General features: G+C 39.3%; 1 protein-coding gene and 1 long non-coding RNA gene across 3 annotated transcripts; one reads left to right on the forward strand and one right to left on the reverse strand.

Annotated features, from left to right (window-relative positions):
* Positions 1–15,615: 15,615 nt before the first annotated feature.
* On the reverse strand, positions 15,616–17,356 carry LOC111857763 (uncharacterized). Its single transcript, XR_002841434.2, has 3 exons — positions 17,232–17,356; positions 16,435–16,540; positions 15,616–16,237 (listed from the first exon to the last, which is right to left on the reverse strand). It is a non-coding gene; the product is annotated as an uncharacterized lncRNA (long non-coding RNA).
* Positions 17,357–17,455: 99 nt separating this feature from the next.
* Positions 17,456–34,739, forward strand: phf24 (PHD finger protein 24). Of its 2 annotated transcripts, none has more exons than XM_023838902.2 (8): positions 17,456–17,917; positions 24,234–24,634; positions 26,992–27,177; positions 30,220–30,298; positions 30,762–30,964; positions 31,148–31,314; positions 33,685–33,783; positions 34,089–34,739. In XM_023838902.2, exons 2-8 carry the CDS (start codon positions 24,236–24,238, stop codon positions 34,186–34,188), a joined length of 1,233 nt encoding a protein of 410 aa, XP_023694670.2. In that variant the 5' UTR covers positions 17,456–17,917; positions 24,234–24,235; the 3' UTR covers positions 34,189–34,739. The 2 variants fall into 2 exon arrangements, with proteins under 2 accessions (XP_023694670.2, XP_023694672.2); XM_023838904.2 differs by having other exon boundaries at positions 34,092–34,739.
* The last annotated feature ends 36,863 nt before the right edge of the window (positions 34,740–71,602 follow it).

The raw sequence follows: 71,602 nt of genomic DNA on the forward strand, positions 1-71,602 counted from the left end.
TCTGTTATTATGCCTCATATTACCATTTGTCACTTGCCATAGTATTTAAGAAATAGTCTGGCAGTTTTAAAATTCCTTTTTGCTTTATGTATTCTTTTAGTAATGTCAAAAATCCTGGGTGGCTTCATGAGGTCACTTTTGAGGTATATATTGTTTGAGTTAATTCATTTTGACCAAATTCAATTCAATTTTTCCTGCACATGAAAAATGCAGAGAATTAAATTTTAGGTTTTGTTTCTGAAAGCGGGAAACAAAATACAGTGCAGCTAAGAAAAACATAAATTCAGACAATTTTTCATCATTCAAAGAAAGAATACTAAAATAATATTTTCTTTTCATTTGTGGTGTTTATTAAATATGGATTTTTGGGACAGTTGAGTATTTCGATTGTTTCCTCAGGGAATTCATTTTTAGATAAATCTAAAAGTGCTAAAATGATCCCTCATCTGGTGCTTGTTCCTCTCTTTGCAGGCTTTCACATAATAGTCTAAAAATGTTAAATAAGAGAAATGTTGCCTAAATGTCTAATAATTTGTGCACTCCAGCATCTAGCTGAGAGCACAGATAGCACTTTTCAAACATTGAACAAACCAGAATTATGTCTGGTAATAATTGGATTACATGAGATGTGGTGTCTTCTTAAAAATAATTTTGTTCCAGGGTTCATTCATCCACATAATCCTGGTCAGGGTTACAGGTGGAGTCTGGAGCCTATCTCAGGCAGCACAGGGTACAAAGCTGGGGTTCAGCACAGGGCACAAAGCTGGGGTTCAGCACAGGGCACAAAGCTGGGGTTCAGCACAGGGTACAAAGCTGGGGTTCAGCACAGGGTACAAAGCTGGGGTTCAGCACAGGGCACAAAGCTGGGGTTCAGCACAGGGTACAAATCTGGGGTTTAGCACAGGGTACAAAGCTGGGGTTCACCCAGAAGCCAACACCACTCCATCAGAGTGCACAGACACAGTCAAAGAAGCCACATACCCTAACTGCATGTCTTTGGCCTGGAGGAGGAAATGAGACTATCCAGAGGAAAGCTGTGCAACACTGGGAGAAAATGTATACTCCTCAGAGACACACACACGCGCACACACTCTCTCTCACACACACACAAACACACAAACAAGTGGAGATGGAATTCAAATCCCCAACTCCAGAGGTGTGAGAAAACTATCTATTGAGCCATCGTGCTTACCCATGTTTCATAGTGTAGTATGAAATTTTTGAAAATGTAATCAAGGAGTAAGATGTCCAGAAAAAGCATCCATTATAATGCAAATATTAGCTCATTTTGTAAAGGCTAAATTAATATCTATCCAATCTTCCAACCACAAAATGGGCCAAGAAGCTGTAGGGAAGAAGGCAGGGGACCTGAATGGGATGCCAGTCTGTCCTAGAGCACACGCACATGCACATTATGAGCCATTTAGAGATTTCAAAATCCCTAAGCATGTATTTTTCGACTGTGGGAGAAAATGGAACAGCATGGAGAGAACAAGCAAATGGCAGACCCTGCAGTGGGAGGTGAAGCCCCGTATCCCTGGAAGCGTGAAACAAGACCTACTATGCCATCCAATCAATAATAACTCTACATTCAGTTTTAAATTGCAGTTACAAACTGTGCATTGGTAATAGAAGCTTCTGCAAACAATGTTAGTACAGATGTCACTTCTCCTGACTGAGGCTTATTGCATTTGATATTTATTTATCAGATGCTTATATCCAAAGTGACATATATTTTTGATTAAGCGGGGTCAGACAGTCCCTAGAGCAACTGAGGTCAGGGGCCCAATAGTGAAATTGCTCCACTGAACACGGGTATAGAAGCAGTGACCTTCCGGTCACAGGGACACTGCTCCCCGTGCTGAACACGGGTATAGAAGCAGTGACCTTCCGGTCACAGGGACACTGCTCCCCGTGCTGAACACGGGTATAGAAGCAGTGACCTTCCGGTCACAGGGACACTGCTCCCCGTGCTGAACACGGGTATAGAAGCAGTGACCTTCCGATCACAGGGACACTGCTCCCCGTGCTGAACACGGGTATAGAAGCAGTGACCTTCCGGTCACAGGGACACTGCTCCCCGTGCTGAACACGGGTATAGAAGCAGTGACCTTCCGGTCACAGGGACACTGCTCCCCGTGCTGAACACGGGTGTAGAAGCAGTGACCTTCCGGTCACAGGGACACTGCTTCCCGTGCTGAACACGGGTATAGAAGCAGTGACCTTCTGGTCACAGGGACACTGCTCCATATTCTCATTGCCTGAGTTCCTTCTGTCTAGCTAACTTATGACTTAGCATTCACCTGTTACACACATGGCTGAGAAGTCTTGCTTGAACATTGACCTTTTCAATGATAATCTTGATTATTTCTGTGAGCCCCATCCATGCTGATTACAGTTAGTTTATACCATAACAACCCTGTTTATATTTGCAAATTTATCGACTTTTGGCAGCTTAATCCCTTTCTTGTTAGGATGGAGATAATATTTCCGCCTCTCAGCACTCCCACTCTGTCACTGAAAAACAACAGATCTATTTTTCATCTGGTGTTAATGACAGTGGCGAGAGAAAGTATATGAACCCTTTAGAAGTATTTATTTTGCATTATTTTGATCAAAATGTGATCCAATCTTCATCAAATTCCTAATAATGAATAGAAAATCTGATTAAATAAATTATACACGGAACTGTTCTCTTCCATGCCTCAGTTGAACACCAATGCAATATTTAACGTCTTTGTAGGAAAAAACATGTGATCCTCTATGGTAGTGACCTTTATTAGGTGGGTAATTTTAATCAGTTGTTCGGTTTATCCTTATAATCACATAATCAGTACAGTCACTCCAGATGGTTCGCTTCTGAGGTTCCCCGATGGTGGAATGAGCTGCCGAACCACATCATCAGATTCCATCTCCACCTTCAAGACCCATCTGTTCCATGAATTCCTCTGCTAACCTGATGCCTCTTTACATTCCCTGAATGTTTTTATGTTGCACCTCTGGTCCCTGAATAGTCTTATTAGGTTGTAACTTTGTTAGAAGTTGTCGTGTGTCTCCTGCTCCAATACTGCTTATACTTACACCTGAGCTTTTATTGGAAACTCAGCCTAGCTGCTCTTCTGCCTAGTCGACTCCGATACAATGCATATGTTTTCATGTGCTACTGTATGTACCTCAGTTGTATGTCTTTTTGGACAAAAGTGTCTGCTAAGTGTGTGTGTGTGTGTGTGTGTGTGTGTGTGTAGATCGAGCCAGGATCTATTAAGCTAAGAACTTAATCCAGGAAGCACAGGACACAACACAGGGAACCTCCTGGACAATGTTGCAGCTCCATCACAGGCTGAACATTTAGAGACACTAGTTCACAGTTCACAAAAATTTTTGGACTGCAGAAGAAAACCAGGTGACCAGTAGGAAACTGATGGAAGTACGTGGAAAACAACTGGCTTCCAGGGACAAGGGCATTGTTTATGCACTGATCCTGACTCCTGAAAGCTGTCCTTTTCTGTTTTTTCCTTTTATTTTCTTGTTCTTCACGGTTACCATTTGCTTTGTTCCTGCCCTGCCAAAGGAGACATGTCCCCTAGAACCTGCTTTCACCTGGTTCTGTTCATTTGGTCAAAGGATGCTCTGTGGACGGTTGCAGAATTTAAAATCACTGAGGGAACTTCTGGTTTGTACTGCTAATCCAGGGAAGCCAATCAAGAACTGAATTTGGATCATGTTTTAAAAGTAGGACATTGCAGAAGAACTAACCTCATCCCACGAGACGTTACCAAAGAGCCCCACCCTAAACACATCAGGACTCCTCATGCTTCACCTCTCCCCCCACCATCCTCTTCCCACACTGTAAATGAAGGCACCCCTCTGGGAATGAAAGGGCTTCCTCCATCTCTGGCCCCTTCCTGCACATGACAGATACGCTGTGCATTAATCCATGTTCAGCCCATTTAAATGGAGTCCAGGCTCTTGTAAGGTTCTCACCTGCAGGTCGGCAACAATGTACTTTGATCTTGAACAAAGGTAACTTTTTGAACACAGCCATTTAGATGTTCTCAAATCTTAATGAGCATCTTGCTTGGAAGAAAATACCATATTTATCCTACACAAAGTATTCGTTTTCAGTAGGGCCAGCTGTCTTTTACTGAACAATTTGATTGTATACATTGGACTGGTGATCAATGTCCAGGGCTGGTAATCAATGTTCATCTAATCATATGCTTCTGGACTGTAGTAATATGCCTCTGATAAACTTTTCTATCCAAACTATAGGTTATATGCTCCCCTTGCTTCATAAATCGAGCCCGGGAGCTTCTTAAGGGCACAGAGTATCCCATTTAATGGAAAGCACTCTCTGCGATAGTCATGAAAAGAACATCAGGTGCATTTAACAGCACTAAATGTCATTATTGTTTTGAACGGTGGCTATCAAATATTAAATTGTAGACATGGTCTACTGCACTCTGGCTTTTTTAAGAGGTTAATTTTTCCTGTAAATTGTTTAGAGATATCACAATGGCAAGACCACACCCTGATAGAAATGCCCCCTTCACCCAGGATAATGCATTTCTCCATTAATTATCTCCTCAAAGCATTCTATGCCACTAATAAATTAATGGTATGCTTTTTACTGATTTTATATATGGGTTCGGTGGGTAGACCCAGCAATGCAGATTCAAACATTGTGCACACTGTTGTTACATTGTATCCATTCATTTGCATGAGTTATATCCCATCTGTAATATCCCAACCTGTAATGTGAAATTTTAAGAAAATAAATACATTGCAGGCTCACATCTGAATGTGATAATTGTTCTTAACTGTGCTGCTCTTTCATAGAGGGACTTTATTTATTATATAGCTATATATTAATTTTGGATATAAATACTCTTATTATTGCTTTATTCAATTACCAATTTGCTGTATTTTTTATCAGAATTCTATGCTATACTTTATGTCCCCATAAGGATAGGTAAACCCGCTCACACACACACACACGCACACACACACACACACACACACACACACACACACACACACTATATAAATCCACACACCATATGGGCATATGTACTGTATTGACACACAGCATTTAATCATTGAATTCAGGAGTTTCTTTCAGACACATTGCCACAGGTGTCAAGTACCAACCTATGCAGTCAGGTTTACAAACATTTGTGAAAGAATGGGTCGATCTACAGAGCTCAGTGAATTCAAGCGTGGTGCTCTCATAGAATGTCACCTTTGGAATAAGTCAGTTTGCGAAATTTCTTCTCTGCTAGATATTCCATGCTTGACTGTAAGTATTATTGTATTATTGCAAAGTGGAGGAGTTTAAGAAAAACAAAAACTCAGACCTAGTAAAGTAACACAGTGGGGTTGCTGTGTACTGAGGCATACTGTATAGTGCATAACAGTCGCCAACGCTCTGTTGACTCAATAACTGCAGAGGTCCAAACTTCCTCTGCCATTAACGCCAGCACAAAAACTGTGCTCCAGGAGCTTCATGGAATGGGCTTCCATGGCCGTGTAGCTGCATGCAAGCCTCACATCACCAAGTGTTGGATGGAGTGGTGTAAAGCACGCTGATACTGCACTATGGAGCAGTGGAAACATGTTCTGTGGAGTGACGAATCACGCTTCTCTGTCTGGCAGTCTGATGGATGAGTCTGAGTTTGGTTGATGCCAGGAAAACATTACCTGCCTAACTGCATTGTGTGAACTGTAAAGTTTGGTAGAGGAGGGATAATGGGATGCGGTTGTTTTTCAGTGGTTGGGCTCGGCCCCTTAGTTCCAGTGAAGGGAACTCTTAATGCTTCAGCATACCAAGAAATTTTGTACAGTTCTATGCCTCCATCTTTGTGGGAACAATTTGCGGAAGGCCCTTTTCTGTTCCAGCATGACTGTGCCCCAGTGCAGAAAGCAAGCTCCATAAAGACATGGTTGGCTGAGTTTGTTGTGATAGAACTTGTTTGGCCTGCTTTGAGACCTGACCTCAACCCAGTTGAGCACCTTTGGGATGAAGTAGAACAGAGATTGCAAGGCAAGTCTTCATGTCCAACATCAGTACCTGACCTCGCAAATGGATGAATAGGCAAAAATTCCCACAGACATGCTCCAAAATCTTGTGGACAGCCTTCCCAGAAGAGTGGCAGCTGTTATAGATGCGAAAGGGGGACCTACTCCCTATTGGTGCCTTATGCAATGGTGTCAAATGATCAAGCAACCAAACATTAGCCAAATTATATGGTGTGGGATTGTATAATACAAAGTGATGAGGGAGGAATATGTAAACATAGGCTAGGAGGTTAGGTGGTTCTCTGTGAGAAGACATAGCACAAGGCAGTAATAATAATTATATATATAATAAATGTCTAGAGCATAATACCATTCTCACCAAATGATTTGCTTCGGCGCTATTACTCACTCATTCTGGGTGAATCATCCTTGCTGTGATGCTCCCATTGGCTTAAACCAAAGGTCTAGAAGCTTTTTCCCCCAGAGTGGCTTGCAAGAGATAAAATTTGCCTCTGCAAAATCATTTAGGACTGAGTTTCTGCACACACTAACTCGGTTTTATTGTAAACCCATGTTTTCAGGTCCAGACATTGCAGAAATAGACTGAGTTTCCCTTCTGTCCAGGCACTCAGCTAATTATTTCCCTAACTGAATTTATTTAGCTGTCTGTCCTATTACAGATGATGTCAAGGATTTTAAGAGAACCTGCACCGTCAACATGCCCTGAGCACCAGCAAACCATCTTCTATCCATGCACTAATTAAATTTAGTGGTAAGAAGAACCAAGGATTCTACTCTGCAGCAACCTCCAGTTATACAAAATCAGCTCTGTTGAACTATAAACAGTTTGCCTGCGCATTTTGTTTTTTCTTTTTTTCATAACGATACACGGTAAACCTGATTTAATGACATGACTACAGGGGACTCCCTGAGAGAGGAACACACTTAGATACAGAGGCACCATTAATACTCACCTCTTCCCTGTTTAATCAGTTAGAAACATCTTGCTATATTTTAAAATGATTCAGTTACTATTCCTAAAAACTGTGAAATAATGTTACTCAGGAAAATAAAAGGATCTTTAATTTTAAAGATGAATAGGTCACATAGAATGACTAATATTAAATCGGCACAGGAAAGAAAGGAACTTTTGGTGTTCATATTTCAGAGTCTGTAACCAAGGAAAATGTTCTGAAAGTTAATCATTTTGGACCAGGTTCTCAGTAATCCCAGTTCATTCAGCCTTTTAAATCACTTTACATTGTATTATATACTTTTACATATTTTTTGGTTTTATACTTTACTGTATTCAGTATTTTCTCTGTAAACAGGGTTTAATTGTGCATCAACTAAAAGACCTAACAGGAACTGAAATCTGATTCTTCTGGGCCTTATTTCAACACAAACCCCATCCAGTAAGTATAATGCCCTGGTGGAAACAGATAAGACCATAAAAAAGAATTATTGCAGCTGTCTCTTGCGGATTTTAGGTCTGTGGCTTTAATGCAATTACCATCCATTAGTGTCATTTGTCAGGCAGAAGAACGATAATGGGCTCCGTCATTGAAATCACTTATGCCCTATTGATATATTTTCTGGACACACAAAATGGAAATATTAAAGTAAAATATTAATAACATAAGATAAATTCCAGTTACTGAGATATCTTATGAATGTATATAGTTACATATGCGTTTAAATCTTGGCAAGACAACCCATCTGAGAATGTATTGGTTGTTACCAAATATTCATTTTTAGACCCTTGTTTTAGAAACTATTTGATCTCATGCTTAATGGATGATAGGTCACATTAGTAAATATTATGAACCTCGGCAAAAGTCTTTTGTAGTAATCGATGAGAAAGAATTTCTGTATTTATCGTAAAAGACTATAGTCAAGGATAAAGAGAAGGATAAATTCCTGAAAAAGGGGAGCATATTCATTTTTTAAATTAGCCTTCAGATGCTGTGCAATTTCATGTCTAGACCAGTGTTTTACTAACTCTCCCTTGTTTTACTAACTCTCACTTGTCTCTCTTGTTACGTTGTATTATGAATGGTCTACTTCAGCAGGTAACCAAATAAAACAGATATTTAGTTTGATTAAGAACTAAAACATTCTGGGTACTGCTGCTTAGCATACACTGATAAAGTACTGGAAACCTCATACTTTGAGATGAGGATTATAAGAATAAAATGTCATGTAACAGTTGTGGTCTCTTAAAAGCTTTGTGATCTATTTACTTTACATGCCTAAATCAATATGTCAAATTTCCATGATGATGGCCAATTATATAATTCATCCTTAGTAGAGGATTTAACTCGTATAGGCTGCTATCTTTACCTCTCTGAATAGGCTTATGAAGGTTGACTTCAGTGTGAAACCACCGAGGCCAGTGATAAACTGAAATGTGTCGTTTTAAGGAAGTTACAAATTATTGTGGTTATCATGGTAATAATTAGGGTTATGATTATGGGTTTGAGTGTTTTCCAGGGTCGTCCCACAGCCCTATAGTGGCACCTAAATGTGTGCTTATGATTTGTCAGTGTGACTTATATGTGAGACCTGCCTGGCATCCCATCTTTTCACGTGCCCTCTCTTCCCTGGGATAGAGTCAAGGTTGACTGTGACCATGTACCATGTAATGAAGTCAAAAGTTTTGTGATTAAAGTAGACGTAAACTATTGAGATTAAAGTCAAAATCGGCTTTCATTATTAACTGTGACCGGTTGATTACAATAAACCGACTCGACTCACACCGTAAGTTGGAGATCACTAGTATAACTTTAGTGGGAATCGCGAGTCTCTGGCACTGTTATTTTCGGGCTGCGGGCTGAAAGGTTTGGGTACCCCTGTCCTAGCAGGCATGAGCCTGCATTTGTGTGGAATGAACCCAGGAAATCAGGTATCTGTATGGTGTTGTCATGTTAGACGATTTACTTCCAGCAGATATCTCACAGTCACATGTTTCTACTATTTAACTTTCAACTTTTTTCTCAAAAGTTTGTTTCAACTTTCTCAAGTCTCAAAATGTTTTATATATTTTTATTCCTTATAGGTGACCCTAACACTGATAGATACAAGCAAAGGATATAAAGAGAAATCTGATATTATTGGATGCGGTCCATATACATTGAAAGCAAAAGACTATGATAATTGTGAGCCGCTTGAGGAACATTTTGAAGATATTGTAAATTATCTGATTCTTCAAACTTTGTGTGTGAGTCTGAAGCAAATGAAAGTGACTTAAAGCCTATTTCTGGCTGAGTACAAGAACTGAAGAGGAAAAAGTATGGATGTATTTACAGGTAAATGCAAGTATAAATCGCTTTCTAATTACGCATTATTACAACAAATCTGGTTTGATCGCACATAAGTGAATGTTTTTTAGGTAAACTGTCGATCAGTTTATTTGCTGTTGTGTTGTTATAATTACCCACTAGGTCCGCCAATCCCAGAGAGCCTCCTTTACTCCCACAAGAACCTGGTTCTTTGCCAAAAAAGATGGTGAAGTTACTGGCTCACGGTGACTGTATGCCTGGCTTTGGGGGGGGAGGCTCTCAAGTTAGAGCTCTGCTTTTGGCAAGCAAACCGTATTGGACAAAAAGAGCTCTGTTGGCTGCACAGAGGTGAAAAATCAATAGATCATGCCACATGCGAAGAAGATGCCTTACCTGCAAATATCTGATCTCCCAACTGCAAACAAGAAAAGATGATAGCAGAGCAGAGTGAGTGACACACCGCAGTCACGAACACCAGCATGACAGCCACCTTCCTCTGCCGCACAGCAAAACTTTCTGTTGAAACATGTGCCACTAACATGTTATGTGGCACGTGACTGTAGACATGTTGGTTCTGTGTGAGCCACTGCAGTGACTCACTGTAAATCAGCCAATCAGAACAGAGCTCATCAACATATTAATGATCCTACTGAAAAACGGCTTTTTTCGTTCTATGGCCAAATAATAGGATTGTAAATGGACCTGTAATACTGAAAAAACTGCATTCTATGGCAGTTCTAAAGTGCCTGTTTCACCTGTCAATGGGACCTCCATGTTGTCAGTACAAGTATCCCTGGATGTGTGGCTTTTATTTGAACAGACTGCCTGAGTACCTGTTTTTTTGCATCTATCTCTTGATCTCTGTGATGCTGACAGTCTCTTTATATTGCCGTGCCTCATGTTTACTGTTGGTGTTCGGTCAATGTCACCTCTGTCATACAATGTGACTGGTTTGCCTAATGCGAAAGGATAAGAATGGCCTTTAGGATGTGTTCCTCTTGATATTTTTAAAACAAAGCAATAATTTTATGCTATCAACTTACTGCACATAAATTATGTTGCACAAAAAGGCATAAAAAATGACTTATATTCACACTAGGTTACATCAGCTGCCACAACCATAAACAGAATGGTGATAAGGTGACATAGTAATGGGGTGGCATGGTGATGCAGTGGTTAGCACTGTTACCTCATTCCTCTTGGACTCGGGTTCAAGTCTCCCCTATGGCTCCATGTGTGTGGAGTTTGCATGATCTCCTTATGTCGTCATGGGATTTCCTCCAGGTTCTCCAGTTTGCATGTGTGATTGTGCCATGTGATCAGTTGGTGTCCCATTCTGGGTCGTTCCCTGCCTTGTGCCCATATGTTCTGGACCCCCTGCAACCCTGAATGAAAAAATGGTCACAGAAAATAGATGGAACTGCATTAGCATGCTAACAAAAAGTAAGCCAATGTTCACCAGATATCATACCTGTTATGCATTGAAAGCATAGAAACACTCGTGTTATTCTTACCATTGACAAAGTGAATCATGCGGCTGATGTTAGTTTCTTATCTTGCAGTTTCTTATTCGAAGGATCTGTGCCACCATAAACAGACATACAGTAATGCATGTTTTGCTGTATTGACAGCAATTTATCTTTTAAGTGTCAATACATTTGTTAGAAAGCACAATACCAATTACAATTACTATATGCTACGTTTGAGGGTGTTTTACGAATTACAAATGAATGCCCTCTAAAATTTGAGTTTTTACACCATTCAGTACTGTAGACATAATGCATGTTCTGCCATATTGATAACAACTGATCTTGTCAATGTCAATACATCTGTTAGAAAGTTCAATACCATGTGATACACCAGCTTTTACACATAACATATCCTGAGGTTGAAGATATTTTATTTTATAGTTTTTTAAATAATGCCCTCTGTTTTTTTACACAAGTTTTTTTTACGCAAGTCAGTCCCTCACAGGAGATGCTGGATGGAATCAGGAAAACATGGGTATCTGGTGGAAATAGGAGGGGTTGGGAACACGGCATGCATGTTGGGTCAGGACTATATGGAAGATGAGCAAGAATCGCTCTATATGTTGCCACATTGAAGAACAAAACCTCACACTGAGTGAGAGGTGACCCAGGCTTTTAAAGGGACCAGCGCCAGGTGCGGTTAATTCACTGAGCAAGCTGGCATTCTCATGGGGGGCTGAAGGCAATGGGGCCAGGGAGCAGGTTTGTCCGGGTGGTTTCGGTGGAAGGCAGAGATCAGGTCAGGGTCAAGGACATCCATCGCCAGTGCCCCGGCCCATTCCTCAGGGCCGCAAAATTCCTGATCAACCAGGTACTGCAGCTTCCCCAGCCGACATCTGGGTGGCACAGGCCTCACTGTCATCCAACAACATGGAGAGTTGGACCATCTGACGAACTTGGGGGATGACCCCGTTGTACCAGCAGGCAAATGTGAAACAATAACAAATACCGGTAGATGTGGGGGAGTTGCAGGCGGAAGGTTACAGGCCCCACTTGCTGGACTATACAGAAGGGGCTGATGTACATGAGGGCCGGTTAGCGGCAACATGGGAGGCGGAGGATTCTGGTGGACATCCAGACTCGCCGACCGGGTCAAAGAACGGGTCCCGGGTGGCGACGATGGTCGGCCACCAGGACTGGTCATTCAAGTGCTGGTGAGTTTATCGCTATACCATAGGCTGTTTTGGAACCAGTCATCCACTGCTGGGACATTACTGGCCTTTGAGTCCCAGGGGAACAAGGGTGGCTGATGCCCCAGGACACACTGGAAAAGGGATAGGTTATGGGAGTTCCGCGCATACTCTACCCATGGTAGGTAGCGGATTCAGTGAGCGAGAAGGTCAGCACACAGCAGCCAGAGGGTGTTTGTCACCTACTGGTTGGTCCTCTCCGTCATGCCGTTGGTCTGTATATGGTAGCTGGAGGAAAAACTGAGAGAGATGTTTAGTTGCAAGCAGGAAGCACGAAACATCCACGCAGCGAACTGCAGCTCCCTATCAGACAATATCAAGAGGGTCATGGAATGTTCCGTGGTAGTTGGGTTCTTGGACAGACGCATCAGCCGACACATCTTTGAAAGACTGGTCAACTACGATAAGTATCACAGTCGTTCCTTGGAATGAAGGCAAGTCGGTGATGAAGTCTAATGCTGCATTGTGAACCTTAATGCCGGTGCACCAATGCAAATTGATTAATCTTTCCCTCCCTAGCATTAACTGTGCAGGAAAAGCGTTCCATTTGAGTGGGAATACAACAAATTTGATCTATTTTATCACCTTAGCTGCTTCCACCCCTTCGGAGTACGCAACATGTCATCAGGCACAATCTACATTACAGTTTACATTTAATCTCACTTTATTTACTGGGCTTTATTGACTTTTATACTGTTTGTTACATGTTACAGATGTTAGGTTGATCTACTTCAAAGTTTATTTTGATTTTTCATTTTTACAAAAAACTTTTACATTGCACACATTTTATAACATTCTATTTACTAAGTTGCAGAGTTACTTTAATGTTTTAATTTACTGCATCTTACTAGTGTCAGTTTACCTCAAAGTTGATTTTACTTGCTTTCTTTATTTAATGTGTATCAAGATGAGACTATTTCTTTATCCTTATTTTATTTGTATAAGTTTATTTGAATGTTTTTATTGTTGTGCTAACATTAAAATTATTGCCTGTGTACCTTAAAAAATAAAGTGATTAAATTCAAAGTAAGAAGGTTCAATTCAAAATAAGTCGTTAAATTGAGCCTTTTTTCCCTGGTCTTTATTAAAAGTAGGTAATTAAAATGATCAATAATTACTGATACTGGCTCAAATTAAAATTTTATCATGATAATTTTTTCAGCTATATCACCTAGCGCTAGTGGCAACTAATCTCACTCACATGTTAACTGTCTTTGTGATCGTGGAATGTCAAGTTTCTCACAGTAACTTCTCAATGCTGTTAATTTTGCATTTTTAATAATGGGTCAAAAACACAGTGCTCCTAGTGCACTTGTAAATGAACATCTGCTCAACTTTGTACATATAAAGGGGCATATTTAGATGGTTTGTATATTATATAAAAAGGTCATGATAGGAAATAGCAAAGCAATTTTGCATACAATGGGTTCAGTACACTACTGTTTATTTAGAAATTGGTAATAAATAGATTTTTATGTCATCACTCTGGTTAGCAGGTTCTTATTGGTTGAGGTTAGGGAGGCCCAATATTAGTCTTTTAAACCTATGTTTCCCTAAATAATAGATACATATGTGATATACGGAGCTTCCTTCTTTCGTGGAAGTCCACTTTGCTTTTCTTGCTGGTTTGGTTTTCCGGGCTTGAACAATTTATGTTTATGCCCCAGCAATATTAATGGGAAAAAATATGATCGATAAGTCAAATTATTTAAATAAAAATTTCAAATGACTGTGCACAGGTTTTGAGGCAATAAATAAAATGATTAAAAATTCTGTTGTGTTCTTTCCAAGGATCTGTTGGTGTTTCGCGTTAACAGGTTCAGCAGTAGCCTAACAGCCATCTTGGTTTTGTCATATTTCCAGAGATCTTTAAACACGGGACAGATTTCTGGTTTCGAAAACTGCGAGTCACACGTCACCTTATTGTTACGTATTTTCATATCTTAACCTGTAATCCAATCCAGTCAATTGCTATTTATCCAAGATTCTTTTAAAATATTGATTAGCTTAGTATTGATTTCTCTTGTAACTGGCTGAGTTGGGAATGTCCCTCTGAAATGCTATTGAGCGAATGCTCTGTCTTATTATTAAAAATGCATGTATGCATGCTACGCTAGTCACAAAGAAAGTTCACAACTAAATCAGTTCCAATGTCTCTTCGGGGGGAAGGGAATACACCATAGACAAAGTAGCTTATATTATTCTTTCACGTAACACCTCAGCCTGCACCTCTGACATCATCTAGTATAGTTTATATATACTGTTCATGGTGAAAATAAATCAGTTATGTATTGGCATTGAATAGTAATGTAAAATGTAATCTCTCAAAACTGGAACTCCAAGATTGGTTTTGGTGCCTGTTTCACGCATTTCTTTCTTTATGGTTAACATTGTTCGTTATTAATGCTCATTACTTCCTCCAGGCGATGTGAGTTGCATGAATTTAGCCAGATTACATATTTCTACCCCAATGTGAGGAATCCGGCCAGGCCTATTTTTTTCTCGCACCATAGACGCGATGCTGTTGGGTGTCCACCGCCATGCCCTTCACAGTAACAGGAAAACAAATTTTGTCAATTCATTTATATTAAAAACATTTCAGTAAGGGGGGAATATGGTTAGCTAACTAGCGTCTGTTTCAGAAGAAAATTTGTGAAATATTAAAAGTAGTGTAAATAACTGTAACGTCATGGAAGTAATGTCATGCAACCAGAGGTAATTATTCTGATTTTTTCTCTTGCTCTTTTGCACCCTCGAATCAAATGGCGTCCCAGGCGATCGCCTTTGTCACCAATAGGGAAGCCCGGCCTCGGATCATTGGTATAGCAAAGGGAAACATAGTATCAAAATAATAGCATTGTGTTGAATTAGGGATTATCTTTGGTTATTTTAGTTATGACAGATACAATGAGATTGGTTTTTAGCAGAGAAGTGTGCCGTTACACCGAGTAGGATGTCAACTTATTGCATCAACAAGCTTTATTCTACATGGAGCTTATTTATTCCACACAATCATCCGTTAATTTTTCATATTCCATAATTCAGAACTAACACAAAAAGAAACTCTTTCAGTAGCTATGTATGTAACATTTGAAAGTTATATGGTTTATCAAGCTGGATAAAGTTATGTATACTGCCTTCTAGTTTAATCATTTGATACCAAGATAGCATAGGTATCTGTGGGCAGTAATGGCTAAGGGTTGTCATGTGATAATAATAGATTAAAGATTCAAGAGTCAGTGTTTCAAAGTCTTTGTTGTGATTGTATCGGTAGAATGAGATGATGCATTCCAGCTTTCCATAAGCAATGTTGACAGTAAAGGAAAAAGACAAAATTGATGTAATTTACGATACATGATTATACTGTACAATAAGCAGGACAAATGTAAAAAATGATCGTTCGAGAAGGAATATTTACAGGATAGTCACTTTTAGTATGCGGTGAGTAAGATAAATTAGAGAGAATTGTAGTGTGCGTGGACGTTGTGGCTTTGCACTGTCCATATTATTTATAATCAAAAACGCAAAAAACATTTCAATAGGCATCATACTGAATGAAATGAAGAACAAGACCAGGGAACATGTTGTGTTTTTTTTTAATTATTTCTCATATTGCGCAATAACTTCACAAGGTCTGTATTTCGTACAAACGACCACAGGAACAGAAAATAGAATCTAGATCATTTGAACAACATATGGTCTGAGCTTCTATCTCTGGCATGAAAGACACTTTTCTCATTACTGCCAAGGCTGCAATTAGCTTTCAGGTCAATCTGTGTATGCTTACCACAGCAAAATGACCGCTTATTCTGATGGACTCATTCTCTGTATAGGATTTTGTTATGGTGCCATTTGAAGACAATATGTGTTTGAGTGATACATTATTTAATAGGGGAACAACCAAGACCTAAATCGATTTGTGTGGCTTTTAGCATTCGAATACTATCTAGCTTAATTTAAGTTAAATAAATTCTTGTATTTACATGCATTTAGATTTTTTTTGCTTGATTCAGGGATCATGGAGTGGTTCTTAGGGATTTGATATGAACCAGTGAGTCTTGCAGCATTCAGATTTTAATATTCCATGCTGTATACAGCAATTCCCTCCCTTGAGTCCTTCTTCTCCTCATCTCCGAAGTACCATACAGTCAGAAACCCCACGTCCTTATCTGTACCCTGTCCAGTGGGCTCCGGGACTGTGTGGAAAGAAACCTGACTGCTGGATGGAATGATGTTTTGCATTTATGCTCTATCCAAACACAACAATAAGATTATTTATTGAACACCCCCTACATCCATTTATGACATCCTGCTTTTTTAATTATATATATATTTAAAATCTTTTCATGCCATTGCTTCATTTTTTATTTGCCCCTTGAACCTTATTGCCTCTCTCTGTCCAGCTGCATGTCTTACCTGCATTTATCCATCCACTGTCCCTTTTGCCCTTGCAGGGTCCATTTTGTAACAACAACAATGGGATTTCACAAAAATAAAAAAAACAAAACAACACATTGTACCCCTGTGCAAAGGCAGAACGATGTTGTTAGGAACTCTAACACAAATGATACAAATGATGATGTTTTTATAGTTCTGAATGACACATGCAAAGAATTATAGCTATTAGAATTTGTTTAATTTATAGCTATATTAAAAAGATGAATTATTGCCCTCATATGCTGTGTAATTTATTTCAGCTGCTCTCCAGAAGAGATCCGCCTCATATCCCTCCCATGCTATATGGATAAACGGATGTGGCCTTGACCAAAATGCAAAAGCATGACCCATGTCCCTGTTAGGAGTGGGTTAAGCTGCCCGTCACTGCTGAGTCTATTTCCCCTCTCAATAAAAAGATTTTCCTTCGGACCAAAATAATTGGAAGATTCCTACGTTTCTTCTGCTATTTTAAGAATAGAAGTTTATTGGTTCAATATATTTGATGCTTTTAAGCTCTGTCAGAGGAACCCAGTACAAAAATGATGGCACGTGTATTGATTTATCATTTTCCGTGTTGAAGACTTCAACTTTTTTCTAACCACAACGTGTTGTATACGCCTCCCTAGATAACAGATTTTAAAAGCAATTTATGTGGTTAATTGTGACTCATAGCATTTTTTGCCTCTACTGACCAACAAATACAGACACATATCAGTTGCGTTTACGTCACACTTAGCCTAATAAGTATTATATTTTAAAACACCAAAATCCATTACCGTCTTGGATGTTGGGCCAGGATCCCATGTGAAAAAGGCAGAACACTCAGTCATCGTTTAAACGACAGACGTATCTGCACACATTCATGCACAGACTTGTGTTTGGCTGTCACATCGTATGGCCCGCCGGTAATATAAAAACTGTGTTTAAAAAGTAGCCCGAGCTGTTATTGGCGTTTCCTGAGGCAAACGTCATGTTCTTGAGAAGCGCCCGTAGCAGTTGACAGAGACTCTCAGCCCACTGTACTGTACGTACAAACGGTACAAGACCGCAAGGGATGCGGCTGAATTTACGCCAGTCGCACGTGCAGTTTTTATTCGGTTAAGTCGTTACCTGGAAGTTAGTAATGTTCTTAAACGCGGTTTATCCTTAGCTCAAAGAGCCGAATTTTACACAGGACCGACTATAGTTAAAAACGGGCAACGCAGTTCAGCACCAGAGCTGTCCGAGCCTCGGCTTCTCCGCATGAACCTCGTCAAGCCGCCCCACCACTTTTAAAACTGCTTTATTATTTATATTTGCCCATTTACTTCAGTCATTCTGGGCATCTTAGTTTTGCGGGGGGGGGGAAACAACTGTCAGAAACACATACTTTTAAGCCAAGCGGAGCTTGAAATGCGGTGTTGACGGCTTAAAAGGAGACGGGAAAAATCAAGTGCCGGAGTGCTGTCCGCTTTGGTCTCAGGTATGAAATGCTTTACTTATTTGCAGAATTTGCAAGGAAAGTATCTTGTTTTTTGGTTTATGAGTATATGTCGTTTCATTTAACGTTAAAATAGTTCAAAATGCAATTGTTTTATTTTCAATGCTTTATTAGATGCGTTAGATGCACAGGGGATAGCAACCGTTATAACCGAGGGGACATGCTACCCTAATATATAATTTAGCTTCATTCATCCCCCGAATAATAGATCTTCGTATTTAAACTATTAAGTTGTCTCCCCAATGTCTAACTCAGTCCTTTGCCGATTTTTCTTGCAATCAGCTCTCATATATATCGCTGTGTATGATATGTATGTTCCGTAACGTCGGTTATTATTATTTAATTTCAGCATGTTATTGTGCAGTTTTGCGTTTGCAGTGGGTTTCCGTAATTTGTCGTTTACATCTACGAGAAGAGACATTTTTACGGGGTATGGTTTTGGAGATTGATAGTGCATTTTCACGATTCCTATTGCGAGCGATGCACAATTATTTGTGTTTATGATTTATGAATCTCTCTCTTTTTGTTTACCATCGGCATCTCTTGTTTCCTGATTGGGGCATTAACTACAAGCAAGTAATTAATATTTAGGCGATATATACAGAACGTGTTCACCCGTTTAAATAATTTAAGTTACTGTATATCAAGGGTAATACTTAACGTTAAAGAGGAAATGCCTTGTTATGTTGCTCATGTCTTGTTCTAAATGTGATATGTTGCCATAAAAATAATACCCAAGAAGGTAAATTTGCCTACGAATCAACAGTAGGTTAGATTTTCGTATTTAGTGAAGATGTTGATGGGAATTCCCCTTCTGAAAGGGCATAACTGCAGGGCAAGCTTGTTTCTTGAATCAGACATTCATTTACAACTCTGTGTCATTAATCACTACATTAACTGCTGCTTCATTTATAGCCTTATTTAAACTTTACACATCACTGAAGAAGTAAGCAGGTGTCATAAATGAAGCACGGCTTTCCTGCTTTCTATATAAGCAGAAACAGAAGAAAGACGAATAGCAAATATGACTACAGTAAATACTGATATCAGTATGCTGCTTGGAATAAAAATAAAGTAGGAGAATGTGAGCAAAAATGTTTTCTCTGACAGCTTACATTTCTATGATGCATACTGCTAAAGCAAATTTGAGATTTTAATTGGATCATCTAAATTAAATTTAAATAATTTATGGGTCAGGCTGCAGTTTAATCACACTGCAGTTTCCTTTGATTGGACATTTTCTGAATTTGTGGAACAGAAATGCAACTCTCAGAATGTGCAGCTTTAGGATGCGGATTCCACTTAGGATACACATGTACACTGCATCCATTTAATCCCACTTACAATTATGTATGGGGGGGGGGGGGGGGGATGTAATTAGGATAAGACTGCTGTGTGGAGGAACATACACTGTGTATGGCACACTGTGAACAACAGCAAACATCATTAGTGTCAACGTCCTTTTGCAGTCCACTTCATGTCTGAGGTCTGGGTTCCACATAATCACTACTGAAGTTCATCTTTGCCTAACCATATTTCCCAAATTAATTATAAGATTTTATAGGACACGGCAGTAGTTGGCCCTCCACTCCAGCCCTAAGGACATGAATTCCTTCCCAGAATTCTTAAGCCTGTGCCATTCTTATTGGCACCTCTACAACATACCTATTGTTTGTACCTTGCAGTGCATTGGTTGACTCTGGCGCTGCATTTGGCACAGGCTGAATAAAAATGTAGGGGGTGGTTTCTTACTAAACATGCATTCACATTCAAATGCCTCTCTCTCCAAAATCACCAGTGGAATTTTAAATCCTGGGAAGCGGAAACGTGTACATTGCTTTTTCAAATGCTTATCATGGGCATGGATGTTCGACCAGTTTTTTTTTGTATGGTTGGATTTGGCTGAGGACCTGTATCTATAACCAGATGCTTACTGGTGTAGATCTCTGGACAGAACTTGCTGTTTTACCTATAGGAATTTTTACTTTAACTGACTTAGTGAAATAGGAATGGATAATAAGTTTAGTGTAGATTTAGTACCAAAGCAATAATAAAATTTTCCCTTTTTCAGTGGCCAAACCGGGATTCCGTCGCCCTGCATCTAACTCATTTAGTAGTTTCTGTGTATTAAGAACCACTTTTTGTTTTCTTACATGAATTCATTATCTAGAATGCCAGCTAACACAGACATAATACTGTAAACATGAAATTGTAGTCAGCTCATACTGATGAGGGTATGAACATTAGAGATGGCTTTCATCTTTATGAGAGCACACATATTTGGAAACACTGACCTAAAAGAGATTTTTTAAAATTTAAATACTGTTCTGTACTTTCTATCATAAAGAAGAAAACAGCACAAAATAATGATCTGTTTCTCATATTTCGTATTGCTAATGACTGAAAAGTTAAATTATGTATTATATAGGGAACCAAACTATATGTAGCGAGCTGGTTTCGTGGAGAAGCAATAGCTAGAATTGTCATTGGAGTTTATTGAAATATTGGCCTACAGCTTGGGCAGGTTAATCTGTATGCCTGCATGAAAAAGCTGAGAGTTCAGTCCCATTACTGGAATCCATTATACTGGGTGCTGTACAGTAAGCCGTTATGAATGAAAGCTCTTCCCAGATCAATACAGTCATACTGTATGTGTTATCAAGATACCTATGCAGAAGCCTATGCTATTGTTTTACCCATATGCTGCTATGTATTTCCTAATATAAAACCATGACATTAAGGTGGTACTGGAATGAATATGTTGTCTAAATCCATAAAGTGTCAGGTTTATAGGTTTCTGTGATTATTTGTCTACTATGTGCCAGTGTTCAGAAGAAACAGAATATTTGAACGTGACTTCCTATTTACATGCTCATACTATTCAGCAGTGATTCTCTTTTATCTTTGGAATGAAATAGCTGAGAAACATGAAAGCAGACTGCTGTGATGATCTTAATGTATACTTCAGTAACACATCACTTAAAGCAATCATCATGATGCATTATACAGACCATCATAATACATTATAATGGATTCATAAAGTATTACAAGCACAGCTATAACTATTATAAAAAGGCATAACACATTATACCCACGTTTGTTATGCATTATGAATGCTCTGTGAAGCTCTCATCTATAATGTGCTATAGATACCTTCATAATGCATTATAATTGTCAATATACTGTAAGCCATTCTTATTACTTAATACTTATTAGTAGACATTCCATCCATCCTGCTTATCCTAGACGAGGACACAGGGTTTGCAGATGTTAGTACCTTAATATGCAGTATTTTATATGAAGTAATGGACAATAAATAATGAAGGTGTGGTTATTCAAATACTGAATATTTGAAGAGACTATATCACCACCCATTTCATCTTATTTTGACTATATAAAATTATGAATACAAACACGGTTGATGTGTTCAGCTGAAAAGAAAATGCATAGTTACTTATGCATATGTGCTGTGTTTTTGGGGATCTTAAAGATTTTCAGAATAATTCCTGATTTGGTGCCGTCCGTAAAAGCCTGAGCTGAGGTGCTTTGCCAAATGTACATGGAGATGAAGGCGTTCTGATCTGCCTGAGACAATAGCTGAGCAACAGCATCAGATGCTTCACAAAGGCTAACAGAGCCCAGGGAGTTATTCTCAGGCCTGTTGATGGGATTATAGATTTTTAAAGAAACCTCCATTTCAAACAAAAATTTGGGTCCTCTTGCGTTGTTAATTATCCTGTGATGGTGCTTTTTCGATTGTGCTGCTGTGAAGTCTATGTGGTTACAAAGTGAACCTGGAAATGAATGTATTACACTGTATAACACATTTTTTGTTCCTGAGTAGTAAGTGTTATTCCCTATTTGCTTCTGCCCGAAAATATGGAAACGGCTGTTATTCCCCACGAACTTTGCCTTTGTGACCAGTACAGTGCTATTTTGAAATTTCCACATCATTACAAATATTCTAGATAGATTGAGTGCTGAGTATACTTCAAGTAACTACTAGAACTTTCGAGAACTTTCAAAAATTTTCCAGTAATATAAATATTAGTATAAATACAGGGGCCTTATGCCCACCAGCTCAGTTTAGTTACAGCTGCAAGGAAAAAATATCACTGTCCAGGTCACAAAAGATGAAAGATTTTAGGGAATAACAGCCATTTTCTATACTTCAAACTTCCGAGGCATAAGCAATTCGGATATAACACTTGCTTCCCAGGAACAATAACAAAAAAATGTGATGCAAATTTTAGTTGCCAAGCTATGATTTGTAGGAACAGCAGTGCTCTACGTAAGGTTTTTACAATGCTGACCCAATTGTGTCACATATCTTACTCATGACTTTTCATGACTGTCTGCTCAGTCCTTTTGACACAAACGTTTCTAACATGACTTGAACACTTGATTATATTATTCAATGGTATTGTTTGAATTACCTGACAGGCATAACACTGTTCAAATGTACAGTTTAGTTATACCCTAGCTGAGGCCTGGTAGGTCTGCTGTGCTCGGTTGTGGAGCCAGGAAAACATTTTATTATAGGCTTACCACAGCACTGTTGAATTCTGGCATCTGAAGGGTGTTGATTAATTTTCTGTAACCGCGCTCGTAGTGCCAGCCAGGCGATCTACAGCACTAAATCAAATAATCAATGCATGGTTATAATCTGAAATGGTAACGTTACTCAACGGAAACTATAAAACCAATTGCCCTTGATGGGAATGTCACTGGCTGAAACAGAATGATGGTGGGTCACCTCCAGCTTCAGTGGTGCCGCATGTTGCCCCCCCGCCCTGTGCCCCCCACAAGCTTGCTCTCGCCTGTTTGTGTGTCTTGTAGAATGCAAGGCAGGATAGGTGAAAAGACAATTTTCCACAGGGATAAAGAATCAATAAAGTATGAATAAAGTATCACTATTCGGTTCTAATAAACACAGTGACTTGGGTTGTATATAAGCAAACTGTTTAACGGTCGTAGGTTTGTAACTTTTTGACACTGGATTGTCATGCATTAACCCTCACTTACAAACCTGACTATAAAACTATACTGTAACTGCTTTTGTTGTGATTTCTAAGTTTTGGCTTTAATTCCTTATCAATATTTCCTATAACAAAATTGAAATATACAGAAGCAGGGCATATTCTGTTTTTGTTCTGCTTTAATCCATCCAGTACTACTAGAGATCATCAGTTGAGATGATGATGGGATGCATGTTTCTGTCTTCTGCTGTGTATCGAAATGTTTAAACCTTGAATATTTTACAGAGGACATGCTCTCACAAGCTTCTAAATTAAAAAGAGCTTGAATTTTAATTTTAAACTATATGACTGCATGTGCAATGAATTCTAACAGCTAATGGGGCCAATCAAACTGTCTCCAGGAAGTGATGTCACTGTCATACTCTTCACCTATAAATACTTGTTCAAACAAACAATAAAGGGTACAGTGCCTGAGTCACATGGTGCCATTATAATAGGTTTATTTTGACCATAGATTGAAACCACATACTTCACCACTCCACCTAGAACAATGGCTCAAAAAGAAAAGGAATTACTGAGTTAAGGAACTAAACAGCTAACTAGGAAAATTAATCAAACAATAGCTTTGACTCCAGGTGGGGGTTCGATAATTCTCTCTGCAAGAAATGCTGCCTTAACATGTATAACTTTTGCCAGGCACTTTTGTCCTGCCTTCTAATGAACTAGAAACCTTTTGCCAAAATTATTGTTTTTACCCTCTAGGCTGTTACATTAAGTAATTTGATGCTAATTTCACGTCCCAGAAGTCAGTTACACAGAGGAATCTCTTGTGTAAATGGACATACCGCATGATAATCTGGCTGAGGACTTTTGTGATGATTACTTCCACCTATTCTATTGTCAAACATGGCCATTAAAACATACAATACAAGTAACCATCTAACTGGTAGGGAAAGATTCTGCTAATTGTCATATAAGTGGTATGAGGAATAAATAAAGTATACTTTCAGATCTATGTATCACCACAAGGACAGAATTCTGGTTAAAACATACCAAGCATGCAAGATGACTGTGGCTTAGATTGCTGGACCAAGGACCGTCCTGGGAATACAGTTCTGTCATTTCTGGCAGCACCAACATTAGCTGATTAACAACATGAAAAAAAAACATAATGATAAAAAGGTTTTTTATAATATAGCATTATAATATCCTGCCATTTAAGTTGAGGGCATAAGTCACTGTGGACAGGAATGTGTTTGTAATATGATTGTGATAATATCTGTAATACTCTGGAGTGTGTTTGTTTTCTCATTCTCCAGACATGGGTGTCCTGATGTCCAAGAAGCAGCAGGTGGAGAAGGTGAGGAAGTGCAGTGCAGTGGTTACAGTATTCAAGGAGGGAATAACCAACCGACCACCTCAAGCTAGTCGCACTGATACTGAAGACCACACTAATCCCACTGAGGGGCCTGAAATCTCTGAAACAGACCAGAAGGAGGAAGAGGAGTCAGACAATGGCAGAAAACAAACAGCCCCTGTGACACAGCAGGTGTCCTCTTCAGTCAATCAGGAAGCCTGGTCTCGGCTGCTTGATGGCAAAGGGGTGGAACCAGAGGATCTTAAAAAAACCAATCAGCTTGTCCCTCCAGCCTTCATCCGGCCAAAAAGGGACATCAATGATGACCAGCCAATCAAAAGTGACCTATATCAGAGGGAAGAGGTGAGTGAATTAGCAAAGGAAAAAAGAAAGAATCTCATAGTCTAATGTAATATTCCAAAGCATTAGATGCTGGGTTATCTTTGCAGTCACTAAGCACTAGTAATTAGCTCTACACAATGTAGGTTCATCACTAGGGCTGCATCTGAATTCAGGGGCTGCATCCTTCGAAGGCTGCATTTGAAGACGACAAGGCCATCCCATTTAGATGACTCCTTCAAATGCAGCCTAGAAATGCGTTATTGTTTTGCTGAAATCCCAAGATTCATTGCACGAAACTTCGAAGGACGCATAGGATGGGACATTATTATCTCCAGTAGGATTATATGCTGTACTTCCATATAATGGAGCATATAGCAATTTAAATGATTGTTTAAATAATCATTTAAATGACATATTTATAAATAGTCAATTAAATGACAATTTCAGTTATAATTTAAACGACATATTTATTTATTGAATATTGACACACAACACCCTCCGTACTGGTATCACTGTTGTTGTTATTTGGATATGTGTATTTTAGCATGCGATTTTAGTGAGCTGGAGGTTTTTCAGGAACGCATTATAGTCACATTGAATACATTTTTTTAATTTTTAGCTACCAAAAAATCCATCAGAGTTTAATGATATAGGCTGTACTGTAGAACGTTTTCTTACAGTGGATCAGAATTGATTTTGACCCGGCAATCCCTATGCAGATCATATATCATCATTAATAGCCTGCAGTCTCCATCCTATCTCTGTAGCAAGATGACTCACTGGTCAACCGACATTGGAGACATATTCTTGTCAAGTTCTTGAAAATGGTGGAGTCAAACAAATTCATAAAATAAAATTATGGAAACCAGAAAGACAAATAAATATGTGATGTTGTGATTCTGTGCTGCAGAGGTAGCAGACCCAAACCACAGAACTGTCGGCCCACTGTATGAGTATTGTTAATTCATGAAGCAGGCCTACAAGTTTGGAGCCAAAGTGTTGAGCAAATTGAATCATGGATAAAGTATTAAGAGAAGAGTTCTGGTTTACCTTGTTTGTACTTTGCTGATTTGTTGTAAAGATCTTAATCATTCTAATAGGCTCTTCTGGTAGTTATAATTAAATTAATTCAGCTAAATGTCAAATTGGTGTGTAAGAGTGCCATTGTAATTGGTTGATGCCCCATCCTGGGGTCTTCCCTGCCTTGTGCCCATAGTCGGTGGGATTGGCTCCAGATCCCCTGCAGCCCTGATTAGGACAAGCTGTTACAGAAAATGGATGGATGGATGGATGGATAGATGCCAGATCATGCCTTGCAATGGGCGGGCACCCTGTGCACTGTTTATTTCTGCATTGTGCCCTGTGTGGGCCCCTCCCCCATTGACCATGTTTGGATGACAAAGTAGGAGGTTCTTGGATGGCTCAGCTTAAAACACAGAAGTGTTTTTTTTCCATTTGTAAAATGCATACTTCTGTCTAAATTTTCATTTAACCTTCAAAGAAAATTGCTTTTTTAGACTGTAATGAAACATTACATGTTGCCTTCTTTAGTTAATAAATAAGACTACTTTCATAAATCTGGCAATGATTTTTGAGATATGTAAAACAAATTACTAAAAAAGCAGAATTCATTTTTCCATCCATCTCCCTACTGCTTTTGAAACTCCAAGCTGAATTGTTGTTCAGCTGAGTTCAAATAAGCAAAACCTATATTCCATCATGGGAAATACAGTATTTAACAAGATTTTTTTAACATCATTAAACTAAATTTATCCAGATAACATTAAGAACAAAATTATGAACAACAATGTGGAAAAGGAGCAAACTGAAGAGAGGAAATAAATGGTAATTGTATGAGAAGTTATTGTAATAGAAGGTTATCATCTGTACTGAGATATGACAGTTAAACAGATATACAGCTGCAGGACTAGAACAGAAGATCGTCTCTACAAATTTAAACACTGTCTGGACATCCCATAAAAAGAAAATACTGTACAATTCTTGCTGCAATTTGTATTTTATTACCACATTGGCAAAATAGCTCTGAGTGGTGAATAGGAGTGGTGAATTAGCTTTTAACCAGCTAATTAGTTTTATTTTGAAGGTGAGTACAAATAAATGAAACTGACAAGAGGTGAATTCCTGGATGCAAATCAAACTAGATCATAAACTGTATACAGTGATAAATACACATTGCTGAGTGAAAGGTACAGATTAATAAAATCGGTGTGATGAAATGTTACCTGAAGATCACCGACAGAGACCCTCTGACAAACACATCCAATAATAATTCTGTTTTTCCATGTAAGTGCATTACTGGCAATGGTATTTTTGAGTAAGGATTTTTTGAATGACCTGCATTCTTGTCACTCTCTTAGCCCACTAATGATGAGATGTGTGACGTCTGCGAGGTGTGGACCGCAGATGACCTGTACCCTTGTCGGATCTGTACCCGAGTCTTCCACGACGGGTGCCTGCGAGAGATGGGATATCTGAGCAAGGAGAATCTGCAGGAGATGAGGGAGACTGCGCAGACCACCACGGGCTGGAGCTGCTACTACTGTGTGAGTGTGTGTGAGTGCGTGTGTGTGAGTGTGTGTGAGTCCGTGTGTGTGCATGTGCGCGTTGCATTACCATCTGCTCGCACTGTGTGTGCGTCTCATACATCACTGAGTGAAAACAGGGGGCTGTATTTATATTTAGGGCAACACTGACCTTATATTGTGCTTGTAACATAATATTACTCCAGTATATGTATTTTAAGCACATCCTGTTAGGTAAAACTGTAGTCAAATGTGCCCAGTCAGCCGTTACTACTATGGTACAGTTTTACTTGAAATTTTGTAATAGATTCATGGATGTTGGTTATAGGGCAGTTTATTAATAAAGCCCTTATTTTTTCACCAGTGAGGGTAAATGCCTGTCTGATTTGCCATCTCACAAGAATGTTTCTTAGAGGAGGGTCTCTGTGAATATGTGTGTAATGTGATTATAATACTTATTATAATAACATCTTAGCAGGCTATTGTTTGCTGTAGTTGTTTTAGTATATCAACAAAACAACCTTTATAATGCTAACGTTGCTTTATATTAGAAACATTATAATATAGGACCATGCTCTCTCTTACCTCAATATTTCACCATTTGCAACATTTGGAATGCCATTACTCTGGTGTAAACAGGTTCTGTGCAATTAAACACCCTTTTCTTTTGGGAAATATGAAATACAATTGGGATGTTTTTCCATTTTCCTCAATTCCATTTTCTGCTGACAGCAAGTACAGATGTGCTGATAGACCTAGATACATCCCTCAGTTCCTGCCTGCATCCTCACAGGAGAAAGATAGGTGGTGGTGTGGTAATTAGCAGTGATGAAAAATCAACCGTTTTTTTTTTTATTATCAGAGCAGGGTCCATCTGCAATAGGTTGTATTTTTTAATCAAATGCTGAATGCTCTTGGGATTCTAATCTACAGTTTGGTCATTGTCAGTTTAAAAAGCATCTAATTTCCCTCCAACATGTTTTTCTTTTTCAAATAAGCTGCATGTAATTACCAGCTGGGTTTGCGAAACTGGAAATGCTCCAGTTTTCCATGGGTTGAAGAAATTGCCTTGGCTCTAAATTCATTTTCAAGTTTTTTTTTTGTTAAGGTGTTCTATTTAAGCACTTCATAAAAATCCATTTCAAGATAATGATTTTGTTTGATTCTGTATGAAATTTGTTTATCATGTCAGGCTTTTCTGAGTCCTAATTTGTTCCCTGAAATTCCACATTCCTGTGTTCAATGTAATGCCTCTGTTAGTCTTTGTAGCTCCCATTCATAAATGCTTACCTGAGTGTGTTTAAAGCTCGAATATGTACAACAGCAGTAAATCCACTGTGAATTACCTTACTTCAGTTTAAGCATGACATCATTTGTCTCAACCTTTTTGGCAGCCAAACTGAATTTTATTTCAAAGGACATTTCTTAGTGTTATATTGAAAAGCATGGCTTTTCAGTAAAGCAGGGATGTGTGGAGTATTAATTACATCTGATTATTTACAGTAATCATCCCTTATGTCTGATTTGAATAGTTAATGGCTGCTTTGATTTTCTAAGCACCTGCTACGATTAACTGCATAGCAGTTGTAATTGTCCTCAGTTTGAACCATTCATTTGGTGTGCAGAACATGTGATTAAAAGTAGTCTCTGTATTCTATTCATAATTTGTGTGTGTGTGTGCAGATATATGTTTTTTCACTTTAGGCCATATGCACAATACTGCCTTTTTTGTGTGTTATAAACACTCAGGGAGTATATCTCCTGTGCTGGACTTAAGCTCCCTTTAAGTTACCTGAGAGATCATGCTCAGTTATTTAAATTAATGGTGTGAGTAGTTCAGCAGGATGCATTTTGTAGCATTTTTTTTTGCAATAAACAGGCACAGCAAGACATGGGGGATGTTTAAATAGTACTTATGTTTGTACTAGTTATCATTTGTATTTATGATGATTATTTACTGATAGCAAGATAGCTACAGTAGCTAACATCATTGTCAATTGTGAATGTAAAGTGAGTTTAGTTTTCATCTTGTTAGCCCTGACATATTTTCCTTGCTAACAACAATCCACGCAAGTCCATTAAAAACATAAACCTTTCACTGATGGCTGTGAAAAAAATAGGTCTCTTTATGTGGTGCTAAGGGTCTTGTGCTGTTTTAGGTTTAATTTTGAAAAGTAGATTCTGAAAAAATGTATTTTTCATCTTGTTGAAATAATGGATTTATGGAGAAATATGTTTTTCTTTGGAGAGTGATGATATATAGGTCTTGCTCTGTTGTCGGACAGCTGCCAACCATACTGTATAACCCAAGTGCTATTTGTGTAACCAGTGAAGTTCACAGTGAATTTATTTTCCATTCATGTGTAGGAAGGACATGATAACTTTGCTGAATATGTTGCTTTTCCAGTGGCCTTTACTATTAGCAGTCAAGGAACCCAAGGCAGGGTTTATTTCAGCAGCCAGAGGAGCCATTTCAAGCTATTACTGGGTCACATCAGCATCTTGCGGCATTGATCCCATCCCTCTCTTCCCCTGGGTTTAGCTTCTAGAATGGGTCACTGTAGATAGCAGAAAGATATGTAGGAAGCAAGAAAAAGCTGGATGAGATAGTGGATCTGACTGGCTTAAACCAGCAGTTTGAAGTTTACTCCAAAGTGACTGTGAGTTTTCTTTCCAGTGCATTTTCAAGGCCTTAGTAGTAAATTCAGTGTCACACTTCAAGGTTTATTTCCTACTCTGACCCTGTGTTTCCTCTATTGTCTTACCATAGCCCCAAGACATAGTTCAGCTGGATTGGTGTCTATAAATGGTTGACAATTTGTGTGTGGGTTTTGTGTATAGTTTGGATACAGGATGGCACATTGGGTCTGGCATTAGGGGTTTGAATCTCATCTCTGCCATCCAGGATGTATCCCAGCCCTGTGCTGTCAGGACCCAGACCAGGATAAGCAAAGTCAGAAGATGGATAGATGAAAGTTTGATGCAAACCGGCATTGCATATTCAGGAAACTGACCTCCCATGCATTCTTTATTATTTATATCACATTCTTTTTATTCCTACAGGACAATGTCAACCTCCTTCTCACAGAAGAAGAGATGTATAGTCTCATGGAAACCTTCAAACAGTGTAAGATCATTCCAGGTGAGCTATTCTGTACTGTCTACTAAATGGATGATGAAGTTGAACTTCATCATCCATCATCCATTTTCATTTATATAATAATGCAGTTTTTTAGTTTGGTAATTTTGTGTCCTCCTGCAATCAAAAAAGTCATGGTTTAGGTGAATTGGTGTCTCTATATTACCCATAATTTGTGTCCTGTAACGGACAGTGCCCAGTCTCATGCCCTGTGCTTCCCTGGATAGACTCCAGGGTCACCCTAACCCTGTACTGGCTAAGTGGTTATTAAAACAGACTTCCTAATAATTTTAATGAAAAATATATTTTCTGATACAAGGATTTTAGACCATAAAAACATTAACTTCACTATGAAAATATAATTTTTATTTGCTTACCTATAAACAGAGCATTACTATACTGACTGGATCACCGTACCACCTGGTCAGGTGTTAATTAACTGTGAATTAATTTTCTTTCGCCATAGAGTCATGCCTCGGGTCAGACGGTCTTCTATACTACAAGCACTTTGTGTTCAAGCAGCTTTTTGAGAGAGAACTGTCAGACGAGCAGGAGGAGGAAGTCCTGGCCCAATATGCCAGTCTGGACACTGAGAAGAAGGGCCACATCGAGTGGTCGGACTTCCTGTACCATGAATCCTTGGGAGTCCTGAAGAAGTTCCGTACTCAGGTGGCAAAGACTTCCATGTTCCATGTCTCATTGCTGTAATTTGGGAAAAAAGAATAGACAACTTTCTGTTGAATTTTAAGGATGTGTGAATGTTTGTGTTAAGCGGTTTGATTACAAACTTAATTATACCAGATACAATATAGTTTCGGTGACCGGACGAGACTTCTCTCTTGTTTTCTCCAGAACTCACTGGTCAGGTTGCTGACGGCCAAAGAGAGAGATCGAGCGAGGTTGGTTTTTTTCGGCCTGGACCAAGATAAAGATGGATTCATCACCATGTGGGAGACACGCAGAGTCCAAACATCCTGGTTCCAGAAACATACGAAGGAGTCACAGTCCTGCAGTGTTAGGTAAGGGTTCGGATATACCGTATCAATCAGTACAGCTAGCGCTGAATCAGAGATTTTGCCTCTGCTGTAAAAATGAATTCTCTAATTGAGTCATGTCAAAATAAGACTGAATTCATTTATATTTTACAAGCTAACAAACCAATGTTGACTTGAGCTTAAGATGTATTGGTGGATTAGATGGACAGTAACTAGCATATATTTGGATCTTCCATGGAATATCTGCATATGCATAAATTTCTTATAAAAATGTCTAACCAAGTCATAGCAGACAGACAACAGCTATGAGTTTGCCAAGATCTTTTGAATTTCAAAATAACGAGATGCAGCTTTCCTGGTAAGCAGCCAACAAGGCTTATTTTTTGGCTGAAACTTCATCTTTACTGCAGGAAGGCCTTGATGTATCGCACAGTTTGTCTGACTATTCTTTACTTCAGTAATTTGTTGTTATTATTCCTACTCCCTCCTGTTTTGCCTGCAGAGAAGTTTGTCAAAGCATGTACCGCAACCTGGACAGAACTGAGCAATTATTCTTTTGATAGGCATTTCCTAAACATACATAATCAGTAAGAATCACAGAATTAATGCATGAGAAATGCGGACACAAACCAGTGCAACACTGTTGTTTTTAGAGATGCATTTGAGCACAGATGTCAGGGCAGTATTTTATATCATGGACAGGCAAGATATAGGATGTAGATTTAAAGACGGATGTTCAGTTTAAGTACAAATTTAGTGGCATATTCACAGACTAATGGCAACTTTTGCATTCAGTTATGAATGTATCTAATTATATAATTGCCTAACTGTTTGTTTCTTTGTTTGAAGTTCCCATATTGCATTACTACTTTGAACTGAATTCCTATCGTTATATGGCCTGTACCACTCTTTAGTGTTGGTTTGCTTACTCATGATAAACGTGAAACTAAAGCAGAATATTTCATTCAGGTCATCATGTGACTTTTATATTAAGACACAAAAACCTTTACACAAACACAGTACACCACTTATGAGAGCCTTTGAAGTAAGTACTTTTACTGCACGTTATTTCGGTTCTCCTGGTAAGAGTGGTCATATGTTTTCATCCTGTTTATTTATGAAGTACTACTGGAAAAAACTACTTCCACTTCAGGCCCACGGTATTAGAGCACAAGAGCTGTGAATGCACTGTATAAACATTGTATTTTAACCTGTATGGAATAAATGCAAAGGTAGTAAAGTAATGAAGCAAAATATAATATGTAAATTTAAATGGTTTGTAATACTACATCATGCAATGAAAACAAATAATGCTACACAGTTACTTACTATATCCTAGAATGTTTCATGTGTCATGGACATGGCTGTCATGGTTATCGTGGTAAAACAGCACAAACAACAGTGAAACATTAGCATTGGTGACACGGTCATGCAGTGGTTAGCAGTGTCGCCTCACACCTGTGGGCCTTGGGTTCAAGTCTCCACCAGGGATCTGTGTGTGGAGCTTGCATGTTCTCCCTGTGTTGTTTCCCCCCCAGAGTCCAAAAACGTGACGAGGCAAATTGGAGTTACCGTAGGTGTGTGTGTGTGTGTGTGTGTGAATGACTGCTGTGTGAGTGTGCCCTGCGATGGATTGGTGCCCCATCTGGGGTTGTTCCCTGCCTTGTGCCCTGTGATGGGTTGGTGCCCCATCCGGGGTTGTGCCCTGTGATGGGTTGGTGCCCCATCCGGGGTTGTTCCCTGCCTTGTGCCCTGCGATGGATTGGTGCCCCATCTGGGGTTGTTCCCTGCCTTGTGCCCTGTGATGGGTTGGTGCCCCATCCGGGGTTGTGCCCTGTGATGGGTTGGTGCCCCATCCGGGGTTGTTCCCTGCCTTGTGCCCTATGATGGGTTGGTGCCCCATCCGGGGTTGTTCCCTGCCGTGTGCCCTATGATGGGTTGGTGCCCCATCCAGGGTTGTTCCCTGCCTTGTGCCCTGTGATGGGTTGGTGCCCCGTCCTGGGTTGTTCCCTGCCTTGTGCCCTGTGATGGGTTGGTGCCCCATCCGTGGTTGTTCCCTGCCTTGTGCACTGTGATGGGTTGGTGCCCCATCCGGGGTTGTTCCCTGTCTTGTGCCCTGTGATGGGTTGGTGCCCCATCCAGGGTTGTTCCCTGCCTTGTGCCCTATGATGGGTCCCTGCCTTGCACCTGTAGCATCTGGAATTGGCTCCAGATCCCGGTGACCCTGAATAGGACAAGCGGTTTCAGAAAATGGGTGGATAGAAAACATTAGCACAAAAAATGTGAGAAGAAGTGAGTAATGTATGTTTGTAACGGTCAGATTTCCCTGTTCAGACACACCTACTAAACAGGCAGAGTGGCTGGTATTACATCTTCCTCTCCTGTCTTGTCCAGTATCAGTCACGTCGGGCCCATATCAGAGAGCAGCCCCGCCAGCTCTGGGAGCGAAAAGAGCAGAGGGAAGATGTTTCATTCTGACAAGGACCAAAACAGGTGTGCTCCCAGTCCAGCTCTAATTCCTTTTCAATATTGAATTAATGGGGTTTATACAGTATGTGTGTGCATGCAAGTATGAGGATAAAAGCATTTATTATCCTCCAGTGACCTCAATTCAAATTTATTCTTATCTTTAAGCTTATATTTAATGTTAAAATAAAGTTCTTTAAAAATAATCAGTTAAATTCTAAATGTATTGTATTTAGAGAATACGCTTATTAGACCTTCTCTGTACTGACATCTTTGACATGCTGATTGTTCTGGCTCCTGCCAGGTATAATGATCTTTGCTGCTTTCTCTAGCAGACAGGTGGGCTGGCAGGAGTTTCTGAGAGAGAGTGGGATCTACATCCTGGCTGCCCGGCCCAACAGTCCCTCACTGCACCTCCTTCCTCCAGCCTAAACGTGACCGTCCCCAAGTCAAGGCTTTGTGTGCTGGGGAGGGGTGTCAGAATGATGCAGAACACCATGGGATGACAGGAAACACCAAACTGATGACACCAAGGAGTTTCTTATTTCCATTTTGTGAACAAGGTGTGTTAACTGCCATCACCACAAGTAGACGATGACAGTAAAATATTTATAACAAAATTATATATATAAACATTGATACCTTTTCTAATTTTGAGGTAGTGCATTTGTTATAAAAGTTTTATTTAACATCGTAACATGTATGGTAGTCTGCTGGGAGAGAATTAGTAATAGATGTTAATGTCTATTATATCTCAATAAATGAAAACTACTTCAGTATTAAAGCACATAAATACAGAACCTTTTACTTTGACACTACATATTATGTGTCACCTTTGCACTTTTTAAATACTTTTCCTAGAAAAGAAAAACTTTAAAATGGAGAAATATCGTTATATGTAATACAGAGCCTACTATACGTTTGATTAATGTGCAGCATTTCAATTTACACATCAGTTATTAAATAAATTCATGATACAAGTATTTCCAGTATCATTGCGTGAAGTGAGTAAGTGATGTTTGACTGTAGCATCATAATAATTTACATTATTGCCTCTAATGACAGCTTGGTGTCAATCACATGTTGCCTTCAGCTTATGTGGATTTTGGAGAATCAGCAAAGCGACTGACAAATGTTGACGTCTTAATTAAGAAAATGGCTAAAGTCAAGATTTGTTGTCTCAAACTGTCGGGTGTTCTAAGAGGGCAAGCAGAAAATTAAGGCTGAAAATCACGTTAGGTTCCGAATACCAGCACAGCAGGCTGACAGGTCTAACTGTACTGGGGAACAAAACAAAAATATAGGTTTTAGTGAGGAGGGCTTCTTGAAAGATCCCTGTGGTTAGCCTTTCTAAGCTTCTCACTCTGCAGATCAACATCATGATCTCAGCAGAAACATTGTAACAATAACATGACTTAGTGATCCATGGCAATTTTAATCCACTAGATATATGAATATTTAACTGCATAGAAATAGGCAGCATGAATGATATGAGAGCTAAATACCCATTAAAAGCTGTTGGACAGCAGAGGAATGATGGAATATACTGAAGCCACATGCTGTTCATCTAAACAATAACACCCAATTAGCGCTTCTGCTTTTAAACACATTCCAAGTGTCAGTATAGATGTGGCTATTTTCACATAAAAAATATAATAGAAGTATTATGAGGAAAATTATGTACCTCTAAATTAAAGATGAGTTCAAAATGAACTAATACAAGCTAATAACCACCATCTGGCCTAGAATCGATGTGCTTCTAAATATCCTTCCCTTTATGTGGGGGGTCATGGGGGTCCGACAATATAGGGAATAAGCCAGCATGGGGCGACAACCATCAGGGTACACACACACCATTTGGCATATCTTGTGGGATTTGATGACATGGGGAGAACGTGGGAACGGCACACATCCCGGACATGTGAGGCATCAGGGCTAATGACGGACATGGAGAGAATGTGGGAACGGCACACATCCCGGAAGTGTGAGGCATCAGGGCTAACGATTGACATGGGGAGAACGTGGGAATGGCACACATCCCGGAAGTGTGAGGCATCAGGGCTAACGATTGACATGGGGAGAACGTGGGAACGGCACACACATCCTGGAAGTGTGAGGCATCAGGGCTAATGACTGACATGGAGAGAACGTGGGAACGGCACACATCCCGGAAGTGTGAGGCATCAGGGCTAACGACTGACATGGGGAGAACGTGGGAACGGCACACACATCCCGGACGTGTGAGGTATCAGGGCTAACGACTGACATGGGGAGAATGTGGGAACGGCACACATCCCGGAAGTGTGAGGCATCAGGGCTAACTACTGACATGGGGAGAACGTGGGAACGGCACACACATCCCGGACGTGTGAGGTATCAGGGCTAACGACTGACATGGGGAGAACGTGGGAACGGCACACATCCCGTACGTGTGAGGTATCAGGGCTAACGACTGACATGGGGAGAACGTGGGAACGGCACACATCCCAGACGTGTGAGGTATCAGGGCTAATGACTGACATGGGGAGAACGTGGGAACGGCACACATACAGTACCGGAAGTGTGAGGCATCAGGGCTAACGACTGACATGGGGAGAACGTGGGAACGGCACACATACCGGACGTGTGAGGTATCAGGGCTAACGACTGACATGGGGAGAACGTGGGAACGGCACACACCATGCCACGCATACAAAAGTGTATATGTCAAATGAACTTCATCACCTTTAAGTAGTATGCCAGTAATTAAATGAGAAAATAACATGTATTTTTAATTTATGCATTTTTTTTTAATTTGATTAATTTGCTTATAATGACGGTGTTCCAAGATCAGAATTCTGTCCAGATGATAAACAGAGTTACATATTTGTACATATTTGCTTGAACTGTATTGTCTGGATTTAAGAAATACATGTAATAAAACCAAAATACACACATTACAATGCTGACTTACTTTCCCTGTACAGTAACTGAGTTTTCTAAAACCACCTCGTCATTCTTATTCAAGCCTTCCTTCCTTTCTTCCATTAATTAGAAAATCCATACAACACTTAGAAATGTATATACTGTAATTCAACAGAGTTACAACAGAAACATTAATTTAATTTACTCCTGTTACAGCATGGAAACATGTATGTGATCAAGCAGGATATCAGATAAATCTCTAGTAAACTAAGTGCTACTTTTGTCACTTGTATTCAAGAAGTCAGTGTAATTTGAATTATGATTTCCACATCTCTACAGCTGATATAGGCCAATATAACTCCTTACAAAGAAGCCTCAAAGAACTCTATAAAGACACAGAGTGATAATCAGGGGAGGTTTTATGCACAGGCTTTCCTGGGCTGAATCGCAGGGGCCTCCGCTAAACAAGGGCCTCAACTAACCTTGTTCAATAAAATTTTAAACCTAGATTTGCCACCCGTGTCATTTTATGGGATTGTCCTATATTAAAAAAATGTAATGCTGAGTCCCGGTTAGGACCACTATGGTAAGTGATACATCCTGTTTTTTCTCCTCCAGACCAAAATACTATTTAAACTAGACCATGTGACTGATCACCCCTAACAACCCCCGGAGCCTCCGGCCATTTTAATGAGGCACTGGTGATAATACACCGAAGACCCAAACATTAGATAATCGCGAGGCAGAATAGCAGAAAAAAAACAATACTAAAGACAGATTAACTATTTTTGGAATACTGAAGAAAAAGACTCCTTAATCATTTTTCACTCAATACGACTGTTGACGTTATGCAGGTACAAAGACAGTGCTGGTCTGATGAACCAGACTGACTCAGACACACCAATTGCCCCCAGTTGCTTCACTCAACACATCAAAAAATCTTTTCTTACATTCTTATATATGTCTTATGTTCTCACATCAAAAAATATCTGTTCTTTTTAATAGTAGCAATTAACAGCATTTGTTCTTCCACAATAACAATCTCAGCTACTGAGATAATTACCAAATGTTTCTTGTTTACCTTTAATGTTCCCCTGAGACATGGAGATGGCACCAAAACAAATGGGGTATACAGTATATAACTCAACTATGAAAATGTTTCTGGAATTAACTTCTATCCCTCTTTCTTACTCCAGGAAATAGATTATATAGGTATAAGCAGGATGCTGCTAGCATTGAACCTGGCTGTGATGGCTTTACTGGCCAATTATTTGCTTCGACTATGTTCTATCCATGTGAGAAATAAACTTCTAGGCCAAAGGTACAACTGAGAAATAATTACAATGAGAACAGCCTGTCATTCCTGCAGTCAGTGGTGGGTTTGTTGTTTTGGGGGCCGAACCCTAATGCATGGTTTGAGAGGTGGCAAACAACACTAATGCCTTCAGAAACACCAAATGTGTTGTTCTTTGTTCTCATTTGCATATTATTATTATCATTAGTAGTAGTAGTAGTAGGAGTAGTAGGAGTATTTTGTTAACATGGGGTCACTTTTCAGTCTTTCATGAAGGATTTAATAGTCTTGGCTTTTAGCCAAGTTGGATTTTAGCAACTGTTTGTTGTAACAAAGCCAGTTGCTGGTGTGTGTGTGTGTCTGTTGAGGCTGGAGGTGAAGCTTGGTGAGAGGAAGAGACAGGGCAATGTGGGCTAGAGTGACAGAGGCTGCCACTTTATCGAAAGTGCCCCATAGCAGATGGATGATAAGGCCATTGGGGGAGCTTATCTCCTCTCTTTTCCATTCTTTGGGAGCCATTTTATAAAATATTGAAGGACTGTTCTGAAGTCTTCCCTGTGCTATTATGCAATTCCCTCCTACACATGCAAAATAGATGAGTTCACTTCGCAAATCCCAAGGAGGCTCTGCAATGAGGCACATTCACAACACCATCATCAACAATGGGTGCCGCTGTTTCCTGTCAGCTAAGAACAGCTTTGTCGTGATGTTTATGGCTTCGAATGGCTCACATTTAGCATAAGATTGTAGCACCGTAGGCTACGTTATCTTTTTATCTTTCACCAGGCCTCCCATCTCGAGGGGGGATGTTGGGGATGTTGTCTTGGGCCCAGAGAACCCAAGTGGCAGTGGCTGGTTTTGACGTCCAGAAATGAACGATTCTCTTCTCTGTGGTTTTCCTGGTCAGTGAATTTAATTGTGTCTATGGCGATCCTTCCTTTACGGAAGCCAAAGCTATCAAAAATGCACGGAAAAATGTGCAATCTGATATTCCAGACAGCTGATGAAGCTGGGTTCCTTTTATCAAGCGCTTAATGAAGGTTTGTGCACCAACCGCCAGGTGGATGACAGCCCTGCAGAAGTCTGGGTCAGCCGATTGCCACAGAAACTATTTCTCGCGGAAAATGAGGTCTCAATATATAACTTCCCCAGCAATTACATCCATTGCTGAAAAAATTGCAGTTAGACACTGATTAAATACTTCTTTGAAACCCACAAAGTAAATGACATTGACCCTCCCCTCTCCACATTGTAGCTCTATAATAAGGGCAAGAGATAGACAAGTTGGTATTGTGCAGAAATATATTTTAATGCAATGCACTTGTTAAACCCACAAAGCAGTTATACATTAGTTCCCCTCTGAATAATACTCCAGTAACAAAAATAACCTAGCACCCACTTCCCCTACCAGCCCATCCATCATTTACTATGTTGACAAACGCAACCTTGAAATGTGACACGCCAAGAAATACGATTGGTCCAGACGTAATATAGCTAAAAAAAAATAATAGACTTAATTAAGGCCAAGGGCTTGCTATTAGACTATCAACAAACATTTTTTGTTTTGATTAAAAAAATATAATGAAGTCTTTATAATCAGGAGCAGATTTTATATAAAGGTCGAGATAAATCAGGGAAGAACAACAATAGGAGAAAATAGAAGGCATCTAAAGTAGAAGCGTATCAGGTAAGCAATTAAAACTGTTTAAGTCACACACTCCAAACCAAGAAGCTGACAGGCTGAAAATGTGATGATATATTTGGGATAATAGCAGGACTGAAATAAAGCAGACAGAGGAATTCACTCATTCTTCATGAAGAAACTCTGTTAGAATTTTTTATAAAGACTTCTATATTTTTACACTTCTACACTTTTATATCCACATTGTTATATTTAGGATATTATTAACTAGGAAAAAAGACTGACAAGGCCCTTAAGAACATTGTCATTTAATTGTTATAAATGTATTTCTTAAATATTGTAAATGTTAAATGAACATATGAATCTCCGTATAAATCTTTCGGCGACACTTTATTTGCATTATTTTAATACTCCAAGCCCCACACATTGTCTTTTTATTGTTCTTTGTGAAGCTATTTTTTTTCTGTCCATGAATACCACGCTCACATGTTTCATTTATTCATAAATCACTTTTTAGCCAGGTAAAACCTCTGTTTAGAGTAAGAGGAGCAGTGTTTCATTCTGAGCATTAGTAATACTGGGATATATGACATTAACTGAGATTTTCTGAGGAACATTTTAAATAATATACCACTTTCGACTGCGGCTGTTTTCAAGTGTTGAACTGGTGTAGTTTAGTTAATAAATGCCCATTTGGTTCAGATCATCTGACACTTTTATTCAAAGCCACTTACTGTACAGAAGAGGGAAGGGCCAGAATTAAGACTCTACTTAAGGCAATGTTTATAATAATTTATAAACACATTCATAATGCATTATAATGCATTCATAAAACATTATAAACGTGGCTATAAATGTTTATAAAAAGGCATACCACATTATTGTCATGCCTCCCCCTGGTGACAATAACAGCTGACAGCTGTTTGAGAGTGTTCTGTGAGTGTTCTGTGAGTGTTCTGTGAGTGTTCTGTGAGTGTTCTGTGAGTGTTCTGTCTGTTACTATTATAGCCATGTTTATTATACATTATGACTGCCTAATGAAGCTTTCATCTATAATGTACTAATGATACCTTTATAAAGCAAAACAAAGCATCCTTAATGCTTATACCAACCATTATAATGCATTATGAAGTTACCTATAGTGCATTAGCGATGAGAGCTTCATAAGGTATTCATAATGCATAATACACATGGCTATAATGTGTTGTGCCTTTTGATAAATATTTATGTCCATGTTTTTAATGCTTTATGAATGCATTATTTGTTGTGAATGTTTATAAATTACTAAAAAAAGATGGCCTTAAGTAAAGTGTTATAGAATTAATCATTTGCTTCCTTTTGATTTGAAGCTACAACTTTTGCATTGCTAGGACTATGCTCGATTTGTTGAGCAAGAGATGAACTCGGAGATGCATTTTTTTTTAACAAGCCAGAAGGCTAGTGTTCAGATTTTTTTGTTCTCCCTCTTCATATAAATGACTCGCCTCAGGCGAGTGGACCAGCTTAATCACCAGCCCTGGTTGTGTTATATCTGAAGCCTGCAGTATGCATATCTATCAAATAAATCTATCACTTCTACACCAATTTAACGGCTGATTATGTTTATAATATGTATTTGTTTATTTCTGGGGGGAAAACAACTGTACTTGCAATACACCTGTACACTGGAAGGATTTATTTCAGAAAGATTTCTTATTTCAGGAAGCATTTACCCCAACAACATCAATTATAATATACAAAAGAATCTAATAATGCTGTAGTATATGATTAATGTCTTCTGTCATTTTATGTTGTATAAAGCGAAGGAAGTCTTGCTTAGAGGATATTAAAAGCAGACCCAGATAATGATTCTCAAAAGACCATAAAATAAGATTATGGAATACAAAAGAAAACCAAAGGGCAGCTTTCATTGCAACAGTCATCATTCCAAAGGGACTCTAAGCATGTGGACATGTTATAAAATCAAATACATACACTCACCTAAAGGATTATTAGGAACACCTGTTCAATTTCTCATTAATGCAATTATCTAATCAACCAATCACATGGCAGTTGCTTCAATGCATTTAGGGGTGTGGTCCTGGTCAAGACAATCCCCTGAACTCCAAACTGAATGTCAGAATGGGAAAGAAAGGTGATTTAAGCAATTTTGAGCGTGGCATGGTTGTTGGTGCCAGACGGGCCGGTCTGAGTATTTCACAATCTGCTCAGTTACTGGGATTTTCACGCACAACCATTTCTAGGGTTTACAAAGAATGGTGTGCAAAGGGAAAAACATCCAGTATGCGGCAGTCCTGTGGGCGAATATTGCCTTGTTGATGCTAGAGGTCAGAGGAGAATGGGCCGACTGATTCAAGCTGATAGAAGAGTAACTTTGACTGAAATAACCACTCTTTACAACCGAGGTATGCAGCAAAGCATTTGTGAAGCCACAACACGCACAACCTTGAGGCGGATGGGCTACAACAGCAGAAGACCCCACTGGGTACCACTCATCTCCACTACAAATAGGAAAAAGAGGCTACAATTTGCACGAGCTCACTATACACTCACCTAAAGGATTATTAGGAACACCATACTAGTACGGTGTTTGACCCCCTTTCGCCTTCAGAACTGCCTTAATTCTACGTGGCATTGATTCATATATATATATATACACACACACACGTTGGCCTACCTATCTAAATGGGGACCTTTCGTTCATTGCTTTTGGAAAAACCCTAATCTCAATCACGACACCCTAAACCCCTACCCTGCCCTAACCTTAACCATATGTAACCAACCAAAATACAAGATTTTTGGCACTTTTACTTTTTTGATTGCATTCACAGATTTTTTACAAAATTGAGGTTATCCAAATGTACACATACCCAAAAGTAAGGAAGTTTTAGCATACTATGGGGACATTTTGGACCCCAAATGTGATCTCTGCAAACCGACACACACACACACACACACACACACACACACATATATATATATATATATATATATATATGAAATAACTTTCTCAGCACTACTGATCTCCTTTATGATTAAAAAAAAACTACTTTGTGGTGCATGTGCTGCAGTCTGAGGGCTTTGATATTATTGTTGCTGATCTACGCTTGCCAAACAAATAACAAAAATCAACAACAAGCATCACAATAAACTGAATTTTCGCTGCAGAAGTCAGATAAGGTATAAAATATAAAAGTGTGAATAGTTTACACTTAATACTTTACCATCTATTATAGGCAAGCCTTTCAAGTTGCATAATTTATTATTAGATTAATTGCTCACCGTTTCCTGATTAATATTCTGCAGCTCCACTGTTGATCCATTTCCATCTAGTGGTTTGATTGAGTATTGCAGTGTCCATGACGTATCATAAAATACTCCCATCTGCCGTGTTTTCCAAAAAGGCAGAGGCTTTGAGAACTGACAGTAGCAGAATGGAGACCATATATCAATAAACTCTTCACAGAAATAATAGTCAAAAGTCAATCTATGTACTCTGTGTGTATGACTCTTTATACTCAACTGGTGGGTTGGAACAAAATCTTGGTCTGGATTTTTGCTTTGTGAACCTTAACTATTTACCTCTGTCTCCAGCCCACTCAGCAACCCCCTAACAAAAATATACAATTATGTATAATGGATTGTAATACAGTACACATGCAATGCAGCATGAATCATAACAGAATGTGACTCAGTTTTGTGCTGAATGGCTAATGTGGCAGGACTATTGCCAGCGGAATTTAAATACAAAATGTTGTCAAAGCTTGGCATTTGTAGACCATGTACACATGGCAGTGTTTAAATCACTGATGGCTACACTCAGTAGGAAAGGTCAGAGAGACTCTTTTTTGGACTTTAAACAGACGGAGCTCGCGTCCCCCCCCCCCCCCCCCCCCGCCCCCCAGTGCACCCCTAACCCCTCATTAACAGTCCATGCCAGAAGCCCGGCCCTCAGAGCGTGTAGCATAGCAGGACGACTCCACATGACTAGATGACAGCGCTGATTAGGGGGCATTTCCTCCAGTGACCTTCAGAGGCAGATAGTACCTAATTACACTCATATACTCGTGGCATTTTTATTGCAGGTTGAAAAAAAAAACAAGTGAATATAAAAGAAAAGGTTATACCATTACAGGGCCATTGTTTTTCCACATGGACTGGAAAATTTTAAGCTTAAAATAGGATAAAGATAAACACTGGATATTTTTCTCTGCTTTTTTTATTGATTGTGTTAAGAGACCTTTATGATAGTAAGAAACCTTTCAGCCAATCAGCTTATGGCTGCAACTCAGCAATTTTATCATATGAAACATTATAATGAGGGTACAGTACATGCCTTTAAGTGCGAAGAAGGAATGAAGACATGCAGACAGTTTCACACTATAAAGTCATTATTCTTAGCTAAAACTCAGAGAAAGTACAGGATGTAACTACAAAGTAATTCTGTTTTTTTTAAAGTACTTCAATTTGATTGCTAATTCTAATATGTAACGTAGTCTTTTTCATAAATGCCATCTTGCAATCAATTCCTCTGTCTATAACTACCTACACTAATATTAAAACTTTGTACTTGTATCACTGACAGAGAACCCATAAATAGAAATCATATCTAGTATAGGAATTGATAGGAATCAGTCCTAATTATACTGCTATACACCCCGTTTAAGATGGTCAAATTAAACTGCATTAAAAAAGCACAAAACATATCTTGATATATGGATTTTCTGCGGGAGAAATTTTTGCCTTCTTTAATCATTCTACAGAACACATGCAATGATGTCCTCTCAGCTACTATTTCTAGTACTAAATGCCATTAGCTAATGAGGGACATTAACAAACATTAAGGGCTATCTACACCAGGAATATATCTAAACAAGGTATGGGCAGGGTAGCCATAAAACAAAGACTGGAAAAACAAAGACATAAAATAACCATATCAGAAACTAAGGGATGAAATTAAAGCCACAGGCCCCCTGGCACTCAGGCCAGAAGGGACATCGACCTTGCAGCTACACACTCAGCCCACTGAGCCATGCTGCCACCCACCCGGGCTACAAGCTAAAACCCACGAGGGCAACAGCAAACTGCTGGCCAGACGGGGAAGGCAGACGGGACAGGGCCAGACAGACGCCGACCCGGACAACAGCTGCAGCCTTTTGCCTTATTTTCACAGATGCATTTGCGTGAATCTCAGGGTTTTTAGTTTTTCTGCAGGGAATCTGAAAGAAAGGGCAACTAAATTTATATTTATTATCATTAACATACATCTCTCAGAGCACTAATGGCTTTCGCCAGCCTTTTAAACTGCAATATATATGTTTTAAAAGATGATAAGTTACCGGAGAATGTTTATAAAAATAAAACATAAATATAAATATTATGAAGATATATAACCTAAAAGTTTACCAAAGGCTACAATCACCATGCCACCACATAAAAACAAACTTGAAAAGTAAATCTGTTTAGAACAACCAGTCTGTTCCATGAAGAAATAGTCTTTTCATTTTTCAGCAATAATACTCACAGAAGCAACTGGGAGATGCTAATCTGCATGGCATCACATTACAAAAATCATTTCATTTATTTGGTGCAGCAGCTTAGGATGAATACTTGTTGGCTTTAGTAATCCTGTAAAATCTGTACGTAAAACCGTAAGCCAAATAACTGTGGCTAAAGGCATGCTGAGATATGAAAAAGCAAAAGTACTCCTATTGGCAGTAAAGACATCTGAATCATCAACTCCTCCTTAAGTTATAACCTTGGATTTAACTCTGTTTTACGAACTTAACACTATGAGGGAAATGCCCTTATTAATTTCTTCCTTTTCAAAAAAATCCACACTTAAGACGTTACCTCCTTTTTTTAACAATGAATCATTTCAACTTACTTAGTGGCATTTATTTGTGCCTTTTGTACTGAATTTTAGTAGCACTATTATACTATTAAACACATTCTGGCAAAAATGGTAATTCTACTAAGGGCCACCAGAGGCCGCCAGTAACTTATAAATCTCTGGGAAGTTTGTAAAGGTCATTACCGTATTATTAATGACCTTCTGGTGTGTACGATGAATTCTCTTGCTATTCCCCGGGTTATAAATCAAAGTACTGTTCAGTTAATAAGCAAGTGAACTGTATACTGTGTATCTTATGCTATTAAAAAAAAAAATAGGATTTTTAAAAAAAATTCATGTTACAGGCTCCAAACCCGCTGTTCCCCTTAACCATGGGCAGAGAAAGTTATTAGAAAATGAATGGATGAATAATCATGCAGTATAACTTTCCAAGCTGGCTCTGTATATTTTTATGCAGTTTGGAATTATTTCCACAAGTCCTTAATAATAAATAAATAAATGAGCCCCTCTTTGAGCACAATGAGGGAAGATGAAAAGGGGAAGGGCACATTTAGTAAAAGGCAACGATTCTTAAATCTAATCCTCACAACTATCTGTGATATATAGTATATGTGTTTAGTACATGTATTTAAATAACCATGTACAATTGTCACCATTTGGCATAATTATTAGTTGGTTCAGGCTTGTTGATTAAAATGGATTATGTAGCTTTTTGGTGAAATCATTTCGCACCCAAAACATTGTATAAGTGATCATCATGTAAGCCACCAAATACAAAACAGTTCACCAAACTTTCAAAATGGTTCAAGGATATTGTCAGGATCAGTCCTTGCTTTGGCCACCAAGTGGCGCTGGTCATCTCATTCTGCTCCCTGTGTTCCCCTATGTTTATCCCCATAGTCTTTCCAGTTCCCTGGGCTGAATGGGCTGAGTGACCTGAGCAGTACGTTAGTTCTCCTGTTGCCCGGCTGCCTTTGTTTAGACCCCTCGTGGTTTCTTTAGTCTTCAGAGTATTTCGTGCAGTGTTTCACAATAAAGTCCTCAAGACTTGAAAGCCGCATAGTGGACTTTCAATCATGCCCTGGCATAAGATATATTTTCTATAAATTGCAGTGATACGACATTGTGTTTTTGGTTCACACAGTACATGATTTTGTTCTCACTTTGTTGTTCATGTACTGCCATTTTGTGGTTTTTGTGTTATACATTCCTGTGTGACTTTTTTGTTTGCTATTGTGCTTCGTTTTCAGATATGAAGTCACATGTGCATGCGAGCGCTCTCTCCTGCCAATAAGAATATAATAATGTCCTTTTTAAGATATGGTGACCAAACCTGCACACAATATTCTAGGTGAGGTCTCACCAAGGAATTGTATAATCTTAGTATTACTTCCAATGAACTTTACACACTTTAATGTAGAGCCTTGCAATGTCAAAACTTGTGTGTTTGATATGAATAAGAATCAGTTTGCTGAAGAAAAATCATCCATCAGTTACGGTGGAAAAAAATGGGAAACGACTATCATTCAAAATTGTGCTGCTCAGGAACTTACTTACACTGACATTTTGACAATATACACTATTTAAATCATTAAATTCAGGTGTTCCAATCACTTCCATAGCTACAGGTGTATAAAATCAAGAACGTAGGCATGCAGACTGCTTCTACAAACATCTGCGAAAGAATGGGTCACTATCAGGAGCTCAATGAATTCAAGCGTGGTACCGTGACAGGATGCCACCTGTGCAATAAGTCCATTCGTGAAATTTACTTGCTACTAAATATTCCACGGTCAACTGTTAGTGATATTATAACTTGGGAATAACAGCAGCTCAGCCATGAAGTGGTAGGTCACATAAAATCACAGAGCGGGGACAACGCATGCTGAGGTGCACAGTGTGCAGAAGTCGCCCACTGCCTGCAGAGTCAATAGCTACAGACCTCCAAACGTCATGTGGCCTTCAGATTCGCTCAAGAACAGTGCATGGAGAACTTCATGGAATGGGTTTCCATGGCTGAGGAGCTGCATCCAAGCCTTACATCACCAAGTACAATGCAAAGCGTCAGATGCAGTGGTGTAAAGCACAGCGCCACTGGACTCTAGAGCAGTGGAGACGTGTTCTCTGGAGTGATGAATCACACTTCTCTGTCTGGCAATCAGATGGACGAGTCTGGGTTTGGCGGTTGCTAGGAGAACGGTACTTGCCTGACTGCATTGTGCCAAGTGTAAAGTTTGCTGGAGGGGGGATTATGGTGTGGGGTTGTTTTTCAGGGGTTGGGCTTGGGGCCCATAGTTCCAGTGAAAGGAACTCATAATGCTGCAGCGTTCAAAGCCATTTTGGACAATTTCATACTTCCAACTTTGTGGGAACAGTTTGGGGATGGCCTCTTCCTGTTCCACCATGACTGCGCACCAGTGCACAAAGCAAGGTCCATAAGGACATGGATGAGCGAGTCTGGTGTGGAGGAACTTGACTGGCCTACATAGAGCCCTGACCTCAACCCGATAGAACACCTTTGGGATGAATTAAAGCAGAGACTACGAGCCAGACCTTCTCATACAACATCAGTGCCTGACCTCACAAATGCTCTCCTGGAAGAACAGTCAAAAATTCCCATAAACACACTCCTAAACCTTTTGGACAGGGAGGCGACCCTCTTGTTCACCGGTAAGCTCCACCGATCCCCACCCAGCTCTGCATCTCAGACCATAGCCTAACTGGGAGTCAACGGTTAGCTAGAGCTAGAACTAGACTCCCTATAAGCTAGACCATACAAATGGTGTTTTTAGTCTAGAGTTGAATATTGAGAATGCCGGAATCTCGCATATCTGCCGGGATACTGTTCCACAGCTGAGGGGCTCTAGGTACTAATACAGTACATATCCTGCTCCTTGAGATCAAAGTAGGTGAGGAGGCTTGTAAGAGACCAATAGATCTCTAAGATATTCGGTGCAAGGCCATTCAGTGCTTCATAAATTAATAGGAGTATTTCATCATAATCCAAGACTTCACTGGAAGCCAGTGAATACAGCATTGAATGGGGCTAATATGATCATTCTTTTTTAGTTTTTGCAAGAACTCTGTTGATGAGAAACAGCTCATTGCCAAATCTTTTGTCCAAACTTTGCAGGCAGACTGTATGATTGAAGATATGGAGACAAATCACACAAAAAAAATGAAGAATCGGCATTTAGTGACATCAAAGAAAAAAATTGGATGATTAAAGGCTTATGCTTGTGAAAAGGATCAATCTATTTGTTATTATTACTGTATTTATTTGATCTTTCATGGATCTGATTACCACATCACAAAAGATCTTCATCCATATAATGAAGCAGTAATGAGATCCAAGAAATACTTCTTGACTAATCACATTTACAAGGTCAAATGTTATCTGCTTTCACCCTTGATCACACTTTCACCCTTGAGCTGACCGGTCCCTAAATCATGTTTTCCTCAAAATCCAGGGAGTACAAATTTTAATGAGATTATTCCCATTATTTTTGACAACGAACTTGGTGTGGCCGAAATCGAAACACCAGTTCACAATGGTGCTTTTATACATACAGTGAACACTACAGCCAAAAATCCTACGGCAGAGTATAGCAACATTCACCTTTAATTTAAGGATTGATTGTAGGGCTGATATCACAAAACCACAAAGTTGCAGAGACAAGATAGTGGTTTAATAAACCTTAACCTTTTCTTTTAAGGTCCCATGGCCTTTTAAAAAGGGCATCAGACTCAGATTAAGAACAGCATATTGATTCATTGTCTTCTTCATCTCAGTGTTATGTAGAATGGAAAAAAGAGGCTTAAAGAAAATCACTAGAAAAAATGTACCCAGTTATCATTATTTCATTGATGAGACGCAGATTATATCTAAAAAAAATTACTAATTGAAACAGCTGGATGTTTCACTGAAATTTAAAAAAAATCTGCTTCGTCTTAGTGTGTTAATCAAATGTCAATACAACTCTCAAGAAGTTCATTCATTTCAGTCAGTCGCATTTATTCTGTCTTCACAAACAGAGTCTGCTGCACAAAAGAATGCTTTGAGCTGCGCAAACCATAACTGGCTCTATAAAGACAGACTCTGAAGCCAGCAATGAAATTCAATGACAACTATGTACTTTAAGATAGGATGGATGAAGGGTAGAATAATATGAAAACAGGATTCCCAGCTCTACCTTTTAAGTATGCTTCATCATGACAGGGTTTTTAAGGTGGCCGCACATTTGAGACTGTCTTGGCTTTGACATTTTCATGTGGAAGATATAGAATCTTAAGATATCTGGGAGGAATAAGACAACGACCCTGGGAATCACGTCAAAGACATATTTCTGTCATATCCATCTATGTATCTGGTATGGCAAGACAAGGGGGAGGATGAGAGGATCCACGAAGTGGCTCCAACAAAGAAACAGATAAGAAAATATCAAAATATCCACCCATCCATTCTGTACTCCCTTGTCATATTCAGGGTCAGGGGGGGTCTCGAGTCTAATATCAAAATATGTATCGCAAAAATATTAAATATTACAATATGAACTTTTTCTAGTATTGTTCAGCCCTACATGATACACTCAATGAGTTTATAAGAAATAAATTATTTAGTTATTGTGTACCATATTATATAATATGATGCGGCCAAGCAACAGGTGCAACATTAAGAGGCTGAAGGGCACATAACTTGTGTTAAAAAATTAGGACATCCCATTAAATATTTAATTCTTTATTAAGAAATATCAAAATATCAATTGACATGACAGTAGTTATCTATGGCTAACCTTGCATTACTGGGTGAGCTGCTCAAATCTGAAGGTCTTTCAAATGTCTGCATTCTCTTTAACTTTGAACCCGAAGTACTTCCACACAACTGAGGCCTCACTCTTTATTTGGATGCTCATCCGCTATGCGCTGTGTTCATTCCACCGTATTGCTGAGTATTAGCTCTCTTAAACCCGAGTGATCAAGTTTAATCAACTAATCCTGACAGCTCTACTTTAAATACTGCACAGTTGCGGCCAAAAGTTTTGAGAATGACACAAATATTGGTTTTCAAAAAGTTTTCTGCTTCAATGTTTGTAGATTTTTTTTTGTCAGACGTTTCTATTGTATAATGAAGTATAAATACAACATTTCACAAGTGTCAAAGGCTTTCATTGACAATTACATTAATTTGATTCAAAGAGTCAATATTTGCATTGTGGAGTATATGCAAACTGAGGCAGTGGACTTTGTGAAATTAATATTTGTGTCATTCTCAAAACTTATGGCAACAGCTGAAATGTAGAGCTTAGCATTGTTGAAAATGGCGTTGCTGACATGAATAAGAATCAGTTTGCTGAAGAAAAATATATTTCAAGCATACTGTACTGGTAGTGGGTTTATGTCAACCATCTTTAGATATTGTTTTAATGTCACCTTTGCACCATTTATAACATTTTTAGTACATTTATAAATGTTTATACAATAGTACACTGTATACTGTAATAAACAGCATAGAGGAAATCACATTAACATATATTACTTACTGTAGGTAAATACAGGTAATCAATTTATTCTACACTTATTCTGAAGAAAAGGTCTACAGGAAACTCCAGCTTGATAACTTTGTTGTAATTTGCATATCTTAATGATTTCATTAAATTGCTTGACAAAATTTTCCTCTGCTCTACATCCACGCTTGCTGCCTCAATGCTGATACTTCGATTATGCAGGCTCAATCTCCGACACTACAAATTTATAAACAAAACATGTAGCCTTGGAGATTGTGAATGCTAGTGTAGTAAATACTAACCGACTGTGGGAACACGATTGAAACTGAGAAAGGGAGATGAGATGCTTGGTGCTTAGACGCTGCATTGCCGTTTCCACAACCAAAATTCTTGTACAATACCAAATGGTTGGAGAGCCGGTCGTAAGTTCACACGGTTGTTAAATAGGTAGGTCATTAAGTGAGGAGTGTCTGTACTATAAAGAAAAATTGAAATCTCTTATGTGGAAAATTAAATACACCTCTACATTTTTCACTACATTAAACCTAGAAATTAGAATCAGATCAAATCATGTGTAAATCATTTGGTCTTCATTATACAGTATCTTAGGGATTCATGTCTTTTGTAAACAACTCTTACTGTTTGGTGATAGCCATTGAGGTTATTGAGGTCATCATGCCAAGACTGTTGGTTGGTAAGTTAGTTACCTGTAAGTATGCCATGTGAACAATGCATAACTTGATATGGCGCGGGAGATAGGGAGATACCCCCTTGATATGGTCGGGCTTAACACAACACACAGAGCAGGCTTTGGAAACAAATGACTAGATAGATGCTGGACTCCAATCCACTCCGGAGTTGCCCTCGGTGGGAGGCACCAGGCAGGTGTAGGTCTACATATACTATAGCCCATGGATTTGGCGCTTGTACATTGGAGTTCACCCCGGTGAATAAGAGGATTGCCTCCCTTCAACTTTGAATTGGGGGACGGGCTCTGACTATTGTCTGTGCTTATGCAAAGAACACCAGTTCAGAGAAACTGGCCTCCTTGGAGACCTTTGATGGGGTGCTACAAGACACCCCCAGTGGGGAGTCCATTGTTATACTGGGGGACTTTAACGCTCATTTGGGTAATGACAACGAAACTTGGAAGGGTGTGATTGGGAGGAATAGCCTGCCTGATTTGATCCCTATAGCGTTTCTTTGTTATCCGACTTCTGTGTTAACCACAGTTTGTCCATAACAAGCACCATGTTTCAATATAAGGGTGTTAATAAATGTATCTGACCACCCTAGATTGCAGCTTGTTGAAACAGATGGTAAAGGAAAATGCTGGATAGACCTGGTAGACCCACACGCAAAGTGAGGACGTGCTGGGAGCTTCTGGCAGAGGCCCCAGTCCAGGAGATCTTCAACTTGTACCTTGAGCAGAACTTCTCTTGCATCTCGTATGAGGCTGGAGACATTGTGCCTGAATGGGCGGTGTTCCAAGCCTCCATTACTGAGTTGGCTGTGCAGAGCTGTGTCCGTAAGGTTGTCCCCAAACCCAGTAGTGAACACCAGCGGTGAAGGAAGCTGTCAGGCTGAAGAACGAGGCCTTCTGAGCTTATATAGCTTGTGGGACTCCTGAAGCAGCTGGCAAGTCAAGCTAAATGCAACTTTGGCAGTTGTGGAAGCAAAAACTCAGGTGTGGGAGGAGTTTGTTGAGGGCATGGAAAATGACTTTTCGTCGGCCTAGAAAAGATTCTGGCAAATTGTCAGATTTCTCAGGAGGGGGAAGTAGGGCTTTGTCCATGCAGTTTACATTAGGGATGAAGTGTTGTTGACTTCAAATGGGGATATGGTCAAGCAGGTGAAGGAGTACTTCAAGGAACTCATATATCCCTGTGACATGCCTTCCTTGGAGGAAGTAGAGTTGGATCACATGCTATACTGGTGTTTGTCGATTTATAGTTACAAACAGCAGCGCTTCTTGGGTGAGGACAACTCCGGGGAAGAAACTGGTCTGCTATGGCTGTCAGAAAAAGGGCCACTGGGCACACTATTGCCCAGAAGCCAGAACAAGAACAGCCAACAGGACAGAAAGCACCAGAGTGAGAAAGACACCCTCCGGTCCATCTGAGATGCACCGGATCTCTCTTGCCAGCCCACTGGACCCTTGTACAGTAGGAGATGACGTCAGTGAGTAAGTAGGGCAGGCACCACAGCGGACCCTGACCGCTCATGGGCCATCACGGGCTCCCCACTTGTCAGCTGCAAGGAGCCGCAGTGAGACCCTTGCTGCCAGCATGATCAGCAGAGGCAATGGGCGGAGGCTGCTCTGTTGGAGCAAGAGGAGGCATGCCACAGCTTGTAGGCCCATGTAGCTGCTGGAGTGAGACCAGTAGGATTGCGAGTGGCTGCAGGAGTCCGCACGGCAGGAGCGGCAGGAACTGCAGTGGCTGACCAGCTGGGAGCAGGAGTGTGACTGCCAGAAGCACCTGGCTCAGGCAGCGGAGCCAGCATTACGTGGCTGCACGATGCCGCTGCTTGGCCGGAAGGAGGCATGTCGTGCCCTGGAGCCCCAGCTGGCCCAGGTTTGCAGCACAGCCACTTCCTGTGGGAGCAGAAGAGGCTGCGCAGGGCCATCTGACCATGCGAGCAGGAGGCCAAGAGAAAGAATCAGCCTGTCAGTCTGCAACAGGTCCCCTCAAAACCATGAAGGAAGAAGGGCCGAGGCCAGGGGGAACTCCTGCGCCACCAGAGTCACTGGCATTCCTGGTCAGTCTGCTCAGTTGTGTTTTGGCTATTCTATTTGGTTCGGTGCTCGTTGGGTACCTGTTGATTTGTAAGGAAAGACCACACTCTTTTATTGTAGCCCTTACAAGGACTACAATAGAACAGTGTGTTCTTCCCCTGCTTTTTTAAGTAAGTGTTTGGAAATTTTCAAGTTCCGAGTTATCGGGAGTGCATCAATATATCACGATGTGAGATACTACTAATAATAAATAATATACCAAATATGCCCTTTTTTCCTTCAGAAAATTCATTCATATTGACTCAGAAGACCAGCATCTCCCAACATTTCCACCAATCCGATGGTGGTGACACAACCAGCTCAGCTGAGTCACACTTTTGGCCCTGACAGTAAGTAGCACCATTTCAGCGGAGATACGGCTTAGGCACAGCTAGGATCATTTACAACAGAAATCCACCAGTTCACAGTACAGTTCAGCTACGGCTCGGTTCTTGGTGACAGTAGAAAACCACCATTTCTCCATTTTTCCTAATCAATGAACGATTCAGCTTGGATTTAACCAACAAACACCCGAACAGGAATTTCCTTCTTATATACTGTAAGAAATCATTTTACTGTCAAAAAAATTAATCTGTAGCTTTGGAATCAAGTGTAAGTCCTTTCTTCTCTGTGCTTAAACTAAAGCTGTAAACAATTAAGAATGGAATATAGACACCAGTGTTGTTATTGAGTCCACCTTAATCAAGCCCAAGTCAAGACCATATCTTTAACAAATCAAGTCTGAGTCAGACCGAGTCCAACAGGACTGGCAAGTCTGAGAGGAGACGTTGTCTGGAAAAACACCAGTTCAGTTTTAGACCATCAATCTGAATTCAAAAGCTATGCATTGAAGACTAAATACCTCATGTTTTTCCATGCAAATATTTTATTTAAAATGACCACCAACTAAGAATGAATTATTTTCAACTAACAGGGTAAATGATTTGTTAGACATAAAGGTAACAGAAACATACCTCCATTTCATCATGTAGTAATTATTAATTTCATTGTATCATGACTATTTTGCCGAGCACATTTAATATCGGAACCTAAAACATAAAACAATACAAAATTTCTTTCAAAGGCTTTAATTTGTAATTTTCTAATGTAGATAATGTGCACACACAATGTTTGTGGCAGATCTATTATGAAACATACTACATATGATATCTATGATAATTGGGACTCTCCATACCACAACAACAACATATGAACATTTTATAGCTTAACCTGCATGGTGTTTAGACTCCTGTACCTGAAAAATTGCTGGCTTGATTCCTGCTCACAGCAGATCAATGATTCCACCATTAGACCCTTGAGTAAGACCTTTAAACATAACTACTCCAGGGGTGCTGAACAGAGGTGCACTTTACCATTAGTCGAGATAGGACCAGGAGTCCCATAATGACAGAATTTCCAGAAGTTTTATTTATGGATATCGGATAATATGATAATTTAAATTATAGCAACATGCCTGTCATTTGCATTTTTAGCCACAGTTTTCAGGATAAACAAAGTTGTTCCCTATCCCGGCTATAATGGACTATTCTACTTTGAGAGTTCATGCTTTCATGCTACTCAGCTTCCTTTTAACTTTTCTACACTGGAGTCTACCAGTTGTTTCGTTGCCAAGCATACCACTACAAAGTAGCCTAACAGAAAAAGAACACAATGCCAAGATACAAGACTAGCATGACATCTCTTTTGTCTTTGATACTATCCAGCGAGAGTGATAGCCAAACTGTGAACACACATGGAGAGAACACAATTAAATGAGCGCATGAAAAAATTAAAGACTAACCTTAGCAAAAGCGGGAATAGCTCAACTTCCTAAATCTGCCGGCACAATAACCCCATGATCAGAAAATTACAAATTAAAATCTCAGAGAACTGAGTAATGTTCAGATCTATACAAATGACTCTGCTTACCAGCCATTTTATGCAAGACACAAAATGAGGCATACAGTGATTATAGTGATTATACAAAAAAATACAGTAAACTTCATAACTATCCTTTGTATATTGTAGGTTGAGGCTGTGTGAATTTTGAAACCGTTACATCCAAAAACATTTTTGAAAGTTTTGCCTTTGACAAGACTGAGAGAGCAGCCATGCCTGTCTATTCCCTGGAGGCTAGCCAGTGAGCAGCATTCATAAATGTTCTTGCAGTTCTTATGTAACACTAGTAACACTGTCATATTTGGAAGAGACCTCAGTGCTACTGCTTTACTGCATTTTTTGGGGTTTATGTTATTGTAGTACTCTTTTATTGCCAGCTGACCAATGGCAAATAGGGCACAGTTCCCGATTGTCACTCTTTGCATCCCTTCAGTGACATACTGTAGCTTTCAGTGACACACTTGCAGCAATTGCAGCCATAAAACAACCACATCTTATGCTGTTTGAGACCAATATCAAGACTCGAGACTCTTCCTCTTTCAGGCAGAATGATTTGGACAGCAGCAAAGACCATTTTCAGAATGACGTGCCGTCACTATGACCAGTGTTATCAGTGAGACCAAGACCTCAGTGGTAGCTTAATGAAACTTCCCCCATGTGGCTATTTCAGATGTTCCAGGTCATTTTATAATATGTAGATGCTGAGTGTTACACCTGGGTCACATACAGGACCCTGCAGTCACAGTATCTTAATCTACAGAAACCCCCAAGGCAAGATGTGTAAACCACAATTTTGAAAAGGCTAGGTTATTTTACTCCGTGGTGACTCATAGCAGGATTTTCTTCCTGAATGGAGGCATTTCTTACTGTAATAATCCCAAAGTTAGCAATAGGGGCAACGTGAAGGGTTCCACTGTGCCTAAAACCGGCAGCCATACAGCATCACTGCAAAGCAATAGAGGCGGATTTGATGGTACGATCCAAACGTAGTGTGGCTTTAAATAGCCTCTGTTTACTCACTGCCTGTGACTCGCAATCAGCAGATCTGAGAGTGACAGCAGAAGAGAAGCTCCGGCACTCTGCTGTCTCCACGCTTTCGCCTTTCTTCTTTCTTTATCTTTTAACACAAATGACAGTAGCGTGTCACTCTCTTCCTCTCTCGCCGCGCCGCTCTCTCGCTCCGTTTACTTGAAAGCAGCTGTTGTTAATCGGGATGCCAGCTTCACCACGCTTGATGACATGCTACCAACGCACAGAACACAAGTCCCGTAATGATGATATTGTCTTCATAAATATGTGAATATGATTCGGACTAAATAGACTGAGTGGAGAGTAAAGAATGTAAATTCTTCTGCCGTCTCATATCATCTTACCAAGTATAAAAATAAGCTGGTAAGTATGTACGCCTGCATAGCTTGTTTTAAAGCTTTTGCTTATGTTTTTAAACACACGGGAATTAGATTCGGGACTGGCCATGGGTATTTCGCCTTGCGCAGACAATCAGACGTTACACAACACTGATAGGGCATTATAGTCCTCTGCTATTTGCGGATTAAACGAATTTGATCTATTTAATAAATCATACATTAACTTTGCTAAGCACTATGAAAAAACATCAACAATCAGCACGATTGCCATAGCAATATGTGAGGTATACCGAATTGGAGTTCCTGTTTTTTCTAATTGTGGATTGTTTGCCAACAATGTGTAGGAGTGGGTATTTTAAGTATACTTTTTAAAAACCAATGCAAGTAGAAACCGCATTATTGTATACGTATTTAAAATGGTGTTTTTCATTAATTTGATTGAAACGTGCATATATGCAGTTTCCGAATGTGTGCTTCGACATATGTAGAAATATAATCATAGAATTTGCTCGACTGCATTAGTGCTTGCGCTGTAGTTTATAACTAAATAGCGTCTGCTGTTCACTGACTAAACATTCTTTTTATTGTGAGGCCATATTTCTTTCACCCTTTCCAATGAAGATATAAACGCTGTATTTATTAATCCGTCGATCGGCATGTAAAACTTACTGACTTAACACTGGCAATTGTATTTGCAGTGGCATATTCGGGTTTTCAATATCGTTTTCAGACCGGTATTGAAACGTAATACTGTCTTTTGAGGTTGCAATGAAAAGCTGTTAATTTAACAAATAAACAATTGGAAAGGTATGTTATTTCATGCTTTTGTTCTGTGATGCCGCCATAGTTTGTTCCAGTATCACGTGCCAGTATATTTATTGTTGAAACGGAAGCGCTCGTTGGCAAGTATCTAAAATTGTGTGCGCATCTTTTACAACTGTGCGTCTCCCCTCTGAGCCGCTTCAGCGTTTTTTGTCTGTCTCAGCACAAACACCAAATAACAAAATACATTTCTCAGCTGTCCCGATTCCTACTTGCAAATGATATAGTCCCTTCGACTTCTATTCTATTTTAGGAAAAAAAAGATTCAGAAGTTCAGAAATAAACGTGAATCAATTTTTATTTTACATAGGGCTTAAATTACAGCTGGCATGATGTAATGTGATGCTGATTGATTTTACGCTCCTTTAATGTTGAAGGACCATGGCTTTTTGAGATGTTACCTAAATTTACAATTAAAATCAAACTAATTCAGTGTTTGTAACAAAGGCTGCATCTTGGTTATCTTTTTTTCTACTGAATTGATATTGCATTAATGTGATTATATTTGCTGGAGAGTCAATACATTTGCTTTTGTGTCGTGGGGAGGCACGGCGATGGGACGGTAAAGGGGGGTGGTCCACGAAGCAGCTCACAGCCAACAGAGGACATTATTGACTAAAAACAAAGAAGAAGGAACCGCAAAGTAAAGGGACTATCAGGGGTTAAAAGCAAAAACAGGAAATGTAAGAACTAACAAAAAAATAACCATAAAGTAGCAAAATTGGAAACAGGAAAACTGGGAGCTAGACTGGGAGACAACCACAGCTACCAACCCAGAGTAACAACAACAAAAGCAGGAACAAACACATGAAACAAGGACTAACAAGGGGCAGGTACAGACCATAACAAAATCAACCAATCAATAAAGCCACAGGACAACAAGCAATAGGAAGTAGGGGACATTGACCAACATGCATGGCTAACACTAGGAAAGACTAGGAACAGAAATACAAGCGGAACAGAATTAAACCAGGTGCAAGCAAGGTAAACCTTAAACAGGGAGATATATACTGACCGTTATAATGCATTAGGAAGGTATCTATAGTGCATTATAGATGACAGCTTCATGGAGCATTCATAATGCATAATAATTATGTACATAATGTGTTATGCCTTTTTACAAATCCTTATTGCCATGTTTATAATATTTCATGAATGCATTATAATGCATTATGAAGGTATCTAAAATGCATCATGATGACTGTTTCAAGTGGTGCTACCAAAATCTCTGTTTAATTTCTCTTTAGATAGTAATAAATATTGAGCTAAATATACATTATTAACCAAATAAATCATGCCAATGAAAGTACTTTTCGGGCTAAATATATAATTAAATCATATCGTTATCAAGCTAAATATACATCAATAAACTAATAACACATTTTGGTTATACTATCAAATGGATTTTTTAGGCCTAAGTAATAATTATTAAAACAAACCTTTTATTAAGACATTCATAAATGTATTTTATTTTATGTAAACACTTGCTGACACTTCTTTTTCATGATTGCACTGATTTGGAGTGATATGAATATGGCTGTACCAAATGCAATATTCCAGATATGGGATAGTTAGGTAATAGTGTTGATCGATAAACTGAAAATAGACCACTGGAATATTAGTTTTGAAATCAAGGAACAAGCAAGGAAAATTGATTTTTTTTAGCCAGTGGAATCACTAACACCAGTTCTCGCTAAACAATTAAGCGACCCCTGTAGTTTGCCATTCCTGTAGACAATATGATTTACTGAAAAATGGCAGGACAAATGGATCAGACAGTGCCAAACAAAGTAATGCGGTGTACACATACTCGAAAAACCAGGTAGAAATCAGGTAGGTGGCACAGATGGGATGGTGACACGGTGGAAGAAATTTCACATGACAGCACCAGTTGCCGAGTCTGACAGGCAGTTGAGGAGTGAGAGAGATGCATACACACAGGTGAGATTCTCCGTTCGGTTGCAGTTTTTTAAAATTGTGGTAACAAACAAATGTACATTATATGATTACCATAATTTTTCATACTGTGATATACCGTAAAACCAGTATACCAAGGCATCCCTACATTAGATATTTTTAAAAACTGCCATACAGAGACATGTTTTTTAGAATTGTGCTCACGTTAATTAGCGTGTGGTATCGCTGCAGCAAAAGGAATGTCTCCTAATTGCCTATTACTCGTTACTCATATCATATGAAAATCCCCCGATACCAATTGGTAGCGTTCAGCTGTCAGACTGATTTTTGTTGTCTTGTTGGACTGTTATACAAATCTTATCTCTGAGACATTAAACTCAGATCCTAACAGCACTAGATTGCTATATCTCCAGTGTTACTTGAACTTGAAAACTGATCTGACTGTTTGTACTATTATGCAGTTTGTTATGTAGTTTTTGTTATATTTCCAGTGTGAACTGCATTATATTGTTAAATCCACAACGTATGCTATCGGTGCTTTATTCTTGAACTGGAATTGATCATTTTTATTTATTTGGAAAGTTTTTTTTTTAGTTTACATATCTTGTGGCATTTTATTAGACAATAAAATGCTGACATTCTAATGGTAAGCGTTTAACATTTACTTTTTGGTATTTGTTAGATATTTTTGATGGAGTAATCAAATTTTTATTAAGTTAAATTAGTCATTAGATTAGTAGAATAACTGAAGAATTAATTGCCAGATTAATCGATACAAAAACTGTCATTAGTGCAATGACAGAATCTCAGAGCCCCAAATGCAGATAACTCTATTTTTTTCATTTGGGTAACTGGCAAACAGAGGCTAAATTAGCAGGGTGGTCTGAGTCAAGGTCACAGATCCAAAAGAGTTGATAGCCAGGGGTGTCAGTCCTACACGAACACAGGAGACAGGAGTTAGTAACACAGGGATGAACCAAATGAGATTGGAAAGAGGCAAGAAAGGAACTTGGAAAGAAGGGCGAGTCAAGGCTGGACAGAAGACTGCTCAGTAGTGACATTGAATCAACAATACAGTACTTCGCATTGAGTGTGAGGGGAGCCAAGCTTATAGGAGGGAATTGCACAGGTTTGACTGATCGGAGCAGCATGCGGGATGACACAATTAGGGGCAGATTTTATATACCTGTACACCGCACTGTGACTGTGGGGCGGTCTTCTTGCCAGATAGCTGAAGTTGGTGTGTATGTGGTCAAAAACAATCCAGGCAACATAACATTTATTCCAAGAAGAAAATCACAGTGGGGTCTGTACGTGTTTGTTACAGCTCCTACACTTATGTCACGGAAAATGTTGGTCATAGTGCAAATGAGAAGTAAATAGAACGTGAATATTTAGACATATGAAGAATACAAGCAATTTAAATGATATTTTAAGACATGGGCATTAAGACATCACAAAGAAATAAAATTAATCACCTAATTTGTGGGGAAAGATTGTGCAATTTAGTACGTAAGTGGAATGCTATAAATTAGGAGTCTCCAACTCCGGTCCTGGAGAGCTACTATGCAGTAGGTTTTCTATCCTACCTGACTTCTGATGAGCCACACCTGGCCCTGGTATTTACCTGAGAACAGGTGTGGCTCATCAGAAGCCAAGTAGGATAGAAAACCTACTGGATAGTAGCTCTCCAGGACCAGAGTTGGAGACCCCTGCTATAAATGAATAGGTATAGCTTCAGGGTTATGTGTCATGTTTAGGATTCAGTGCATTCAGGTAAAAACTCATTTATTGACTTCCACATTTCCAGTTCATCCATCCAGTAATTCTACAAATTGTATAGGTTGAGGGGTGTGGGAGGAGTAGGGATTAGATTGGGGGGGGGTTGGGGAGTGAGGCTGACTAGGAAATGCATTGTTGTTGTTCTGACAGCATCATTTATATTTTTTTCTCTCTAATTATGTGTAGAAATAGACTTTTAGACCAATATCATAATGACAGTTCATTCGCTTTTACACTGGATGTTGATTACTTATCTTAGGGAGGCTAAAATTACATACAACCACAGATGGTCTGAAACAGATAAATGAGAGGCCAACTGTGCAGTCCTACCTACAGACATCTGTTTGTGTTGCTGCCCCGATGGGAATATACCATCTTTACCACAGCATATCGTACACAGTATATTACCAGTCATTTTGCCGTAGTGTACCTGAGAAAAAGACTTAAAGCCATTCAATTACATTTTGTGAGCAGGTGCTGTAATGGGAAAGTTCCAGAGCAGAATTTTAAGTGAGGATCTCAAGTTGCTTCACTGTACAAAAACAGGGAATTTTTTTTATAATCTTTTATAAGCAAAGTGAAAATCTGTTTTCCAAAATAACAGGTGTTATAGAAACACTGGCACAATAACGGATTGCTTGTTTAAGTTGTTGCCTCATGGAAGTGTCCTCACCATGGCCTCAACATGGATGGTCTGGTGGTTCCTGACCAACAGGGTTCCCACCTTCCTCCAGCTACAGGAGCTTAAATTCTCTGTATTGGAGTTTGCTAATTCCTGCAAATTCTCCTACAATACAAATATTTGTGATTAGGCTAATCGCCAGCTTGCCTATTGTGTGAGTCCTGCAGTTGGCTTGCATCCTGCCTGGCTGTTACCCAGCCTTGGGGCCTAGGCTGCTTGGGACTGACTCCAGTCTATCACGACTGGGGTTACTGGTTAAAAGCTTTTATTAGCTTTCATAAACAAGGTTTATGACAACACTTCAAGCAGGGCCAACCATCTAACACGCTGGTCCAGACACAAACAATCCTTGGTATTCCTGCTTGAGTTTTTCAGAAGCCGTATGAGACACTGAGGCCAAAAATCCATTTACGCTCTTATGAAATTAAAAGCAAACTTTTTTGCCGGAATGCTAAGTGGCAGTTTGATGCATAGCGTATCCTGCACATCATCGCAGGAACAGCAGGCCAGGCTGGTGGCAGCACTGTGTTATAATAATGATTCTCTACTTGTGAAAATTGAAAGGAAAATGGGCGGCACAAGGTAGAGAGAAGGCTGAAGTCTGGAAGGGTTCTGGAATTTGGAACAAATGACCTACAGGTTCCCAAACTTTTTGTATCCACAGACCGGTCTATGCTGTACAAAACTTTTACTGAAATGGTAAAACGCGAGGTGAGTCTTAGTGGATTGATCACAGACTTCATACAAACAGAATGCACAATACATGAAAATATATAGTTTATTTTTGCAAATTAACCAGCCCCTCTGCAAAACCCCCAGCATTCCGCAGCCAGGTGGAGTAATGGAGGAGCGGTTGGGAGACGTAGAGCACAGAGCAAAGCCACACTGTAGTAGCTGAATCGAAGCCCAGTGCTGGTCAATTAGGAATCAACAACAAGCCTTGAAAATTACTGTTCAGCAGCTGTCAGTAACTTTACAGAGCTTTTCTAATTTTTCAGCAGTGTTGGTGCTGTAATCTGTAAAAATAATTATAGTCTGATAATAGTAGACTCAAAGTTTCTTCCAAAAGTGCTTTCTGTACATATTAATTTATTTGTTATGCAATTGAATTTTTTAGCTTTGAGATTATATTAAGAACATAAGAACATAAGAAATTTACAAACGAGAGGAGGCCATTCGGCCCATCAAGCTTGTTTGGGGAGAACTTAGCTAATAGCTCAGAGTTGTTAAAATCTTATCTAGCTCTGATTTAAAGGAACCCATGGTTTTAGCTTCCACTACAATAGCAGGAAGACTATTCCAGACTCTGACTACACGCTGTGTAAAGAAGTGCTTCCTCAAATTTGTTTTAAAATGTTCTCCCGCTAATTTCCACTTATGGCCACGAGTTCTAGTATTTAGACTAATATTGAAATAGTCATTTGGCTGAACAGCATCCAGACCCGTTAGAATCTTATAGACCTGAATCATATCCCCCCTTAGTCTCCTTTGCTCAAGGCTGAACAGATTCAGTTCCGCTAACCTCTCCTCGTAAGACATTCCTCTAAGACCAGGAATCATTCTCGTAGCTCTTCGTTGCACCTTTTCTAAGGCAGCAATGTCCTTCTTGAGGTATGGTGACCAAACCTGCACACAGTATTCTAGGTGGGGTCTTACCAAGGAATTATATAAGTGTAACATCACCTCCCTTGACTTAAACTCCACACATCTAGAGATATAACCCAACATTCTGTTCGCCTTTTTTATTGCTTCCCCACATTGGCGAGAGTGGGACATGGAAGCATCAACATACATACCGAGATCTTTCTCGTAATCAGCTACCTTTATTTCAGTGGAACCCATAAAATATCTGTACTGTATATTTCTGCTCCCTGCATGGATTACCTTACATTTATCTGTGTTAAATTTCATCTGCCAAGTATCAGCCCATTCGCTAATTAAATCCAGATCCCGTTGAAGCCTCTCTGCTGCTAGATTAGTATCTGCTACCCCGCCCACCTTAGTGTCGTCTGCAAATTTAACCAGTTTACTGTATGTATTCGTGTCAATATCATTAATGTAAATTAGGAACAATAGTGGTCCTAAAATTGAACCCTGCGGTACCCCACTATAAACGGAGGCCCACTGTGACATAGTGCCTCTAATAACTACTCGCTGCTTCCTATCAGTTAGCGAGTTTTTGATCCAAGCTGCCACAGTTCCTAAAATTCCTGCAGCTTTAAGCTTTAACAAGAGCCGTTTGTGGGGGACAACATCAAAGGCTTTCTGGAAATCTAAGTAAATCACATCATAGGCCTTTTTGTGATCAATTTCACTTGTAGCTTCCTCAAAGAACTCAAGCAGATTCGTTAAGCAGGATCTACCTCTCCTAAATCCATGTTGGCCATCCTTTATAATGTTATTTGCATCTAGGTAATCTACCATTTTCACTTGAATTATAGCTTCCATTATTTTTCCAGTAATGCTAGTTAAACTGATTGGCCTATAGTTTGCTGGATTACTTCTATCCCCTTTTTTGAATATGGGTGTTATATTAGCATGCTTCCAATCTGATGGTACCACACCCGCAGATAACGATTTCTGGAATATTAAAGTCAAAGGTTGGCTAATAATATCCCTCATCTCTTTCAAGACTAAAGTAAATATGGCATACTCACATATTTGTGCAGTAATATTTCTAAAAGGAGAAGAAAACACAGTTTCATCCTAATTCCTTACTGTAATGCAACATAATTTGAAAGTGTCCATATCTACTGTACATTAGTGCTAGGTTGTTATTTGTTTATTGAAGCTTCAATATTACAGTGTATAGGGTCATCCTGAGTTGTAATTCACACATGGATAACAACAATAATATAATGTATATTCAACGAACAGGGTACACAATACAGTTAGTACAGCTCTTGTTATGCCATCAGTATGATAAACTTCAAATGTCAACGATTCGTACTATAACACAAATCACTGAAAAAAGTCACATATTATTCAAAATACTGAACTGTACGATAAAGCTGCCAGTTCTTTGAGAGTGAGTATATTCAGTGTAGCATGAGTTTATACAGCGTACAGATCACTACATCAAGAGACAGTCGGGTCTGTTTTTTCTGCAGGAAATTTCATGAGAATTGTTTGCATGTGCAGTTAAAATTCTACCTTCCTCTTGTAATAATTGTTTTGGCTTCCCTCCTGGTTACACTCTTGTCCCACATTTTGTCACATGAAAGAAAAGTAAAAGGAAGTGGGATATGTAAATTAGAACTCTGGCTGTTCCAAAATGTGTCCCTTGTAATTTCAGGTTACACAGGGGACAGCTAAATTCTTGTCTTATGTAAAGCCCTGATATTAAAACTTTCAAAAGCTTTGCAGTTGCAGCTTTTTTTTCTTGCATTCACTGTTTACATAACCTAATCTAGACTTTTAAAATTGATTTTATTGTGTATGTTGTCCTATGCACAAAAATTATAATGCACAGAACAACTATACGATCCCCAGGGAATTAGCAAAGAAACTGCATATACATATCCCATGTTTGTCTATAGATGAACTGATTGGAGAGTTATTTTTGTATTCCCAGATGGGGAGTATATATGGTTTTGGGACTGGTGTGCTGCCAATACTGCCTCCACAGATGCTTTGTTGTTAACACGATAACTCAAAAACCGATTGATGGATTTTTTTCAAGCATTGCAAAAGCATTGTAGGTGTGAAAAACTGGAAGGGATCCAATGTTTGAGACAAATCTGCTCAAAACTGAAGCATCACGGCATATTGATGGCTAGGAGAAGGGCAGCTCAGACACTTGACCTTGTCAGTATGGTAACTCAAAAATTATTTGTCTGATCATTTCGAAACTTTACACACACATGGTATGAGTGAAGATCTGAAACAGCTCAAATTGAGATAAATTGCAAAATTGAAGCAACAGCACTTAGTAACAGGATTACAAGGGTTAATTAACAAGAGACTTAACCATGTGAACAAGATACATCTGTTGTTACTCTGTTTACTCTATTTGATGTTTGATGGGTTAAACAATATATTTTCTTAATATATTTTCATCCAATATATTGATGAAAATCTATACCTGAAAATCTTCCTAGTGATAGACCACAAATCAACCCAAAATTGGAACTGCATGACAGGGGGCAGCAGAGGGTAGAAATGAAGCCTGCTGCTACCTTCTTGTCAACACACCCATCTACCATCTAAACATATTCCATGGATCTTTTTACAAACTTTCCAGGAGTGTTATACAGGTCAGTGATTCTCAAAATGTGGGGCGCGAGATGATTTTCTGAATATTGTATGATAAAGTTTATATTGGATTTTTTTGTTTTTTGTTATTTTTGCTAACCTTCCACTTATCAGTAGGTCCAGAGGCCGGTTACTGAAATGTATTGTGGGGAACTCAGTGAACTGCATCATGGGGGAATTTCATCATGTCATATGTTTGGGAGAGGTGTGAAGAGTTAGGGTTAGGGTAGGTTTGGGTTAGGGTTAGGTTAGGTTAGGGTTAGGTAGGCTAATGATAACACAAGACAACAAAAACACTTTTGTAATCATCAGAGACCACAGTGCACTTTTCTAAATCAGTTTCTCATGTTGATTTCATATCTGTTTCAGTTTTCTTCCAGTCACATCATCTTTTTAAAGTATGAGTGATGTTGGTTTACAGTGTAGTTGCATGTAGTTTTTACCAAAACATAAGCACCAGTGACGTAAATGTTTCAATATCTTCACTGCAAAGTCAAATAGGCACATACTGTGGCAAAAAAATATACTGAATGGTGTCAGTCAGCTACCACTGTTTCTTCAAAAACGCTTAGAGTATTTATATACTGCCCAGATTGTTGCGGTTCAGCATCTAGCAGTAGTCAGCCATCATACTCACATTTCAGAAAACTTGGTAATGACACTCCATTAACTGAATATCCCAGTGAAGGCATTGCTCATCACTCACCATACCAAGATTTTCTGGAAAGAACTCTTGATGGGAGTGCAGAATTGTATTTTCAATGACATGTGACATGCCAGTTTCTGGTATGAATCAAGCAGATTCTGAACTCCTTCCTTCTATGCAGGAGATGGCTACCCAGAAAGTTTTTGTAGAACCACTTCAATGTCTCCCAAGCTTCTAGTTCGGCTGCTGAGAGAGATTGCTTAAAACATTCATCCTGCAAAACAGACTTGATCTGTGGACCTATAAATATCCCTTCCTTCAGTTTTGCAATGCTGATGTTTGGAAATTTCTCAACAAGGCGCTGAAAACCCTGCGGGTTCAGTTTACCCATGGTCTCTACAAAGTTCTTCATCAAGCCTAGCTTGATATGGAGATGTGGCAAAAATATTTTATGCAGATCAACCAGAGGCAGAAATTGGACACTGCTTGTTCCTGACTAACACCATCGGGATTGTAAATGGCATCACTACCTTTTGCTGATTTAGCCAGTTACACAGTCTGTTGGAACAACTGGTACAGATGACATGTGGAGCCCAAGATTTACCCTGGTAACCCAGTGGACAGCCAAAGTATAATCTGTATATATTCTTAAGATCTGCAGTAATTTTGTTTTGAATGAACCACACACAACAGAAACTGTCTGGATGAGTAATACAATTTCTAGGCATGAAAACAACTGAAATCAATCACAATTAATAACATCTACTGTATAACACAAAATACACAGACAACTGTCATTAAATCTCTTAATACTATATACTATAAGATAATTACTAATACTAATACCAACTATAAGATAATTATACCAAATATCATGCAATATATAATTAGCTTCACCACAAAAACTAGAGAAAAACCAAACACGGATTTGAAATCAGCCTGAAAAACTCTACAAAACCCACATAACATTATCTCTGATGAGAATGACCTGTTGACCTGTGTAATAATAATGATGATCTGTTATACTGCATTATTTTCATTTGGTGAAATTTATCTTGTGGAAATGTAATTGTGTCCAAGTCACTGGTTGCACATGAAGGAACAGGCACAGGTTGGAAGAGGTGAAGATCAGGGTGAGAAATGTCCCACATTATCTTGTCAGCATGCTTTGGACCCTGCTGTTGTAGTTCTCCGGTAGGGAAGGCAGAGTGCAACAGATTTTTCACTGCAGGCCTAATCACCCTTTGCAGTCTCGTTCTTTCAATTCAGGTGGAACAGCTGAACCAGACAATTATGGAAGAGGTTAGGATGGATTGAATGATTACAGTGTCAAACTGAACCAGTAAAATGAGAGGTATGCTGAATTTCTTCAGCTGTCTTAGAAAGAAAAGTCTCTTTTGTGTTTCTTTCATTATAGAGTCCGTATCACACTCCCACTTCAGGTTTCTGCATATGATAGTATCATAGTACCCAGAAACTTCAGTGACTGCAGAGGAGACTGTAGCACCATTGATGCTGAGGGGGAATGGGTTGCCTTCTGGAATCTGTGACCATCTATTCAGTCTTCTGGGTGCCTACAACCGGATGATTTTAACTGCGCCAAGACAACTTGGTTTCTGTAGCCAGATTCATCACATTAGTGTCATCAGCAAACTTCAGGATTGTCACCAAAGGGTCAATGGAGGTGGTCATTGGTATATAGACTGAAGAGAAGGGGTGACAAAACACAATGTTGGAGAGCACCGGTGCTGAGGGTCATAGTGTCTGGTGTATGTTTCCCTGGTCATACCTGCTGTCTTCTGCTTGTAAGGAAATCTGTGATCCAGTGACAGGTGAAATATGGCACAGATAGCTGGGAGAGTTTAACCTGCAGCAGCTCAGGATTGACGGCATTAAAATAACTGAAGTCCATAAATAGTCCTTGAGGTGCTAAAATGCTCTAGTACAGAATGAGGGACCAAATTAACAATATCATCCAGAGCTGGCCCTGCAATGGGTCAAGCAGTGGGTTTGTTATGGCTTTCACATGGATCAAACAAAGCACCCAAAAACTCAGTCAACAGTCAAGGCAATAGGTCTGTAGCCATTTGGGCCACTGATCATGGTCTTTTTGTGGATGGGGATGATAATGGAGGACTTGAAACATCTGGGAATAAAGCATAAATTACATTTATTTAGTTTGATTTATGAAAAATGTCAGTAAAAACAGGAGCTAGTTAGTCACAGCTGTGCCTCAGGGTAGATGGTGATGCCCGGTCAGGGCTGGTAGCCTTTCTCACCTTTTTTTTTTTTTTTACAAGCCTACAGACATCCTGTTTACAGATAGTGAAGGGGGTTGGGGGCAGGCAGAGAGGGATTGTGGGTGGAGAAATGGAGTTGCAAATGAACTGTTATGAATTTAAGGGGGAGAATGGTTGAGAAATTTCACAGTTTTAACTATAAAGTGATGGGAATGGTGCAACAGTAGTATACAGGCAGGAAAACAAAGCATAATATGGCAGAGGCAAGCGTGATCACTGTGACTCTGAGCAGTGTCCAACTAAAGGAGAAATATGTGTCAAGTGCACAAAAATAGGGCATATTGCTGTAGCATGTTAAACAAAGAGCATGCAAGAAGTCACTGAATGTGCCATCAAGAGTGATCAAGTTCTTGGGGTCACCTACAGAGTAAAAGGCAAATGTAGGTGGTGTTTTTACAGAAGATGAGCCATAATGGCACACTACTTTGAACAATGTGAAGTTCCCGATGATGTTCAATATCGACTCAAAGTTTCCCTGCTATCCAAAGTGGAAGAAGAGCTCAAATGGATGGAATCATGGAGCATAATAGAGCTGGTCACATAGCCAATGGAGAGTTGTGCACCTATGTTGCCTGTGGTTAATAAAAACGAGAAAATAATGATCTATGTTGATTTAAAAAAAAAAAATTAGTATATTGAATGAGCAAATTTTATCTTGCCCACAATAGATGATCTGCTACTGAAGCTTGCAGGAAGCACTGTGACTGTCTTTCCCACCAAAGACACTGCAAGTACATTTCGCTGATGACATTCATTACTTCATTAGGCAGATATTGCTTCAAAAGATTGCCTTTCGGCACAACCTCAGTGCTTGAGATCTTTTGGAGAAAGATGTTACAGCTCTTTCAAGGCCATGAAGGTGTTTAAGTCTACAACATCTTGGTTTTTGGAAAGACAATGAAGACTCCAGAAGGTGATGGAGTCCACAGTCCTTCAGGTTTACAGCTAAACAGAGAGAAATGCATCCTTTTCCAGCTCAACTCAAGTCATAAGTAAAAAGGCATCAGACTGAGCCCAGAGAGAGTGACAGCCATTAAGAATATCATAGCACCCACAAACTTTACAGAGCTTCAACAATTCAAAAGAATGGTTAATTGTTTAGGCCGTTGCCTGCGTGATCCGTCGATGCTCTTACACCCAGTAAACAACCTACTTTAGTCTGACCAGGTGTGGATGTGGGGGCCGCAGCAAGAGAAGGCCTTCAAAGTGGTAAAGATTCTCATCTCATCAGCACCTGTCTTAGCCTCCTTTTGATCACCAGAGGTCTACTGTCATTAGTACAGGTGCTTGCAGCTACGATCTTGGGGGGGTGTTCTACTGCAAGACACCAAGTGGTATTAAAGAAATTGGCATTCTGTTCCTGAACCCTAACAGAGGATGAACAAAGGTACGTCCTGATCGAAAAAGAATCTCTTGTAGGGGTATGGGCTTCTGAATGCTCTTACCGATATTTGTACATCCATGAGTCCTACAAGCTTTTCACAGACCTCAAGTCATTGATCTTGATGATGTTCAACCATGCCACAGTATATGTACCGGGGAAGAACCTCGTTGTTGCTGACACCATATCCTGACGACTGTTGGAGAACATCAGATCAAATGAACTAGAAAAGGAGGAACAAGCATATGTGGTTTAGCAAGTTTTTAGCTAAGAGTTTTTTCCTAAGTCCTATTCGCAAAGTGTTTTCCAAAGAGGCAACTCCAAAGATAAGAGTAAGGCACACTGTCTCATGCCCGAGCTTTCCTGCAAGTGTTCAATGTTAATTTTTGGTCTTTTTAAACATGACAACATATGGAAAAAAATAAAACTACAGTATATATATATTTTTTTACTTTACTTTGACCTACTTTTCCTTCCAGTAATTAAAATCTAAATATTTGTCATTTTGTTTCAATTACAAATATAGACTCACCAAATCTTATGATAAACTGCCAAAACCAATCCAACAAGATGCAGCAGCAAAACTACAATATGGTATATTTTATGTAGATTTTATGCTACTGTATTATAGCATATTTGAATTATACGCAGTTCAGTAATTTGAAAAGTGTTTGAAACAGCTCTACTATATTTTGAACATGTCAATAAAATTCTTGCATAGCGACACTGTCCGTTATATTGCCTTATATTCATGTAATACATATACAAATGTTAATTAGATGGTAATCTGCTTGAGACATATAAAAAGTTCAAAACCGGTTA

This window comes from Paramormyrops kingsleyae, chromosome 7 (genome assembly GCF_048594095.1).
Source record: "Paramormyrops kingsleyae isolate MSU_618 chromosome 7, PKINGS_0.4, whole genome shotgun sequence".
Classification (NCBI taxonomy): Eukaryota; Metazoa; Chordata; class Actinopteri; order Osteoglossiformes; family Mormyridae; genus Paramormyrops; species Paramormyrops kingsleyae.

Excerpts from the sequence above, each read along its gene's own strand:
- phf24 (XM_023838902.2), top strand. The coding sequence starts at position 24,236 with ATGGGTGTCCTGATGTCCAAGAAGCAGCAGGTGGAGAAGGTGAGGAAG. Across the intron at positions 30,965-31,147 it reads TGAAGAAGTTCCGTACTCAG|AACTCACTGGTCAGGTTGCT; the intron begins GTGGCAAAGACT and ends TGTTTTCTCCAG. Across the intron at positions 31,315-33,684 it reads TCACAGTCCTGCAGTGTTAG|TATCAGTCACGTCGGGCCCA; the intron begins GTAAGGGTTCGG and ends TGTCTTGTCCAG.